Source organism: Apteryx mantelli, chromosome 14, assembly GCF_036417845.1.
Source record: "Apteryx mantelli isolate bAptMan1 chromosome 14, bAptMan1.hap1, whole genome shotgun sequence".
Taxonomy (NCBI): Eukaryota; Metazoa; Chordata; class Aves; order Apterygiformes; family Apterygidae; genus Apteryx; species Apteryx mantelli.
This window is the reverse complement of record NC_089991.1, coordinates 8,599,509-8,671,597: the sequence shown is the minus strand read 5'-3', so window position 1 is coordinate 8,671,597 and position 72,089 is coordinate 8,599,509.

Below are 72,089 nucleotides of genomic sequence, written 5' to 3'. Positions count from 1 at the left end.
CCAAATCTAGATCTGAACTTTGCAGCCCTGGCCTATATCTAACAGAGATAAAAGATTCTATCTATATCCTTTGGGCTGCACAATCCCATTTCTAAGCTGTATTGTGTTTCCAGGTTAAATTACAGACAGCTGACTCTGCTGACTTTTTGTGTCTGAATCATTCTTCCACTTTTATTCATGTTTTCAGAAGCAGAATATAGTTAATTCAACAGTATATGGAAATCAACAATTGTCAGTAAATGCTGATATTTAATGAGGTGACAGTAGGACGCGCTGACTTGTATTTAATTATTCAAGGCAGGCCATGCTGACAGGTTTACAAATACCTTTGCTGAGCTTCAGCGTCAACACAGTTTTATATAGTAAGGGCAGGTCCTCTCTTGCAGTGTACTTGCACCATCCAAGAGGTTGGTGTCTCTGTACTTTTTGTATGCATTCACTCTGTTCTACACACTCATCTCTGAGATGTTCTTTCAGGTTTTCACCATACCCACGCTGATTGCACTGAGTGTAATTAATCTGCATTCTGAAAACAATCTTTCAATCACAGCACTGAAAGCATAATTTTAAAAGAAAAAAATAGATTCCATAGCACGAGATGAAATTAGTTAGAAGTAACTATATCCCAATCTACTCTAAGTCAGCCCAATTCAGCCTGTAGTTTTGTCATCTCCTGCTATATCAGTTAAGATCTGTCAAACAAAGCACACTCCTCTTCTAAAGATCCCTCTACCTCTGAACCAAGGGCCTCAGCATATTTTATCCCTGGCACCCTCCGAGCAAGGAAATGGAGCAGGATGTATTGCACAAGTAGGAACAGAGGCAGACTAAGGTAGGCACATAAACAAGAATTAGGAATCTAATTTGTCTTGATATCAATAGTATTCAAGCATCTGAATATCTTTTAGCACCTTGACCCAACTGACCGGGACACAGTTCACTCAAGAAATCTGTAGCAAAGCAATTCAAGTGTCCCCAAGTCCTCTGCTAGCACCCAAAATAAGAAGCTATCTATCTTTCTACTATTATGGTTGGGCATCCTACTAGATGGTTCTTCAGCATAGTAAAACTGGTACATTTGACCGATCAGGCCAGTAAAGACCCATGAGGTTATTTCTCCTTGTTCGGCCTTGACTTAATTCCAGCAGCATTCCTGAAATGTATGTGGGTTGCCCCAGAGTCAACTACTACCATAGCTTGTGGGCCAGAATACCTCTGAGGTTTTGTGGATCTTCAAGTCAAACTCTGCTCTCCATGCAAAACATGTTGCAACCATCAGCTCCTGCTGAGCACCAGAAACTGGCCTAGGAACGACAGCACTAAGTGTTAGGGTTGGTGACAGATTGCTTTACTGATGCTTGAAACAAGAACACCAACCTGCGGAGATAATGAAGCAGTTGTTGCTAGGAAGCTTCAGAGCTGCTTTCTGGAGTTCTCCTAAAGTGATGGGTGCTTTGTTTGGATTTTTAACAAACTTTTAAAGCTAAATACAGCTGGATCAAAATCACCCTTAAAGGGAATTGGATTTTGTGACTCTCCATATCCTGAGACTGTTATTTTCTAGGCACAAAACAGCTGTTTGAATTTGTCTCTGAAAGATTAAAGAATGAAGAGCTGTTCTTTGCCACTGCTCAGTTTCACTAAAATTGGAACAGAATATCTCAGTTGAGAGTGTATATACCACACATATTGAATATACACTTCTACTCATATTTAAAGTGATGTGTATATATATGCAGAGTGTATACAAACAATCCTCCTTTTAGCATTCATGTATGTCATTTAGCTGTCATAACACTTGTTATAAAGCTAGACACCATTTAATTTTTCTTAGTCCTTGATCACCAACCCAAAAACATATGATTAATTTACACCTTTAAATGTCTATACCACAACTCAGATTGTTTGTCATCATGCTATATTTATTTTGTTTGAGTTCTTCATGCAGCCTCTTTCTGTTCTTCTGATTAGGCACTAGACCCTGAGGACTCCTCTGTTTCACAAATAGATTAAATGAGTAAAAATAGATACAGCAATTTGGTTTACTCAGAACCTTTGCTGAAAGGAAGAACCAAGCTAAAACCCTGTCTTCACTGCAAACAAAATAGTTAACTCAACATACAGTCTTACTGGAGACAAGGTGCTAACATGTTTTTCCTCAAAATCCAACTATTTCCTGTTGACAGTTTTCACATATAAATTATGAAAGAGATGAGAATGATGGTTAAGGGAGGGAAGAGCACTGGAGCAACGTCAGAGAAAGACAAAGTGTAATAAGGCCAAGAGACCCACAAACAAGAAAGACACAAGGGAAGAAGGATAGGAAAGGTCATAAAAGTATGTTTCCGCATAGGCTTATATTCCCCAAAAGTGAGTTATGAAGGCCGTGCTTTATTTAAGTGAAGGACTTTGCACAAAGTTCCTTACCATCAGTAGAGATCCACTGGGCAGAGAGGATAATGTATTTCCTAGAGTCATTCTCCTGTCTGACAGCCACTAACTAATTATAAGTAGATTTTTTGGCCCAATCTCCACAGTAAATCATCAGGATGAACAGCTAGTGTATTTAAACCAGGTAAAGCAGTGATGAATCACCAAATCTATTGCCTGCTGAGATGGAAACCCAAGCCTCACCCATCCACATGGGATCTGCCCTTCTCTTGTCTCTGGCTGAAATCCAACTGATTCTCAGAGTGAGAGAAGTCACTGGAGCTAAAATGTGCAGCTTTTTCCAATTACTTTCAAAAGTAATTTGTGTATTTGATTCTTATTTCAGAAGCAGAAAAATCTTTAATCCCATTAAAGGAATAATACTGAAAACTGCAGTGCAGTGGGGCTGAAGTCTAGTTACTGTAGCTGGAGTGGGAAGAGAAGGGAGCATCCGGTCCGGGAGCCGTGGCTCTGTGCTACATAAGGCACCGCATATTTAGCATGGCTAAAGCATCTGCCTTTGACAGAGATCCTCTCACTAAGGACGGAAAGAAACGTTCATCAACAGGAACAAAAGACCTTGGAGCATCCCTCCTTGGCCCTTTATTTCCTGAGTGTGTAAACCATGAATGATGAGCATGCTGAGGGTTAAAGTAAAAATAAAAAATTGCTCTCTAGGAAAACATACAAGAAAAGGGCAGCTAAATCTCTGACAGATGAGAACACTCTCGGGGTGTCAGCAATGGGAGTTCTGATTTACTTTATCTGGAGGGAGAGATAAGGACTCCACAGTACAGCAGCATCTAATAAATGATGTCTGCAGCACAATAACAAGAGCGAGCTCTTCATTTTATTTATTTATTTTGCAGTTAATTTAGTGTTCCTGAAAGCAAGGGTTTTTCTTTTTTGCTCTGGTCACTGACAATAGAGCCAAGCTCTCCCTCACTCACAGCTCTGTCAATAGGCACTTTATAAATAACTGGATAGGAGGATCTTCACCCTGACCTATGGGATCCACCACTTCAAAAAAAGAAGAGGAGCAGTGATGCCTAAGAGACACAGCACATCCTTGGCCTGCAACTTACTCACACAAATCTACCTACTTCAGACCTGGTCTTCAGAAAAATAAGCAACTGGGCCATGTGTATGTATTAAGCACGTGATGCACATCACCAGCAACTGTCTGCTACAAGAAGTTGAAGTGAAGTCTTGAGACAGGAAGATCAGATCAAAGCTGAAGCACAAAATAACAGCTCTTCCACTCTCAACCTCCCCCTCACACACAACTGGGAAAAAAAAACAATTGCTAATTTGGGGGGGGGGGGTAAAAAAAAAAATCAACTAGCTGCTTAATCTAGAGCCATTTCCTTTGCTTTGCAGGGAAGGATTGCTGCATAATTCCAGCCCACTTGTTCAGAACAAGAAGTGTAGCAAACTCCTACTTTGTTTTTGCTACTGCTTCCATGTTCCTCATTCCCTCCAGACTGTCCCTAGCTCATTAGTCATGTTGGGGCAATGATAAGGTGGAGAATGATTGCATAGTTGGCTCAGGCTTTTCCCTTCCCAGTACAGAGCGTGCTTGGATCCCTCCTGGGTGGAGACTGACCTGAATGCCTTCTTAAAACCAAACACATGCAACCTTATATTATAATGATTTCCAGTTTGGTTATGTACCTCTTCCCATTCCCAGGGCTTATCTTCCATAACAGGATGGTACTGATACAGTTCCTGTCGTTGTTTTTGTCGATTTGGGTGAAAAACTGCAGATTCCCCCTGAAACAACTCACTTTTTCTCAGTTATCTTCAGAAAAATACATCATTATGTGCACATCTCCTCACCTGATATTATGTGCAAAGGAATTAGGCAAGTGAATGAGCGTGCGTATTGCGATAGCCCCTTAGGAATAGTGCCTTTGGGAAAAACTTTCTGAGCTATTCCAAAAGCTCTTTCTGAGTGACCGAGTTTGGAGATGCTCAGTGGTGAGATTCTGGTTTCGTCTATCTCCTTTGAGCCCTGGGCTCCATGTTAGCGCCAGTGGTTTTTACCCATCCCGAAAATAACGCTTATCACTGAGCCTGAGACAGATCGGGGCTGGCTGTGCCGGGCTGCACACAGCGCCTAGCCCAGGCCAGCTGTCCACCAACAGGCCACACAGACAAGCAGGTGCTTCATCTTTTCCTCAAAACCTTCCCTTCTTCATACACTTTCTTTTGCAGAAAATACAAATGTCCCTTCTCCACCAAGGCTTCCTCCTTGACTCAGTCTTTGACCTGACGTTATGTTTAATGCCTGTCACTTCTTCTGCTCGATGTTAAATTTTAGCCTTTCCTCTCTGCCTACGTGGAGAAAACTAACCCAAACACAAATCACCTTGTGACTTGCCTGGAGCAAACTTCTTTCTGGCCAAGGCGCCTCTAGTATTACCTGTTCAAAACCGTTCAGAGTATTCCTGCGATTGCCTCCAAAGCCTCTCACCGATGACGCCCTCGAGCCCGCACGCTTTGCTTAGCGGCGAGAAGGCGGAAGAAGTGGGGGCGAGGACACGGGGGTTGGGTGGGGAGCTCATACAGCGACGCACAGCGCTCATGGCGGCTGCCTCGGCCTCGCGCAGACCCTGAGCGCCGCACGCGTGCGCCAGCCCTCGCTCAGCCTGCCGAGGTGCCGCCGCTCCAGCGCGCGTCCCTGAGCCCCTCCATGGCACTACCTGCTCCTGCAGTCCGCAGCTCCCGCGGCTGGCGAAAGTAATGCTCTGCCCCAGGCCTCGCCCACGTAGTACGCTTTCCTGCCTCAGCCCTCGCCGAGAACGTCTCCTGCTGCTTTGAGCTACCCGACTGCCCATGAGAGTGCTGCTCCGAGCCCCGCACCGCCCTCCGCAGAGGCCTGGCCCACTCGTGTCACTCCAGCCCATGTCTAGGTGAAGATGGGCATCGACAGCTTCTGACCAGATCCCCGTCATCTGGGGGACGGTCATACAGAAGAGAACCAGGTGATACACTTTGATTGCTTTCCCTCATTTTTGCTTTCTCAGACAGAAACAGACTCAGGCCTCAACTTCAGCCTCAGTACCACCAACCTCTCGAGCCACAGTCCGAACACAAATGTAGGCCCAAATTCTGCTGTCAGACATCGGGGCAGAGTGACTGGTTATCCCAGTGCTGTTACAGAGGCCTCCGTCCACTCCCTCAAAATACATAAAAGGCCAAGAAACTAAAATATGCTAGACAGTAAAATCAGGCATCTGAAGTCACCCCCAAGTTATTTTGCTTTTAAGTCCCTTAGTGATAAAAGAGACCTTGACAAGAGATTTTTTTCAAAGCTGCTTTGGGATTTAGATTAATTTAATTTGGGGGTTTGCGCACCTACACATCTTGGGCTTCACTGCAAATCTCAAGCTAAATTAATTTCCTATGTGGGAGAAGATACCACTTCCCAACGTGAAGGGAGCCGGTTGCCTTGCAACTGAAGTCCACAGAGTGGAAATGGGTGGGGGCCGCAGAAGAAAGCGGGGAGGCACATTCACGGTGGGAAATGCTATTGATCCTTTGCCATAGCAGCCATAGCTGGTAATACTGCAACATGACCTAACCTGCCCACCAAAGCAAAATGCTCAGTGATTTGTAAAAATCCCCTCTAGAATGTAAAGAACAAGACCAGAAAAGCTATTTAAGGTTTGCAGGTTTCCTCAGGCAATGAAAGAAATAGAAGCCTGATTAATTCTCGGATTTGTTACTCTGCGGGCGAGTAAACACATCCGCCTATGTTCTCGCACAAAAATCGCTTGTGAAGGGCAGGAGTTGGGTTCGGTGCTGCTGAGGGAGAGCATTCAGAGAGCGGGAGAGAGCGAGCGAACGCTTCCCCTGCCACGAGAAACATGCCCTGAACTCAAGGCATGGTGAAGATCTCCCATCTTAGGCTCACACGGCTTACACAGTCACAGCAAGACTGAACTTGGGGGAAACTCTGTGTTTTCTTTGCCTTTTTCACAGGGCTCCAGAACTGTAAGTTGCTAGATTCACTCTTAGGACAGTGCTAAAGAAGAAATTCCCTTTCGCACAGAAGAGCCAGTAGCAAGATTTGGTATGTTAACGTATTAGCCCAGATGCAGGCTGAAATGACTACACCTCTGTGCAAACAACTACAAGCTACCAGAAAATACCCTCTAGAGAATTACTGGAAACCATTTCCATCTCAGAGACTGGCCTTCCGCCTCTTTTATGGTCAGCATTCATCTACCAGCACAGCAGCTAATGAACTATATGCTGAACCACTGCATAGCACAGGTGTATAAAAGCCACAGTAAAGAGAGGATTCCTGAGATCTTTTATCATGCGACTTGAAAGAGAAAGAAACGCTATGCTGGACATCTACTGACTTCAGAGGGAAGTGGATCAAACCATTTAATATTATTATTGTAATACAACAGTGCCCAAAGGGCCTTGGTAATGAAAGAGGCTCCATTGCACTAAGTGGTGTATCAGCACATTACAACAAAAACGTTCTCTGCTTTAAAAGGATTACTATGTATGAAGGAAAGAAACAAGTAGGTACAGACAGATCAGGGAAGGGAGCACAAGAATAAATGAGTTTTCAGTTCACTGACAATTCTGTAAACATGAATGAGTAATTCTGTTTGTCAGAAATTTTAAAAGTTTTTTTTAAAAAGGCACATGGCCCTGGACAAAGATGTTTTCCCTTGGACTTTATAATAAGCAAATTGAAGAACATTTTTAAATGAAGGGTCAGCCTGTATCTAAAACAAACAAAAGAAAGCATGTCTTGTTTGAAATGTCAAGTGAAATGTCTGGACATTTTTTGCATCTTTTTCAAATGAACAATTCAGTGAAACTTTTTTTTTTTTTTTGGCCAAATCTTCTGTTCTTACTAGAACTTCTTTAACTACTCGCCCACTATATCTAAGTATCTCACCCAGCTCTCTGAGAAGACCACACGGAAACAAGACTGGTTATCTTGACAGCACATCAGCTGCCAAAACACTGCTGAGGTTTTGGGTACACTTTTGGGCTGAGGAGGATTTTAAGGCAGAATGCAGAAGAGGAGAGGGTAGCCTTGAAGGTACCGACCCAGGCAAGAGAGGCTTTAGGATAAAGGATGAGGGTATATATTAGAAATGTTTTCAAAATGAAAGCAGAAGGCAAAACAGAGAAAGGATCTGAGGTCTCTACAGCCTAACAGAACAGCTAGGACTGGGATAGTCTAAGAAAAGCAGTCAATTTTCTGCGATATTCTGGAAAAAGGGGGAGCCAAGGGCAGATGGCACAGTGAGAGATGCTCCAGCCTGAGGAATGAGCCTGGACAGCCAGGGAATGGACCCCTGTATCTGGGTTGTTTTAAGACTGAAATACATGCAACTCAGAAAGCTCAAGAGACTAAACATCATTTCAAACCCGAAACGATGGCACCAGCCATCACTGTGTGACTCATGCTGAGACCTGACCTCTCAGAGCTGGGGAGGTTGATGCGGAAAGTATTATATTGAAACAGAAGTGGAGAGCTGACCTGGCCATTTGTGGTGAGCAGAGCAAGAAGACACTGACCTCCTTGACCAAATGTTTGCTCAAGGCTTGGAGAAGCGGTGGCTGTGTGCTGTCACCAGACGTTTTCCGGGAGTGAAGGGAGCAGGTACCTTTTGCGTCGCTGCACGCCGAGGCGAGGAGTTACTGGTGGTACCAGGCTCCTTTGCAAAACCGAGCCAAGTGTTTGCAATCAATTATTTATCAGACAAGTCTGGGACAGACGGCAAGAGCGGCATGTGCCTGTGTGGTTGCACCATTGCTAGAAGAGACTCCAAATGGTACTTCCGAGCCAGGACTTGAGCATGCAATAACTCCCTGTTGGCCACCGCACTGAGACAGCAGTCACCGCAGCGGGGCACAGACTTATGGCCTCTCCTGTCCCCCACCTATTTTCTAGGTCTCTGCCCACAGGAGGGAATAGCAGCCCAACAGAGCAGACGGGCAGGAAAGGGTGCTCAATAAACAACCCAGCCAGGGCGTTATGGGTTCGGGGAGGGGAGAGGAACTTGCAACACATGTAGGCCAAGGGGGAGTTTGTTTGGGTGTCACGTGGGAGTTCGTGATGACCAACAATTTGGGCCCTGACGCAAGGATCTGAGCAGGCCATCATGGTTTCTCCCTAAGTTGGCAAAAACATATATGAAAACCCTGCAGAAGCGCTGGCCCATCAGACATGCAGGCTGCGAGAGACCTTGGCAAGCAAAACTCTTGCTCCCTCTGTTTGAAACAGTCCATGAGCGGGCAGCACTTTCATCTTTTATTATTCAAAATCATTTGACAAGCTATTTACTTTTTAACTCTGAAATCAGATATTCAGGTGCCCAGTTGGAATTCATTCCTGATCTGTCATGTGAGAAATAAAACTCCCGGGGAGTTTTCCCACTGTGAAAGCCCACAGCGAGCCCATATAAAGTTTGCTCCTCTGCAAGTACTTGCCTGCGTGAGCTCACTGTTTCCACCCACACCAGTGTGAGGACTCCTTAGCCATATGGGAATGCCTAGAGAAGGCCTTTGAAGAGGGTCAGATCAAACTGGAATTTCAGTTTTAATTAATTGCAGTAGAAAATGTCACTGGTATTATTCACCCAGCTGTACTCTTATGTCATGTTTGCCTGAGACAAAGTTCTCTCATGTGCTGTACTGAATCATAATATTTAAAATGAACATGGAGCCGTGGTGACATTCACTGGGGCTTTTGGCAGCTGGAGCTCGGAGGTGAAATCCGCGGCGCTGGTTTTCCAGCCCGGAGCCTGCTGCACCGCTCCACCTCACCTGCCGGTCCTGCAGAGGCGAGGAGGCTGCTGGATGTGCTGCAACTTGACCCTGTCCCAAACTTCCTGTGGTCTTTTCGTGCCAACAAGCATTCAGCAGGCAGGCAGGCAGCCCACACAGTGCCTTCGCAGGGCGTTAGCCGTGGGCAGAGCCTGTCTCCAGCCCTTTCCTGCTGGGAATTTCAGCCCGTGGTAGGACCCGCTTGCCTGCCGGGCGCAGCTGGAGTGGGAGGGCAGAAGGTGGTGTTCCTAAGGCCATAAATCACTTCAGCTTCCTGCCGATCTCCAGAGCTGCCAGGGATCAGTATGCTTCACACCGAAGAAACTGTCTAGAGTCTAGGTGAGGGTGGAAAGAGGCTAGTATTATGCACAATCACTTTATGCCGCAACTAATGCCCTTTTTTCTTTTTTGTAATACCTTTTTGCAGAGCAGGTTCCTCTCTGTTCTCTCTCTTGACTTAAACTTTCCACCACTCCCATTCCTGCCAACACCCATTGGTTATGAGTACTGCAGTGAAATCTAATCAGAGCAGAGATCAACTCATTACCCTGAGAAGTAAACGTGTCTCTCAGACAAAGCAGCAATTTTGTCTGAGTCACTGCAGCATCCCTGAGTGTATCCAAAACAATCAAAACCTGGCTAAACCAGTCCATTACTAGCAGAGCCATCACCTTTTTCTCCTGTGTAGTCCAAGGAGAAGCTGTGCTCTGCTCGCCCTGCTCCTGGCAAGGAAGCCTCCTTCTTCTTTGTTCCCACGATTAATAATTCAGAGAAATTCCATGGCCAAGTGCTCAGGTTTCCTCTTTGCTGCACAACTGAAAAAGGTAGCAGGAGAAGGGGCACTTTTAATTCTTTGGACAAACTGGTGGTGAGCTGGGAATGGTTATAAATGTCGGTACAGATGAGGATAAACAACACAGACTTGTATGTGCACGTACGGATGAACATAAACAGGAGGAGAAAAAGCGTTACCATAGAAATGAAGAGCTGCCCATGCAGACATCGTTTGTCACATCAGCATCTATGCCACCGGGTGCTGTTTCAGGCCTCACTACTGTAATGAGGGTGATGGTGCATTTGTGTGTGCAGGTGTTCACACGCTCGAAATTATTTCCTGGTGCCGTTTTGGAAAACTGATACTGAACTCTGATAAAGGCCAGAAAAGTTTCTGTGAGCAGCCAAATACGATATCTCCTGTGCCATCCAGGAAACAGGCTCGGGAGCTGTGGCTGGGAAAGCAGGCTTGCCTCCTGCCACAAAACCAGAGCGTGGAGAAGGCTCGCGGGAGAGGGAGGCCAACAGATGAATACCTTGTCAGGAAGTGGATGTGCAAAGAGGGGCCGAGAGCTTTAAATTCCTTCCTTGGTATCACAAAGTTATGTCTCTGGACTGCTGCCAGGCTATAATCTAGTTGGGAACCTACGCTGTCCTAGAGTGGGACTGTAACACCGTGGTGAGTAATACGACCTCATTTACAGAGGGACGGAAAGGTTTGGGGTGCACTGCTTCACTGGGAGCTACGCAGCCAGCTCTCCTTTGTTCCCTAAAACATCCTCACGTATTAGAAGTAGAAGCACAGGCAGTGTTTCCTAACAACCCTCCCCAGGGGACAGCTGGGGCTGACAACACTAGCAGTTTTCCTGCGAGTCTTGTGGAATTTGGTGTTTTTCATGAAGCCTAAACTCCTGGACTCTTCTCATTAACTGCGAGTCTTAGCTTTCATTTTTCTCTGGGTCTCATGACTGCAGAGAAAAGCTTAAAAACATGACCCTTAAGCCTCATAAATCAGAAGTTAAATAAATTCTTTTTTAAACTCAGCCCAAACATCCCTCCTTAAAAAAAAGAAAAAGAGAGAGAAGAGAGAGAGCTCATGGCATTTTTTAAACCTGAAATCTTGCTTTTTTGCAGGGAGAAGCTGAAGGGCTGCAAGACCAAGCCTTGATTTTTCAACACTTAGAATACATATATATATATGTATGTATGTAGTATATATAAACATATGTAACACATATATCTATTTCATGTCTGACCTTGTGAGTCCCTTCTAGCCTGTGAAGAGAATTTATCGTCAAGACGTGGTCTCCCCTTGACCTCTCTGTCAAAACTGCCAACAAAAAAGGACATTCTTGGGAAGAACAGAGGAGCTAAAATCATAAGCATCTATGACGCATTCAGAACATACAAGCCTATAAATAAATATACCTGAATGATAACAGCTTTCAGTCAAGAAAAATTTTGTTGACTAGTGGCCAGCAAGATGGCAAATGACTGTAGAAAACAGCTCTGTATCACACTACAGTGTGTAGTGTCTCTCATACAACAGAAGGCTACAGAAAAGGCCACAGGATTTTGTTTTGCCCCTTTCTGAACGCTGCCCTAGTAAATGATTTTCCTTGATCAAGACTTAATCCAATAAGGGAGACACAATAAGAATGTAAATGTCAATTTTAGTTGAGAAATTTGACCTGTTGGTCATAAAAGCAGCTTAATTTAATTAGAGCTACTTATTGGAATATAATAAATGCCCACTGTATTAAGACTTACAAACAACTGTGTTTAGATAACATACAGAAGAGAGAAAGGGAGACCTGAGTTAAATTGCCAAAAGCGAGAAAGTCCAAGGTCATACATAGGACACACACCTCAGCTCACTCTGTTATTGCATCCTGGACTGCATACAAAACCACTGTAAAATTTTGGCACAGTAGTAATAACATTTCACGTTCGGGAAGCATTTTTCATCAAGGCTCTAGGAGAGCTTTGCTGGCATTGATTATTTAAGCTTCACACTAGCACACTAAAGACAGAAAAGCTGCAGCTCAAAGAGTGACTTACCCCACAGTCACCCAGTGAGTCACTGGCAGAGCTGGAAACAAAGTCCCATCTGACACTTCCAGTTCTTTGCTCCAACCAGCATGAAATATTCTCTCTTAAGAGGTACAATTAGAGTGAGTGCAATTGCTCTCCACAGTCTTTTCTTCTCTTGTCCCAATTTAAGTTAGACCTTAAGTTTTTCCGCTTTCAGATCTTTGTGTATAGTATTTTTGAGTTGTGTGAATTTCCTGCTGCTTTAAAGGCATATCATGGCGTGGTTAACATCCTAGCAATAGCTTTGAATGTTAAAGGCTTGATGTTGCTTTATCAGATCAAGAATTTCTGTGCGAGTAGCCTAACTCCCCCCCCCCCCCAAAAAAAAAAAACAAGAGGATAAAACTTTAGGCCAAACAGATTTGGGCTTATATGATTGCCTAGTGGTATTCCTAAAGCTTGGTCTTGATGCTAAAAACCTGAGTTTCTCTCAGTAAGGTGAGACCTTTCAAAGTTCACCTGTAACTTGGCAAAACAAATCAGAGTAACTCTTGTAACACCCAGTTTTCAAAACAGGTCTTCAAAAACACCTGTAATTAGATAAGCAAGATTTCACACTTTGATATGGCCTCAAGAAAACAATCTCAGAAAATGTGAATGCCAAAGCCAAAATAATTTATTGCTTCAGCCTGTTATTAAGCATTCAGGTCTAGAATCTTGGTTCAGATGCAACTCCAGAAAGCAGGAGACCTGAATATATGTTTAATCAAAGAAGCTAGAAGAAAACTACTTTAAGAAGAGATGCTAAAGGAAAAGGAGAAGAGGGAAAAAAAGATAAAAATAATTATTTCAAAGCAAAAAAATAAGGGCAGCTGATACAATCCTTGCAGAGGACGGTAAGCACTGAAAAACATGCCTGAGAAAGTTATGGGATTCCAAGACGTGGCTTCCACCCAAGAATTCTACAAGTATGGCACAAGCGAATCCAGATAAAGACATTTTTAAACAGCCCCTCAAAACAGAAATTAACAGAAGGAGCTGAACTAGAAAATGTTCACATATAACTCCAGAGCAGATGGATTGTAAGTCTCTGCAACAGAAGGTCTCACCCACAGAAGTTCCTATCGATCCTTAGAGTACGAGAAAACAAAAGCAACGTTTATGGGGGTGGATGTGCTCATATTCACTTACCTATGAGACTGTGAGTCTCAACGCACAGATTCAGAGATCTCGCCCACCTTGGGCTCAGTCCTGCAAGGCACACAGTTCAGTGGTCGTGATGCAGCAGACCACTTAAGCTTGACTACAGTCAGATCCCAGGTTCTCCTCTGTAGTACCACATGCCTAATGAGGACCCCTTCCTGATCAGGCCAGGGGGCAGCGGGACTCTGCACACTGCCCTTATTTCATGTTTGTACATAAAGCTGCAAAACTGGGGCTTAGATCCAGAGTTCATTAGGGTGTGGATGCGAAACCATGGTTCGGGCCCACCTCTTCCACACACAGAAAGTTAGACCATTGCTAGACACCACACTGGTCCCTGCGGGGAGGCACACGTTGGGAAGGACGCAATGAATCCAGGTGCGTGAACACTGCACTGCAAAGTTATGCGGGGCATATAACGCTGTGCTGTAGCTCAGGCTTCTGCAAACCTGAAAGAAAAATGTTTTTATTCAAGACGCTTTCCCAGTAACAGTATTTTGTTGAGCAACCTCATGGAGTGAATGCATTAAGCCTATATTTACTGATATATACCTTACCAGGAAGACAGATGGGATGTAAAGCAACTTGTCTGGGAAATTGCCTGTAGTCGTGTTTGACCAGGTAAATTTTTAATTGCAAGAGATTAGGTAACACACAGACCGCTTACCAGTGCTTCAGAAACCCTAACTCCTACGTGAATTCAGTAGGGTCTGGGCACCTCAACCTGTTCAATGGCCAAGTTCTGAAAGAGTAATGAAAACATCAGTACTGGGGGCTTATTGACACATGAACAGGCAGGATCCTCAGGAGGGGGAGGCGAGTCGGAAATCCTAAGAGAAGGGAGTGTTGGATTTGGGGACTGCACTGAGAGCACTGGCTCTACTTGAACCAGTAGATACGGATCTATTGAACTGGTTCTTCCGGCACAGCCTGAGCACCTGGACTCCGAGCATTTTTGCAGTCTAATAACATATTCATGAATGGCAAGGAGTGGCTGAATGCATAAAACACTGCGGCAGAGGCAATGATTTCAGATTCCATTTAACAGACTGGCTTTCAGGGCTATAAATACCTATGAAAGCTTCTGGTCACACGGCCAGAAGCAGGAGGCTGGAAAGCCTCCTCGGCAGGGTTGGTCTCGGCACTGCGCTGGCATGGACATCCCACCGCTGGGGCTGAAAGCAGCACCTGTGCCCCACCATCCCCTCAAGCACGTTGCACCACATACGCAGCGGGCCAGACCTGCCAAAGGACATCTGGGGCGGGTGTCACATTTCCCCACATTCAGGATCCTCAAGAAGAGCGATGATTTTCAAAAACAAACTGTTTTCTATTTAGGCACCTCAGTTGCTGTTAAACTCACCTGCGAATCTGGTTCAAAGAACTTCTCTTACACCCTGCCTGGGCTCCAGGAAGCTCAAGGTACCCACCCCCCTTCTTCCCCACACCTCAGTGATTTTGCCTGCCAGCCGTCATAAACATAAACCTGCATAAATCAAGGGTTTACTGCCGGAAAACTGAACACTGATCACAATTGCTCTAGCTCCATACGGTAGGCCTGGCTAGAACATGGTACGAATTCTCCCCTGCGGGGACTTTTAAGTAACTGCCAATAATTTCCCATGCTCCCGGTGCCAATAATAAATAAATAAATAAACAAGGGGGAAAAATGCAAATGGCGAGGACACGTAAAACTGCCAAACCAAATTCCGGACGCAAAAGGAAAACAAAACAAAACAAAACAACAACAACAACAAAAAAAGCATTGAGAAGAGCACAGTCTAGCCAGTAACACTTTCCAGTCCCATCCATAGCTGAGCTCGGAACAGTAATTCCTTGTTTGCAGGCCCCTCTGTTAGAAGCTAAATGTGATTGCAACTGAAGTACATTGATTAACCCAAAATAACTTTCCCTCAATTTGCTGGCTGCTCAGGAATACTCAGGAGACCTGCTTTTGTTCTGAACTAGTCACTCAGGAGCGCTGGCTCCGCTCCTCATGCAGCTATTGAAACTGAGTGAACCAGAAAAACGCCAGGAACTGCACAAGGACACATAGTACAGTTTAATTAGTTTACAGAGAGCAGTTTATTTTTTTTCCAAGCATCACTTGGGCAAATTGTTGTTGTTGTTGTTGTCGTCTTTTTTTTTTTTTTTATGGTCTTGTTAAAATAATTTCATGGTTGCAGTTTTTGTTCCTGTGCTTAGCAAAGCAAACTGTCGCGGTTACAGCTGGCGGAGGCCTGAGGGGGAGGGTTGGGACAGTCTCTCTGTCCGTGCAAAAAAAGTAGTGCAGCGTTTTATCACGCCGCTTGCAAAATGATGCGTTTAAAGGGCAGAATTGTCAATGTCAGATGCGAGGCTGAGGTACCTATTAATAAACAGCCTCTGCATAGGAAATTCTTTGCAGACTTTAATCAGGAATTTTCCATAGTAACGCCGTGTTCCTACAGTTAGCTCAGCGACAGTGGTTTAAATTCCACCCAATGGACTTTGCATTCGTCTTTGAAAATAGAAATAATACGTGTGAGATCACAGGTGCTTCATTCCCTTCATTAGCTAACGTTTTATGATGGCTTTTTATTTCTCTGCTTTCCTCCCCGTATGTCTGCATGAGCTGAAAGAGGAAGTTAATTTTAGAAAGACTGAAAGATCTGAATCCAAATCTGGACTAAGATTCTGGTTCAGATTCAGTGCTGTCATTATCATAAAAGTCGCTCTATGAGATATTTTCACAAAATGATGGAAATCTCACAAGAGCCATTGCTCTCGTAAGTCTCATAATGTCATACGTCAAACTCTCACAGGAGCGGCTGTTATTAGAAGTTTTTCGTCACATTTAAACAAGGAAATAAGCAGCTTCTGCTTTGGGATTTAACTCAGAACTGAGAAAATCAAACCTCCAGATTCTAAAGCAAATACCTCCCTTTGATCAAACTCGAACAACTACTGCGCTTTTTCCACTTCCAAATTTAACCATTCAGCCATTGCACAGCACTTTTCAACCCATCTTGAATGCTGGAGGTGGAAGAGCCATATGTGTTATACTGCCTGGGAAAAATGAATGTCAGCTGCCAGTATCTGCCTATTCCCTTCAATAGTTTTTAGTGTCTTTAAGCCGGTGCCATAACACAGTCTTTGCATACACTGGCCCTGCCTTATCATCTCCTGAGTGTAGTTGTCCTCCCTTGTGCTGCCGAGCTCTCCCTTCCCCTGGATCTCCAAGAGGGCTTCCCTGTTTTTTGTACAGCAGGAGGGACTGCAATCCAGGCTTACCCTTCTTCAGTTGACAGGTGGAGCCTCCGTTCACAGAGGTGTTACCTGCTATTCCTCATAATTAATTATCTTACCTGCCACCTATTGCAAGATTAAGGCCTAACTAAGACTATCAGTATAGTCTAGTGCCTTAGATCTGACTCCTAAGTTAACCCGCCTTATCCCAAAGGCATTTTGTTTGTCAGATAGATTCCCTGACTGCTTTCTGCCAAGATCCATGTATGTTCTGTGCCATGTGTGTCAGGCTAAATAAAAGCCTTAATAACCCTAATTACCCTAAGGATAGATTTCTAGATGAACGTCTGGTCATATCCAAACTGCACCCTATTCTTAAGCTCTTATAAAGACATTTCCTATATGACCTAAAAACCGAAGGTGACCAATATGGACTTCAGGCAAACCTATCCAGAGTGTTGAGGAGAGCCTGAAAAACTGTATCTGTAGGAAATGTTATAACAAAAAATCCCAGATTCTGTTTTATATGCCAGTATGAATGCATTTGAAACGGAATAGAAATAACAGCTACCGAGACAATCTAATGCAAGTGCAATAGGCTTCCTGTGGGTTTATTTCTTTTTCAGTAGCTAGTATTAATGAATTCAGCAGCAAACTCAGACCCCATGTTCAGCTAAACTTCCATAAGCAGCTTAAGGAGTGATTGATGGGTAATTTTCCAGATCTCAACAACAATAAGAACAGCAACAAAACGAAAGGATCCAACAGCATTTTTGTGCAGTAACGTTCAATGGCTCAGTGTCCTATTGTGACAATTGTTCTCCTGGTCCGTGGGGAGAGCCGGTTTTAATCAATGGAGCCCTTTGGAATCAAATGCAGGTATTTACTCGAATGCGACACACAGACCAGTGTTTGTCTAGCTAGCAGTCTGCCTGTGTCAGCTAATGCTGTGTTTGGAAGAGGTTTCTGACTCTGACAAAGAAATGGATAAACAGACATTTCCTCATCAGCCCATCTAAAATCTGGGAGTGGACTACATCCATGAATGAGGGGAGAGACTCTCTGCAATCAATAAAATTAAGCCGGCCTCTGAATCTCAACAAACAAACAAATCCATGATTCCAGGTCAGCCCTCAGATTTTCAGGGCATAAAGCAAGCAGAGCAGACAGGCTCACGATTGTCAGTGTTTGGCTGTTTGTCTGCTTTTTCTCCTGGCGCCTGTGGGAACTTCAGCAGACGAGGAGGTCAGGAGAGGGAGCAGCTCTTAGGTATCACAGCGACAGGAGCCCAGACCCTGAGGATGGTTATGAACCTCTGGCAACTTAAAATAACTACTATTAGACTCTCAAGGCTCTTCCCAAGGAACAATAATTTTCTCCTCTTTCCAAGCATCCTGACATGCCCAAGGTCAAATACTAAGTGGTAGAGCCACAGTCCCAAGCACAGACTCTTGAGGAAATGCCTAATCCAACAGATTGCCACAGCAGATAATCTTCATTTGACACAGTGCACCATTGCCCCATGATCCCTGTCTGGGGAACTAACCTGAAATGAAGCTGAGTCACAGTTCCTAACATTGATTAGTCCAGCGTTACTAAATAATGATGTTTTTTATTACTCAGTGCTTGATAAGGACAGGATCCCATTTCACTTATAAAGCATCTTTGGACTCTGTCTACAGCTTGTAAAGTAAATAAATGAGCATCCGTTACACCTCGTAAGTGAAATCAAACCGAGGTAAAACCTTGTCTGATTCTGACAGTTGTCACTAGACATTTAAGCTGTACATTAAAGCAGCATTTCTGCAAGTTAGGACAGTGATATGAACCCAGAATCAGAGGCTGTGAAATCTTCTGTATTTGTACAACCACTGCCAAAAATGCTTTATTAGCAGGTTACAAAGTCTCATAGGCTGGAATTTCTGCAGTAAATTGCATTCAGGCCAAGCTCACAAATCATTAGCCATGCAATCTTGTTTTTCCTACTAGGACTTGGAGTTTGTCCTATTACAAAATCAAAGCAGCAAGGTTGAATGGTTCCAAGTGAAAAACCTAACGAGTGAATAAGATTCTCTGAGGAGGGGTGCGGGGGCTGGAGGGACAGTCATTTAATGTAAACGTGGCCTGGAGATAGCATGTGAACGGTCCTGTTAAGGTGAAATCCCCACTGAACAGCCAGAGAAGCACCTCACTGCAACTAGGGGCCTTTTTATTTATTCTCCAGCATACTGGGGAGCTGCTGTAGATGTCAACAGCTGCTGGAACAGGCTAACAGCGGTTTTCATTCTCTCATTAATGGACATGATTAAGAAGTGTACAAAAGATTCCTCAGGAAATTAAGCGTGCTCGAAGTTGGGGAGTTCAGACTGGTGGGGCTGCAAGGCACAGAGAACTGGCTTGTGGAAAGGAGATGGGGAGGATAAGTTCATTAAGGATGAGCTCCTTAATTAATGTATATCAGTTAAAAGACAGAGAAATATTCTGTGTTTTATCATGTGGTGTCTCCCCAGATTTTGCTCTTCAGCGCTAAGGCATGACCATAATACACAGATCTCTTCTAATAACTGACACTCTGTAGCCCGTTGCCCAGGGTTGAGGCAGCTGGCTGTGGCCGTTTCGGGGATGTAGCCATTAAATGGGAAAACGTGGCAGTAATGCAGCAGCAGCAGCAGCAATACTCCATCTGAGACCCTCTGCTGCTGCAGCTCAGCACACCCCACGCTGGAGGTCCATATAGTGAGGGGTCTGGAGAATCAGGCACGAGGGGATGGAGGAGTTGAGAAGAAAGGCAGGAGGCCCAGGAGAAGCTCTTCTACTTCCTGGTGGTCCTGAGGTGGCAGTGGCTGGACAAGGGCCTCCAGCTTCCAGCTGAGAGCTGGGTCAAATAGCATGGACCTCTCACTCCTCTAAAACACCAGTTTTTATCATTCACTGTCAAAAACTTTAGACAATTGCTATTTTATTAGTGAAATTTCAGGCACTACCAAGACCACTCCCAGGGCTGCACCTCTCCATACTGTTACTGTGCCCCCCACCCCATGCTGCCTCTCAGGCTCCGGTATTATTTTTGGTTACTTCTGTGTGCAGTGCTGAGATTCACAAAGCCCAGACTCTGAGTGGGCTCGCTGGGACCTGCTATAGTACAGATTATGACTAAAATAACTATCGAAAGCCAATGTGTTTCATAGGCTTGAGACAGACTTATTCTTCTGCACCAGTCACCCGCTATAATCGGATAGCATTCTCCTGTTTAAAACCTGTAAACACTTCTTCTGGGAGCAGCATTGTGATTCTGGTGGCCCATCACCCACCACAGATCATTAAAGCACCCAATTTGCAAACAATTCATAGGTTGAAATGCATTTGCTGCTATTCAGCAAACTCTTCTGCATATCAGCTGAATCTGTGGAAAGCAGATTTGGAACAGGAGAGAGCGAGAAGCAGGAATAAAGGTTCATTTTACCAGACAATTTATTCACAAAAAATAATTTTTCCTGCTCCAAGACAGTGTTTTGTTAGCTCAGGCTAACTTTGCAGAACCCAGAAAATCACCAAGGCGACGCTAAATGTCACGACTGGCTAATAGCAAACGAGCCATTGCAGCATTGTTCACGTGGAGAGAACTGTACTACCTCTGCAGTCTGTGAGCAGGGAAAGTCAGATACAGCCTCATATTGTGCTCAGCAGTAATTACATAGAAAGCAACACGCTACTTCTGAACAGCAAATAACCAGGAATGACACAGCGCTGTCCACGCGTTACATATAGCTGGCAGAAGGTCAGAAATCAAGTTCAATTGAAATGTGTAATCAAAAAACTATTACATCTCATGTGAAAAGTCAAGATTTTCCTTTCATTGCAGTGTGTATCAGCATTGCATGTTCCCAGAATAAGAAGAAATTTTTTCTTTTTCCAATCAGGTAGAACACCTTTCTATGCTGACATTTAATATTACCCTCTCTGAGTGTATGGTCCATCATGTGTGAAAGGCATCACATTCATATGAGCTCATTCAGGAGCTTATTTTGTGATAACCTGCAAGTTCAGTATACAAAACGTAGTCTAATATTACAGCAAGTGTGTTAAAATGATGGATTTTTTTAAACAATGCTAAAGGTACTCCTTGGATTCTGCCTGCTACAATGGAAAATGTACTGAGAATAGATAAGTGCCACGAGGAACTACAGTCACACTTTCTTCATGGGCTCCCAGGTGTATTTTCAGCATATGCTCTATTATGTAATATAAATGCAGGTTGGGATGGAGGAGTTGCACATCACCTTTGAGTATCATTGCTAATAATTCATAGATTTCTCTTTTCATTTTTCAAACACATACATCTCTTTGAAGGTGCCTGTGTAGTGTAGTCCAGGGGAAAATCCTTTGCTAAGGGAGATTTATAGTCAGAACCACTTTTAGAGGACTGTCAAAACCAATCAGGACTCAATTCTGCTACATGGTGTTACCAGTCCAAGGGCTGGAATGGAAAGAGAGAATCTCAAAATAAGTGTCTGCAGAGCCAAGGCTGGAATTTTGGCCCAGCAGCTCCAGAGGACTCCATGGCTCTATCTGGACATCTCTAGCAGATAACAGTATCATAGTTCTCCCAACATCCATGTGAGTCTAGGCATTAGAGAACCAAAACCTGCACATGTGCTTGTGCACACACACCCCCACCAGCAATCCTGACATCAGGGTCTTCATCAAGGAGCCGGATCAGGCCCTGCCCCCACATGAAATCATGTTTTAAAAAACAGAAGAAAAATTGACATTTTAGGCCAGCTGGTATTAAGGGGGATGAGAAAGCAACTCCTAGTCCTCTATTGCACTGCAGCCTTGAATTGTGTTAGACATTGCACGGCTCATATGGTTTTATGGCTCCTCAGGTCCAGAAAGGACAGCAGCACCGAGTGTTGCAGACAAAAAGGCTTTCAAACTACAGATTTCCAAGAAAATCACTCTTTCATGGAGTTAAAATGTAAAAGCATCCCAAGGACATGAACAGGGAAATTTGGCAAAAACTCTGTTCAAATGGAGATAGAGACTGTGCATTTACTGCTTCCCTCTTCCCCCACCAGACTGCCTCGTAGCAACAGGTACGAATTCAGGCAGCAGAAAGTGCTCGTGCTCTCATGAAGGTCTGGCAGCGGGAAGGGAGAGCGAGCGGAGACACACACTCGCATGCAGAAGTCATAAATAGGAGCCCCCCAGGCAGCAGCAATGAGGCATGGAGATGGCAGCAAAACGAAAGGTTACGGGGACGATTGATGTTAGCGCTTGGCTGCAAGAGAGATAACATCACTGGTGCCTGGAGCTGCCAGAGTTATGGGCTCCAGCCGGGCAGGGGAAGAAAGGCCAACTGATCTGTCACCAGCAGGACAAGTGTTGCGGCAGCGCAGGTGGATGAATACGCGACATGGGACTCGCCTCATAACTCAGAAGCACCCACACGTATAGCGCTGGCTGGGCGCAGGGGCGTCCCCTGCTCACAGGGACCGTTCACAGGTCAAGGCAGGCTAACTCAGCCACGTGGCTTTACTTGGCCAGGGGCAAGGATGGAGGTGAAGGACCAAACCTTCAACATGGCCCCTGTGCTGGGGCTACAAGAGGCTGGCGTTGGTCCGACTGCAAAACACAGCATCATGCAGGGCTAACTCCACGCTCCCGTCTCAGCTGCCAAGTCCCCCTGCGAGAGGCTATTCTGGGAGCTGGAACAAAAGACAGAGCCACATCCTCCTGCAACCCAGATAAATACCTCTGCAGTTGTTAGTGAAGGCTTTCCAGCTGGGGAAAGGTTATGCTGTCCGTGCACCTGCTGCGGGTTCCCCTAAACATGGAAAGAATTTTCTGGGTGTTGCTAGTGGATTTGCTACCTGGCAGAGCTACAGCACATGAATGAAATCCTTGAGATCTGTCTGAGCTTTACCGATAGAACTATGCAGCAAAAGTATCCACGCACTGTACACCCAAGCCCTACCGCTTCATGCATTTGATTTATGGTTAAAGTAGCAGTGCATTGCCTCTGGGGGAACTTGGAAGCTTGGGGCTGTTTGGTAAAGACGAGTAAGGAAAGGGTCTAAGAACATAACAGAGCACGTTTCAGAGCATACTGCAGTGGCTTTGGCTTGGAGCTGTGCTGAGTGTGTTTCTGGGAATGAGGCACTGCAGCCAGAAAACCCACCTCTTTCTCGCATTTCCATGAATTCCAGATGCATTGGCAGCTCACCTCTGGCCTAGGAACACAGAGCCAAGGTGGGGGGGAAGAGACTGGGCTGTTTTCTACCCATGTCTCCTTTCAGGGGATTTGGGGTTTTCATTTTTTAAAGTCTTATACTACCCTGAGCTGAGATATATAAGCATTGTGCATTAAAAAAAGGTGGCTTCTTATGAGACAGGTTTGTGTGACAAAGTTAATACTGTGGTTGTTAAGAAGAATAAAGTATTGATTTGCCCATGTTTTTTAAATGACTTGAAACTGCGATATGATTCTGCCTTAAAGCAAAAATCCAGCCTGTATTTCATCATTATAGAAGGGGAGAGAGAGAGAGAGATTCCTGCAGAGATTATTGTATTTGTGAGACTGGGTTTTTTTTCCTCTCTGCACATGAACAGCCCATGTGAGACTAAGTACTTTCCATGTGACTAACTCATTCCCATGCTTGCTGTGTAACAGGGCATTTAAAGCATCAACAGGCAAGGTCAGAGCCTGTTTGTTGATGCTAATGTGAGAACAAACATTGCAGAAAAGATTAGGATTATAAAAGTACAGGTATGTTGCCTCCAAGTCTGTTCCTTTCGGGGGAACCTTCTGGGTTTGCTGGGGACTCTCTGCACCTCCCTGTCTCTCAGTGCTCTCTAATGCCTGAGATATAAGGATGCCCTGCTAGAGCTGCAGGGAAGGAAAAATGAGCTGCGGTACATAAAGGCACTGGATGGCATGGAGAAGAATAGGGGTGTGCTGATCCCCCTGCAGAATTTCCTGCTTCCTTGAACAGCTGTAGCACATCTCTGATTTATCCTGCTCCTTTAAGGCAGCATTGTATCATCAGGAAGCAGAGAGCTTCTTGAGCTATCACTTTGATATGCATTATTTAGACTATTTATATTTGTATTATGTGTTCAAATTATGCTTGCCCTTTGTCCATCCAGTTCCTTGCGTTGGATGGCAGTTCTGACACGGCATTAGCTGAGCAATCCCCCTATTGATAAAAGCAGGAGATGAGTTGGTTAGTGTCCTGTCTCAAACCAAGATCTGAAACATTTGGTGATTTTTTTGATCGTTTTCCATGTATATAATGACAGTTGAAAACAAAATAGCAGAGGTGTCAGATTAGCATATATATTTCAGGTTTATGAACATTTTGGGTAAGTATTGCATTTTTAAGCTGAACCATAGCCATTTCAGTAGGAAATCTTATTTGACTACAAAAGCAGAACAGCAGAAATATCAGAGCAACCCCCCAGAGATGGATCTGTTCCTAAGTTATGCAATTGCTGGGCCCAGATGGGAAGGAGAAGTCTCAAAGCTTGGGTCAGTCACCAGCCTGCTTCACATCCGTGCAAAGGGCTGCTTAGTAGTGGTAAGAAAGCCTGGCAGTGCCAAGCCGTGATTTCCAGCCTCTGTGCCCCAGTGGTAAGATCTGCCGTGGGTGAGAGCAGGTACTTGAGCTGTGTAGTCTCAAGGGCTGGTGGGAGACGGATCTGAAGGATAAAGCCCTGTTTCTCCATCAGCCTAGTCCGGTAAGGGCCAAACGTAGCGCGCACAAGCTGCCCAGCTCACACTGCCCTCTGAAGCCTGCCGAGGAAGGGAGGTCTGGCCTCATGCACCCCATCAGTTCTTGGCTTCAAGTCTGACATTGTCACGATATCGCTGTAACACCATTAAACGTCTTTTTTTTTTTTAATGACTAGTGGAATATCTTTTAAAATTTTGTTTTAACCTTAGAAGCGTACAGAAAGTGACAGCACAGTAACTATTTGCAGCTCTTCCTGGCTGTTTATTGCTGGCCAGGCAGAGACAGGGCTCTGGGCCACTGTGACTTCTGCAGCCCTAGGGACAAGTCCTGGTGTCTCCAGTTCTGGAGGACAAGGGAACGAATGGGCAGAAGGCAGGGAGAAATGAACATTTATTGATTCATTGCTGGAAGTTTATAGGCACTTTACAGCATTATTGACAGTGAAGGGGCAATTGTGCTGATTAAAACAAAGTAAAATGAAGACAAACTTGTTAAATATCCCCTAGCAAAAAGCAATGAAGGTGTTCAATGCTCACACAGCAGTTCCTGGTCTGTAGGATTTCTAATGTTTGATTAATCACTAGCCTAAGCTTATAATTAACACTGATGAGACATAACACAGAAGTCCCTCCTGAAAACTGTTCAAATCAAATTTCAGCTTCTTCCTGATCCCTGACTTATACTGCAAGCAAGATCAAATCAACCTGCAGTCCTTCTCCTGGTGCACAGTCTCTCCTCCATGGAGTCACACTGTCATTCAGGAACAACTGGATTTCGCTACAGAAGCAGCAACGTATGAACCATGCTATTGACATTCAAGTAGATGGAAACGGACAGTTATACCGACTTCAAAGTCACCAAATGACTTGATTATGTGCCAAATGATTCTTGTTTTTAGCAAACAATTTGATCATCAGGCTTAAGGTCAGGAAATAATTTTCCTCTGACTTAACAATTCCTTAGCAACTTTCTTCCATCTCAGTGCATCTAAAATCCTGGGAACAGAGACCAGGCTCCCTTTAGCCTCTCGTGCTCTTGATTCTCCATAATTCCTGCAACAACAGGTTAAAACAAGAATGAATCTCTACTACCTAAAATGGCACTGACCAGCCCGATTGCCTTCTCTTTTGCTTTTGTTTTCCTGGAGGATCAGCTATGTAGCTGTGCAGAAAAAGAGTGGACTGGGTTTATTTGCAGCGTGGTTTCTGCTTTTCACAAGGATGTTGAAAGTGATTTGTATCTTTTAGCACAGGGAGTAAAACTGAAACCAGTGAGGGGTTAAAATGCAGGATGGAGAAGGAACTGGATGTGAAATTAAGAAATGCTAACTGTCACCCTTGAACACAGTGGCTGCAGCAAGGGAAAGGTGAAGTTATTTGGCAAGCACAGAGCAAAATGAGTGGCAGTTGAAAGGCAGGGTTTTGCTAGGCACTAATTATTAAACTGTAATTAGCACAAGGATGCAGTGATCTGTTCAAGTCCCAGCTAAGCAAACAGGTAGAGGTTACGGACAAAAGCGGCTGCAGAGCGGTACATGCCAACCTTGTGGCTGCAGATGCTCAAGGGGCACCGCACAGGCAGCACGGCCGTGTCCTGAGCTCCTGTCTTTTAAGTCACGACACGCTGGACCCTCATCGTATCGCTTGATGCCATTGGGGGAAAAGAGCAGGCAGATTAGTTTTTTGGGAAAAAAAAACCACCACAGTGGCAGCCGGTGCGCTCAAGGGGCAAGGACGACGAGCGCGAGGGACCTGAGGGGCTGCTGGGCTGCTCAGCCCAGGCAGGAGAGCAGCAGCAAGGGAGTAAGTGCTACAGGGGTGCCTCTGAAAATCAGGACATCCAGGTTTAAAACCATTCCCTCCAATATAATGGCAGTTTCAATCATGTTCATCCACCATGGAAGTGAGACATTGGAAAAACTGAGCCTTGGTTAGTAGCAAACCAAGGTTAAATATACTGTGCTACTGAAAGGTGCCGCTTTCCCTCTCCTGCAAAGCCATTCACAAAACTAACCTACGGCTGCGAGAGACCTGGAAACTTTTGTCTTTGCCTTGAGGGAGTAGTCAGCCTGTCACCGAATCTAAGAATAGTCTCCAGAGTATTGATTAACCCGGCTGAAGCAAGCAGCAATGAATCAGAGACAAGAAAATGAAACCAAACAAAGCTTTAGAGCATATTTGACAGCAAGATCTGGGTTAGTACCAGAACATCTTTTATTACTAGTGAGTGACTGTTGCTTTGTAAGGATCCTGTATTTTCATTCATTCTCAGCCACCAGCATTGTACCTACAGAAGTCAGCTCAGCAGAGCAGGGAGACCTTTCTCCTGGGATGGTAATTTATCTATTCAGTGATTTCTCCTGACTCATTTTTTATTTGTTTCTTTTTTTTTTCAAACACATGATGATTCTCCAGTACATAATCTGGAGTTTCAGAGTTCACCTAATTAGTCCTTGCTTATTTGTGTAGACTTAAGCATAAAAAAATTATAAAGATTTTTACCAAAAGGAAAGAAAGCAAGCACACTGAGGGCAACCTAGCCATTAAAAAAAAAAAAAAAAAAAGAAGAAGAAAAAAGAAATAAAGTATAAAATCCCATTGAGCATACTCGAATCCCAGGCAGAAAAACTATAACAATACTTAAAACTGGAAAAATTATGATCTTATTGCCTCAAGATTTTGCACAAGATCATTACTGGAGTCTATTTAAATTTCAGAGCTAACAAAGGTCAAAGTACTCTTGTTAATAGCACGGTTTCACTGGAGATCAAAGCAAGCATATGACTATACGCGGCATGCAAAAGTGCAGAGTCAAGTGTGGATTCCTCCGCAAACATTCTTATGTTACCAGGAGAAATCCAATTACAATAGGCATAGATACCTATAATCACATCAGCTTCATGATAGCTCTTATTTCTGTGTTTTAGCATCTAGCAATAAAACAACAATCAGCATATGTAAACACCACATGATGGCTGAGCTCAGTTATTATGACCTTTCTCACAGTGAGTAATCTCATCTGCCCTCACAAGTGAAGATAATTGCTAGATTAGATTAGCGCTCACATATTATACTGCATATCTCATGAATATTTTTTCCAGTTGTATAGTACAGTAGGACTGACTGGAAAAAACTCTCCACAGCTGGCCTGCTGAGATCCAGAAAGGGGGGATACGCAAAGGATGGAAGACTCTGAAGACTGTCAAGGCTGTAATAAAGTGTAAAATGCCACCATCAGCAAGGTGAAGGTTTAACTCCTTATCTTAACTCATCTTCACATGCTTTACTGAGCCAAGTGACTTAAACTGGAGCTATTTGACTAAAAGTTCACTAACCAAACTGCAGAGTCTGGAGAAAGAAAAAGTTCACAAGGAAAAAAAATTCCTGGAAAGTCTAAAAACAAAACAAAAAAACCCCTCACTATTGCAGGATGGGCCTGTCGCACTAAGGAGACGGCACGGTACATGCAGCTCTTTCCAATCCAGCCGGAGTGATAATGACCAAAGTGGCTTTCGGGAAGCCGCCTCGCTACACCTGCAGGGGCTCTCAGGAGGGCAAAGCACAGCCACGTCACTGCCTGGCCTCTTGGCCAAGCTGTAAAAATCCTAGTGTAGAGGCTTTTTCAAAAGCCAAACTGAAACTTCCTTCGATCACAGAGACACGCTGAGCAGCCATTAGACAGTGACCACTTTTGGCCGCTGCCAAATGAGGTCAGGCTCACTGGGCAAATACATTCAGCACAAGCTCAAGCCTGCATTCAAATCTAAATTCAGTCTGTAGACACCAAGCTGGGATGCCAGTCTCAGCTTAAGCAAATGTTTTTAACACTGCATGAGGAAAAGTCTCCCACTCCATCGCCATCAGCCCTTGCACTGGTGACACACGGCCAGCAAGGCAGACAGACTGACCACGAAGTCCTTCCTCAGTCTCCAAATATAACATACTGCAAATGTAGTTTTGCTCGTGCTCTTGATAAGGGCTGCCCTGGATAAGTCAGATGGCCTTTCTGCGAAACGCAGTGTGTTTCTGCTGACAGAAGTTTGAACAGATGCTACATGATTTTGCTCCAAAGATGTATATTTCCTCTTAGCCTGACTGATAAGATACTTTGAATTTGCCTAGGTACTGGGAGATAAGCAAAATAAAATAGAGCCTTTCTCCAGTTTGTTCTGCTCATTTAGAAATTGCTCATCATTTAATTCTGGAAGAAAAACTGTCAGAAATAAAGGAGACCCAGCAAATTCCTAGATATTTACAGTACCTCTGAACAGAACAAATACACTTGCAGTATCATGAAGCACGGGACCAGTGGTCCAGCAGATGAAATGTTTGTTGTGGTGGGATTCGCTCCAGCTCTCCGCTAACTGAGTGCACTGGAAGTGTCTTCTACAGTCACTGGAACTTGAAGGCAGCAAAACACCTGGCACCATTTTGACTATAAACTGGTAACTAGTTAACACAATCTGTATAATCTTTTCTTTCCTCTTTTTTAGGAATCTATCCCCAGACCACAAACCACTCTACCCGCAGCAAAGGAATTGAGCCTCACAGCCATCTAGAGAGCATTAATATCCTCCTTTCACAGAGGGGGAAGTTGAGGCACCAAAGATAAAGCCTTGAGCTGACTCTAGGCAATGGCTAAAAGATCTTCTGATTTCAGTGCAGCCAAGATTTCACTTCAGAAGTTTCAAATGACCTTCCCAAAATCTTAACACGGTGAATCTGTGACAGCCAGGAAGTTGTAACTACAAGATCATCAGTGCCGGTGTCACATCAGATCACCCCTGCTTTCCATCTGAGATATTAGCTTCATTCTCAAGCAAAACGCTGAAAATGTAAAGACACCTAATCCAAGACACATGCTCACAAGTCTGATACAGAAAACAAAGTTTCTCACTGATAAGTCTTGTTTCTTTTCTTCCCATGTGCTAGGAGAATCCCACAAGGCAGTTTTGTAATTACTGCAGGAACAACGAGGAGCCTCCCTTGCCTTCGGAGTTCACAGTGCAATTGGCATCTCTCAGGCTTTCCCTGCTCCCTCTCCAACGGCATCATCCTGGGTGTATGATACCCACAAGCCTCGAGGGGCATTTCCCTGGTGGCCGACACTGTGGCTCTGCTTTGCCCTCTGAAAGACCTTTTCAGGAGGGCAAATCCTTAGCTTCTGCTGCAAGTTTGACAGACCTCACCAAGTTGTTAGAACATGCAGAGCTGAAAAAGGCATTCGGTAGATTCCCCCAAGACCTGAAATTGGTGTGTCACAACTGATGTAAGAAGAGAGCTGGAAAAGAAATTATTACAAAAGACTAGCGTCTGGACACCTTACAGAACTTGATGGCAAATTCAATAAATACACATATTACATAGCACCTGGAGAGGTCATTCACTGACTACAGACTACAGGTGGGTGCTTGTTTTGTAGTAATGTTGGAGGGGTTTGTTTAGGAAGGAGGGGGTAGCTGGCCTTCTCTTGTCTTTTTATTTATTTATTTATTTATTCTTAATGAAGGGGAAAATACACCTGCTAAAGAAATGAACCTGGGTTGCAAATAAATGAACTCACAGAAGGAAGGAAATGTTTGTTTAGTTCCCTTTCTCTTTATGTTACACCTGGCTGCCAGAGCCATTGCAAAATTTCTAGCAATCTTACCGGGCTATTTGCATTTAAATCGCTTTTCCTGACATTATGTAAATCTCTTAGTAGAGCTGAAGGTTTTTTTTACTCTAGGGAGCTGCACTCAGTGGCTTGCTCTCGGTATGACCCTGTTCTCCTCCCACCGTTCCCTTGGGTTTTATTAGCACCACATGAAACTCTCTGTGAGACCCTCGATCACACAGGTTTTGTTTGGAGATGGGTCAAAGATGGTGGTATTCAAAGCTCTCAGATCTTCATAACAAAATTCCATTACAAATGAATTGATGTTCTAAAAAAGAACATAAGCTTGGATCCAATGTTACAAAAATTCAAAGGTGTTCTCATAAGATTTTATTTCCAAAGTGACTATTCAGCCTTGTGGTATTTTCACCACAAACTATATAAGGATTCTGCTGTCTTGGATTGCATCAGAAGAGTGCTCTACCAGTTGGGGGACTGTGCGGATAATTTCTGAGTCCGGAGGGTTACATTTTTCCCCTCTGCAGATTTCACAGAGCTGCAAAAGGAGTATCAGGTTTCCAACTCCAGCTCCAGTCTAGTTCCAAATAGAGAAATCTGTCCTTAAAACTCTGTCCAGTAAAACTCCTAAACTTGAGCAGATATTTGATTTCATGCTGAAATTCTGTAAATCTTGTTTAGAATGGCAGTTGAAAAGAATAGTTTAGCAGCAATGGAAGTCTAGAAATTGCAACCTAAAGGTAGATACAGCGCAATGTTAGCTGTGCTTTTTCTAATGCCTTCAAGTCAAGACAGCTAAGTAGGAGCAACCAAGAAGACCAGGAGAAAATTGTTTCCGCCCTAATTCTGGACTTGCCTGGAGACCTCTTCAGTCCCTACCTCAAACTACCACAGCTCCAGGGTTTTCCTATTTAATTTCTACAGTTCCTATAGACTGCAAGCCAGATGAGACAGAGCACAGAGAGGCTATAGTTCAAACTCTTTGGATACTGAATATTCAGGCACTCCTAACATCCTTCATTGCCTAGATGGAGGCTTGCAACACAACACCATTTGCCAAGCTCACATTACCCAGAGAATGCCCATGTGTCAGGGAAATTCCCAGCTGGTAGGTGGGATGGGCTACTTTCCATAGGAGCAGCACAGGGAAATGGGAACAAAGACTTGGATAGGAGCCAGGGCTCACACACATGACAAAAAAAGTTCTCCAGATATTTGGGTGGGCATGGGCACCTTAACGTGGAAAAAAATAAAATAAAACAAAACCTCCTTATTATATCCCATTCCTATCATCATAAATGTAAAAAATCTCAGCTTTAACACCAGACATCCACTCAGAAACCATTACCTTATATTTGTTAGTCGTGTTATCATAACATTTTGCATCATTCTCTAGCAGTTGCAATGTTCTTTTCACCGTGCTCTCTAGGTACCATCCACTGAATATACTCTAAGGTTTAGTCTCTCCCCACCACATCACTAATTTTTGCCAAGTACTTTGAGATCGTCTGATGAAAGACTCTACAGAGCCACAATCTATTATTTCTTAGTCAGAAAAACACATTCGCTAACAGGAAGAACAAAAGAATGAGCTATGGGCCCCCAATAAGCATTCAACACAAGTTAATTTGCTCAGCAGCTGTATTTTGCTGAGACAGATTGCATATTTTCATTGTTAAAACAAAAATGTCCACTGGGCTTGTATCCTTCATGCTTTACATTGCTGCCTGCTACATTCCGAGTCTAGTCCAGTGAGCAAATTCAATTCCTTTAATAAATAAGAGATCCACTTGAATAATTTTGCCTTTGTCCAGGCAAAATTAATGAAGCCAGAAGACATACAAGGCTGCATAATCTTCTCCCTCATGGAAAAAAATAGTGGAAATCTGGCAACTAGCAAGGCAGGCTGTATGTGTGAATCATGGCTGCCTGCCGACACTCCTGATTCAGAGCAAGGCAATAAGAACAATAATCCTGCGCCACACCAACTAACCTTCAAGCTTAGTCACAGTTTCACACAGCTAATGAGCAGAGGGAGCAATGAATCTTCGGTTTATGGTGCTCTGTTCCAATAGATTTAGCCTGAAGACAACAGCAGCATTTCTTTGCATCACTACAGACTTTCCTTCCCTTTCCTTTCCTTTCCTTTCCTTTCCTTTCCTTTCCTTTCCTTTCCTTTCCTTTCCTTTCCTTTCCTTTCCTTTCCTTTCCTTTCCTTTCCTTTCCTTTCCCCTTTTTTTTTTTTTGGTCCTTTTCTATGTTGGTGAGGTTTTTAAAGTCATTACTGAATTTTTTAAAACCTGGTGGGTAAATTCCTACCATCAGCTGCTACAGTAAAAATCTGGAGTAACACTTAGGAATCTGCCAGATTTTGCTCCTCGTTGTTTTTCTCTTCTCCCTGTCTCTCCCGCATCAGGCTGTTTACACAGAATTATCAGTGCTGCCTTGTGATACTCTAACTATGTGAGAGAAGATGCTTTGGCTCCAAACTCCTGTTTTCATGCATACTTCTGTAAATCACCCTGAAGTGCCTCCTGTTTTATTTTTAGCCTAAAGGTGAATCATTCAGGAAAATCTGATAAATGCTATTTAACCACAGTTAAAGGATCAAAACCTGAACAACTCCTAGTTAACTTTTAAGAAGATTTACACATGGTTTATTTGAGGTCACATGATTAAAGTGAGTGCACATTTATTTTAACCATCCCAGAGTGTCTCTGGACTTAGAACTCATGGAGAACTAGGCCTGTGGACATATCCAATGTTACTGTATAGAGGTATAATTGAGTCAGAATTGGGAGGAAAATGTCACAAACAGCACTGCACTTTTGGGGAAATTGCAGAGGAAAAATGTGCTCCATTAACATTACCTCAAATGAAAGCAGTTGCTTCCTTCGGAAAGCAATTATGCTTGTTTTGAGGACAGAAGCAGTGAGATGACAACAGTAACGTCCAGAACACCTGAAGCACAATTTCAGCCTCGAGCCCAAATGTGCCTCTTATGTAGATGAATTTGGATTTGCACCTACCTGCTCCAGGTGAACTCCACAGCTCACGTGGGAGGAGGAGGACGGCTCGACCATGGGCTAGGCTTTGGTGCAGGCCTGGCAGCAGGGTGGATAGGGAGGCAGAAAACCTTCACCCAGTATCTCAATCTGTCTACACCAACATCAGGCAGAGAAATCAGCCAGGCTATTCTCTAGAAATATCTGACATGTGCTGTGAGGTTGAGGGGATATAGGATGCTGAGGTATAGATATGCACTCTGCAGGCGTGCTGTGCACCTCCACCAGGGTGCTGTGCTCCAGGTTGTTCCAACCCTTCCTCCAAGAGGCAGTGCAGATAAAGCCACAGACCCCATTTTTGTGAAATAATCAAAAAAAAATGGAATATAAGAGAGTCCTGTGCTATTGACACCCAGCCACTGCAGAAGAAAGCTGTTCAAAGGGTGCTCTGCACACTAGATGTGACCCGTGAGACAATTCTGTCCAGCCTCCACCCACATATAACATTTATACGCCCCCAGACTAAACTCCTTTTTATAATCCTGCCACAAGCTGTCAAGCAGGGCAGCCCTAGTCTAGATTTTGCTGCTGTTGTAGAAAGGGAAGAGCACATTTCATTTTATTAAAATATTAGAACAAGCCTGTCGTATCATAAAAAATTTAAAAATAGTGCAGAGTGCTACCTTATGTAAAACACTGCCCTGAGCTGCCTTCTATTCATGGCATCACATCCCAAAATATACTGTAATCCCAGAACAAGCCATGGACCAATAAAGGGATCTGATTGCTGACATTTTAGACACACAAACGCATGCCTTCCCCTCCAAGTCTGTACACAAGAACTAAAGAAAATGACCATTTTCTGTGCAATTAAGTAGTGCACCCAGCCAGCCACAACAATCTTTCATTCCATTCAATTCTCACTAACAAGCTTAATTTAATTAACTGTTTTTTTCAAAGATGCCCAAGGGAATTATGTGCCCTTCAAAAATCAGTGGGACTCAGCTTCGCACTTGCCATCTGTGCTTTTGAATAGCCTCTTCAAAACATCAATGCGAGAAGGAGTGGGACCTGCAAATACCTGGGGTGCGTAAGTGACTTCTCACGGCATCACTGGCACCTTGCACCAACTTCAGTGCTGCCATATTAGAAGAAGGAGCTCTGCCACACTGCCAGATGTGTGGGTTGGTGTTCTCAAAGACTTTGGTTTGACTTGGTCCCTAGCGATGATGGTCCCCTTTGAGGTCCCCCAGGGTCAGCATGGAATGAATGGCCACTCCCTGCCAATAACCTTTCATGCTGATTCAACAGCAGACACAATAGTATATCTGTCTTCAGCCTTAGTTTTCCACCCCTTCTCCAGTGGCATATATCTACAATTCTTGTTGGCAGTGGAGGAAAAACTCTGGGTCTGTCCACGACATGGTTGCCACACAAACCTTCAGAGCTGAAGACTCAAATATAAGCTTCTTTCAAAATATATTGCTTACTTAGTCTTGAATCCAGAAACAAGTCAAACTGCACTCACAACCAATCTGAAACCAGTAGAGGGTTATTGCAGGCAGGATGAGGTCTGACTTGCTATGCAGCAGCTCTGCAGAAAAGGACCTGGAGTCCTGCTGGATATCAAGTTAAACATGAATCAACAGTGTGCCCTTGCAGCAATGAAGATTAACCATATACGGGGCTGTATTAGCAAAAGCATAGCCAGCCAGCTTCAAAAAAAGTGATTATTCCCCTCTCCTCAGTACTTGTGAGGCTGCGTCTGGAGTACTGGGTCCAGTTTGGGGCTCCCTAAGATAACAGAAATATTGGCACACAGTAGAGAGTGCAACAGAAGGACATTAAGACATTAGGGGGCATGAAGACATGGTGTACAGGCCTGGGCTGAGGGGACTGAGCTTGTTTAACCTTCAAAAGTGAAGGCTAGGGCGGTATTTAATTGTAGTGTTCCACAACCTAAAGGGAGATAACAGAAAAGACAGAGACAGACTCTTCTCAGAGATGCACAGCAAAAAGATAACAGGCAACAGCCGTAAGCTGTAGTAAGGAAAATTCAGACTGGATATAGGGAAAAAAAATCATGAGAGAGTTTAAACACTGCTCAGAGAGTCTGTTCAATCTCCAACCTTGCAGATATTCAACACTTGACTGGGAAAGGCCCTGAGTAACATGATCTAACTTTGAAGCTGACCCTGCTTTGAAGAGGAGGTTGGACTAGATGACCTCCAGAAGTCCCTTCCAACCTAAATTATTCTATGATTTTCTGGAAAAAGTACAGATGCAGAAGCTATCTTGAAAGCACTTCTCACAAAAATTCAGCTAAAAATGAGGAAGCTCTTATGAGACTAGCCATTCCGATATGGTATCTGCTGTCCATAGCTGAATTCTCAGGAGAACTGCTTGTGGGACTGTACTGTTGCAAAACATGAGGCTGAGCCCTCGTTCATCACTGAATACCGAAACCTATTGCCCAGACTGATCCAACTCAATCCAAACAGTGCTCCCTCAGCTCTTCTCTAATGACAATAGATTTTTTTTAAGAGTTCAGTCTACAGAGCTATATCACAACAGTGGTTCTTCCCCCTGTCAAATTCACTTTTGAAAGCCATAAAAAAGGGAGTGGAAAGATTATGAAGGGATATCTCTGCACAAAAGCGAGACCAAAGTAAATCTGTTTCTATAGTGGGGCTGGAGGGTCGTGAGGGGAGACTACGCTGTTAGGGATAGAGTAAAAAGAGATTCCAATTCTTTGGAAGGAGCAATAAGTTACCTGGAAGAACCAGCTCTCTTTTTGACCACCTCAAGCTCAGGAGCTGCACTGGCCGCCCACTCTCACCTGCTTCCTCGGGAGCTCTGCTGCATGGCTGGCAAACACAGCACTGGGTTTTTTTGTCCAGGATCATTTTATCGCGGGCATACAGGGTGCCCAAGGCTTCCTCGCCGCACAGAGAGCCATACGTCCCACGCAATGGGACGGCCTCGGCCGGCTCCACGCGGCACGGCGTGCGGCCACACCGTGCTCGCCATATGGCAGGAATGGCTTCACCTGCATTCACGCCTTCCGCAGTAAATACTTTCTGCCTTAACGTGAATTCGCTGCTCCAAAAATAACTGTAATTATCTAAGAAGCAGAGGAGCCTACTTACAAGATTTAAAGGGAAAGAGAGAAGCAAAAAACGTGCAATGCCTAGGCCTCAAAGTACAAAACTGTATTGAAAAAGGGCAGCTCCCTGTTTTGTGAGAGGCTTCACTTATTTGGCAGCGGACATTTACTTCTTTGCTTGTACTTTGCTTATGCTAACCAACAGAAATTGCTCAAGTCAGATGGCAGTAAAATATTACGTGAAAACCAATTACTCCTCATGAGCAAACTATCTGAAGCGGGGGGCTCTGGCAACAGATCTGTGAAAGTTTGTAAGTCATGGCTGAACCTGAAAAACAAACCAAAAAAAGGGCGTACAAAGGCTTAGGTACGCACACAAAAGAGTACCAGAAAATAATAATTTAAAATAATAAACTTGTTACAATAGCGGTAATGATTGCTGTCTATCCAAGCCCTGAATAATTCAAAAGGTTCCTGTTTCACTTAGTATCTCGTGGTATTTTCAGACCTGCCAGAATTTTCTGCTGGTAAATAATGCATCTGTGGTATTTAAACACACAGGATCTGCAGTTAATACCCAAGACTTAACAGTGCTGCTTTTGAAATAGGGGAAATAAGTCTGAGGAAGGTAAATGCCTGTTGAACTGTCTAGGCTGTCTGTCTTTTCCGTTTTCACCTTCAGCAGGATGCTGAAACTGCCAGCCTCTCTCGTAGTTTCCATTTTGACACTACTAACAAGGATCTAACGTAGCTGGTTAATTCAGTGTTAATCTACAAAATAATTTGTAATAGGAGTCCAGAAAGGGGAGGAAAAAAATAAGAAAAACAGAAGAGGATTGATTTGCAGCATTTTGAGCTTTCATTCCTGCACTTTGGTTTTTCCGCGGCGATCTCCCACTGCTGGCACAAATACCCTGGAACAAGCCTCGCACTTTGGGCAGCAGATTGATTCCCCGGGAGCAGCAGCTCACGTTGAAAGGAGAGCAGCTCCATCGTGTCGGCTGGTGCTGCAGCCCCGCATCCGGCAGCGACGTCGCGGCACCTGCCGCCCCTCCAGCGACAACCCCTTCGCCCCTCCGTTCTCAACCCATTCGCCTCCTGCTGCAGGAGGGTGATTTCAGAGACACAGGGAAGAGATCCGAAATGAATATAACCTCCATAGCACAGCTTTGCATTCAACGCTTGTGGGCCTCGGTCTGCTTTTTGTTGGTGAGCGATGAAGACCAGCAGTAAAGGAAAGGCTAAAAGGCTAAACAGGAAAAATGGTGTTTAAAAAGGCGATAATAACCACAGTTGCTTTGAGACATTAAATAATGATGACATGTAAGATGTAAGACCAACAAGTAGTTATAAAGATAATACACATCACATAGAGAAAGGAGGCAAGCTGAAGGCCTTCTTTTATATACTGAATTTTCTTGGTTTAGAGAAAATATCTCCCAGATCCAGACTGCCAATGGGTCCAGCTCCTGCTTTACCTAAACCTCTACCCAAAGCAAGATGAATTAAAATACCAGTGCAACTCCAGGAGTGACTTGGAGAACCCTCTCCAAACGTCCTCCTCCTCCTCTTTTATTGACCATTCCTGTTCCACTCCCTGAACACTGCTAAACTTACAACTACCGAAGGAGGAAGACAAGCTGTTCCTCAAGTTAATACGTCGATTTTAGGACTTTTCATCTAGTCAGAGTGGAGATTCAGCTACCTCCCTGGAGATGAAACCAAAGAATCGAGAAAGGAAGCAAGAGCCCAACCCAAGAGAATCTACAGAGACCTGGGAAATGTATTAAAGACAAAGAGAGCCCTAATTTAATTTTTTTATGTCATATCTGAACTTTTCTTGAATCCAGACTCTATTTTATGTGAATTTTCTTCTGATAATATCTGAACTTTCTGCTGGCTGCCTGTATTCATCGCAGGGAGAGTGCACGGTATTCACAGTCTTTGCACCTTGCAAACGCAAACAGCAGTACCCTACACTTTGGCCCACGCAGCTCAGGAGCAGGGACACAACGCTCATGCTCCAGAGATAAATCAACCAGATTTAAGGATCAGGCTGAGCTCTTCTCAAGGGGGGAAGGATTCCCTTCAGCCCCCCGAGGTCTGCTGAACCAAACCCCGCAGCACTGGTGCTGGCCGCTGGCCGAAACAGGCGGCTGCACAAAGCGGCCCAGCTCCTCAGAGGACTCGCTGCAGCTCGGCTCCATCCTCCAGATGCTACATTTGCTAACTAACCCTCAGCAGTATCAGGTGCTCATCCTCTTATTACTGGTCCCCAGGGAGACTAGCATCTCTGATTTCAGGGCACTTTGTCCAAACTTTTATAGCCTTGGACATTTAAAATATTTTGTTTATCTTGCTGCTGCGGTTACTTTGTTCCTAAACTGTTTTTCTTATTAAATTACAGAGGTTCAGAGCTGGAATAAACCTTCCTTTCCAAATGTAGCTGCTAGCGATTGGCTGGCTGCAGGGGAGAGAGCAAGGGCGAGGGGGAGGGAAAGCAGAGGAGAATTACAAGGTTTCAGATTCCTGTAAACAGAGAAACATTTTTCCAGTCATCAGTCTGAGTCCAGTGGAAATAGGGCTTCAGTTTCCTCTAGTTAACACCGGGGATCCGGTGGCAATGCTGTTGACATGCCCCTCTTCTCTAGCAGTTGCTGGATGCTGTTTTGTCTGCAGCTGATCAGAAACCTTGTGTGCTGGCAGTCATCGCTGCAGTTTCCTTCTCCTTTATTTTCCAAGCGTGCCCTACTTCCAGCCCGGAGCAGGTGCCTGCACGCCGGGGAGGGCCCCGCCAGCCTGCCTGCTTCCCTCAAATCCTGGCTCTGAACTCCACCGTGCGTTGGAGCAGCTCGCAAGTGGATCTGAGGATCACAGCTGAACTCGCTTAAACGGCAACATAAACTTCCCCCTATCCTTCCCTTTTTGCTCCTGCATGGTCCCAGCAACTCTTCATTCCCCCCACCGGGCTACAGCTATTGCTTCTTGACTTTATATTGGATGGGGTCTAGTGCAGGGAGTCTTCATGTTCTGTATTTATACAGCACCTAGCACGCACGTGGTCTCAATCCACGAATGGTCTGTTTGGTAACCACCGCAGGACAAACACGTGGCAAGTTGTAGCTGGACCACCATCACCAAAGACTTACGCACCTCTTTAAATCAGTTAATGTCAATATTTTTTCAGTGTGGTCATGCAAACACTGATCATTTCAGAAGAACATCCTCTGACTTGCCAGTGGCGATATCTTCAGTGGTTTCCCACTAAGCACTAAACCAACTCAGTTCAGTTTTGCCGGTGAAAGACAACAGTCTGTGTGCAGGCATGTGTTTTCTAAATATATTATTAAACACTTCACTAGGAGAAGCTGAGTATAAAAGAACGCTAAAAAATGACTAATAGAGCAAAAAAACACAACGTGTAGACATTTGCTTGAACATGTGCAGTAATAATATTACTTTATATCTTTTGCATATTGCTAATACTGATTTTACAACCTGTACATGTACCATTCATAAATACTGAACACACATAAAAGGGCAAAGAATTATAGTACTTCATTTGCTGACGGTGCCAGCTGACACATTTCACGGGAGGGAATCTTGTGGTTAAAGCTCCTGTCTGGGCACCAGGGGAGGTTGGGTTTATGCTGGGCTCTGCTGGAGACTTCCCGTGTCACCTTGGTGAAATCACTTCACTCGGTCACCTCAGCCGTGAAGCTGGCGATTAGGCGGTTCAGTTCAGACTGGTTAGTGACCCCGCAGCCATCAAAGAACTGGTGCTATGGAAGTGATCTTGTATCTGTGCATGCATATATATGTATTTAGGTGCAATGCCAAAGTGCTTGCTAGAAGGGGATGGTTAGCTCCTCACCATTCAAGTCACTTATTAGGAACTTTTGTTTGTTTAGGTTGTTTTGCACAATATGTGATAAGATTTCCTCGCTGTCACTGTGGTGAAAGAATCCTAGTTGCACTTAGGGCAAACAACAGTCTCTCTGAAAGTATTCACGATGCACCTGTCAAAGATTACAATTAACTCATGACTGCTTGATGGCTTACGCTAAATGAGCCTGGCTCCAGTCCAGTTTCCATTGGACAAGTGTCTACATCTCGAGAACACCACGACATTTGGCATTTATTGTCGTCTTGGCTGGCGCTCCTACCAAAGGCCACGTATGGAATGTGTCAGCAGAGCAGACTCGCTTTTCAGCCCTGAATCTGGGTGGAGGTAGGCCGCTATAGAGGAGTCTTTTATTGTTATTAGCACACAACATCCCTCTTGGAAGCAAACGGATGGCTTTACGTTTTGTAGCTGTTCATACAGCACCTCTCAGCAATGCAAAATTCTCTCCATGCTCCATCTGACGATTCCCGCATCAGACTCCTCCTAATACAAGGTGTTTGTTCACAAAGACCAAACTATAAGCTCCCCCGAAACGCTTAGATTAGCATGATATGATTCAGTAAATTCCTTTGTTGCAATCTCTCTCACCCTGTCAGCACATTCGCTCGATATTGTTTTAAGCCTAGACCTTGTGCTAGGTTACTGCCTCTCTCCCCCACTCCACACCGAGCTGAACACAAAAAGTCAGACAGCAACATTCCTGTGACAAGAAGCGTTATGTTCCCTGCGCGCTCCTGATAGCCATGGCAACGTTGGTTTCAAATAGCTGGCCGGCTGGAACGCTCTCGCTTGCCGCGGTGCTCGGCGCGCGGCCGCGCGGGTGGGCTCCCGGGGCGCCTGCGGCGATGCCGGCGCCCGCCAGCGCCTCCCGCCGCCCCGCCGCCCCTGCGCCGGCAGACGCAGCCTGCGCTTCTAACAACTTCACCTTCGTTTGTGCAACAAAGGTTAAAGGCCGCGTTGCCAAAGTCACATTTGTTCCTTGTCCGGGGTCAGCTCGTTTTGTTGATACAATGGTTAAGCAATGAGGAGATTAACTGTTTGCTCTGTCCCAAGGAGATGATCTCATCTGCGATAGATTTTGCTTTTGTTCCACGGAGGGAGCGCGACGTACTTCCAGCAGGGAGCTGCGATGCTGAATGTGCAGCCGAGATAGGCAGTACAAAGCGGCCCCGACAGTTCAAACAGAGCTGCGAATACGCAGGGTTTCAGGCAGGGGACTGTATGTTTTGGCCGTGTGCCAGGAGCAGAGGGGGGGAGAGCGAGAGCAAGAGCAAAAGCAAGAGGGGATGTGTGCGCATATGTTTGCGGAGTCACCGGGGAGGAGGAATCGGCAGGGTAAAATACACCTCTTCAAGAAGGACGGAGATGAGACAAGGAAAAGTAAATGTCTGCAAAGGAACTCCGCTGAAGTTGCCTTTCCAGCGATTCCTCCCCGGGGAAAAAAGAGGCGACAGGTTGTTAGCAGAGCTGTCCTGTTATCTCGAGGAGCGAGGCCCCTGGAAACCGCCAGCTGCATTGCTGCCGATGGCAGCGGATGGCAGCCATTTCGGCTAGACGGAGATACTGCAAAGTCACTGCTACCGCTTCTTCATCCCGGGCTGCAGGAGGAAGAAACGAGGGTGAAGGCCTGGCTCACTGGGCGGTCAAAGGACATATAGACCATTGAATGTCAGCAGGGCCGGATTTGCACCCAGACCCTTTCTTTCATGTAAGGTTACAAATTCGTTGCCCCGTAAAAAGCATGCAGGTATCCTACACCGACCAGCTTGCATCTCAAGGCCCCCCTCACTCCACTGGTCCTCACCAGACTTTGAGGATTTACCGGAGCAGCAGGACGTGCTAGTAGCATTGCTTCATTTCTAGAGATAAGTCCTCACTGAGTGGATCACAGCTAGTTCATATCCACTTACTCCTGCTACAGTCAAACCTTGGAGACCTCCACACACTTCTCCTTGCCCACGTGATGGCCTGCACTTCTCTCTGCAGTCCCTGAACGAAGGAGGCACAGGTTTTCTCTCTGTGGCCTCAATCTGTGGCTCAGAACTGGGGAAATCCGTTCTGATCTGATGTTCTTACAGGTTTGGGAGACCAATCTTGGTTCCTACTCCTTTTGAAAAGCAGTGGCTGTGTGACCAAAAAACCCTGCTGCAATTAACCCTCACCTGGTGGCCAACACCACAGCACAGAGCGGTGGCATGCCGGCGCCGGGTGGTTTCCCGTTCTCCGTAACAGCACGGACTTGCTAAGCGATGCTTCGCACACCGGTTCACCAGGTGCGCTGCCTGGAGAAGACTGCGCTCTCCAGCACCCACAAACTACAGCCGGGCTCGCTCGCCCGACCGAAACTTGCCTCCTACACCCCAGATTCCTGAATTCCAAGACTTCTACAGGAATGCGTCAGCTCCCAACCAGTGGGAGTGAAATGCCAAGTTTTTAACAGATTGGAGTTTATTTTTAAGCAATGTCAAAATAAATCAAAACAAAACAACCCTGCTGCCCTCCCCCCCAACACACACCATGCAGAGGAATAAAATCAACACGTGGAAACAACAAGCACAGCAAAACAGCGGGACCTCGACGCTGAACACCGTCAGGCTCCCCAGGTGCAATCCCAGCCCGGCCCAGCGACTTATTTGTGAAATTCCTGGAGGAGGAGTGCGGAGGAGACGGCCACGGGAAGGTCTCCCGGCTGCCGGGGAGGTGAAGTGCCTGCGTTAGGATCTCGGTAAACAGGAAAACAGGAGATGTGGGAAACACATTCCTCCCCTGGGCAAGCAGGAAAGGCACGAGCCAGAGCCGGGCTCGTTCCCAGAGACCGGGGTTCCCAGCTCCCCTCCCGCGCCGGCCCGTGCCCCACCACGGCTCGGGGCTCCCCCTCCACCCCGTGTGCCCAGCAGCACCTGCCACAGGCACGGGGAGCGCCGGCAGGCGCCAAGCCCTCCCGGATCATGGGGATTTGGGAGTCTCTTGGGGTCTCTCGCCCTGTCGCCTGCCTCGAGGTAACAGCCTCGCTGAGCACCTAATGGGCGACTGCTCTAGCTGGGTTGGCAGATGTCCGATCTCGGCTCCCCCCGCCAGCACAGCGAGGCCGGGTACGTGCCGGGAGGACTACCAAGGCACTGGTGGGCCTCGTACCAACCACATCCTTCTCATCCCGCTCAGAGCACCCTCCCTCGCCCCGCGGAGCGGAGAGACCCGGCGCTGCTGGCACCGGGCGAGGAAGAGGCCGGGGCGGGTTGCCCAGCCCGCGGGCAGCGCAGCGTGCCGGAGCCCGCCGAGAGCGGGGCCGCGGCAGGAAGGAGTCGCTAAGATGCGATCCGATCCCGGCGTTGCCCTGGCGGGACGCGCTCTGCCGACGCACAATGGGGCCCATTCTCCGCGGTGGCGGCTGATCCTGCCGCCCGGCCGATCCCTGCCCCTCTCGAGACAGAAGCCCTCAGTTACAAGCAGTCAAGGGAGCGCTGTAAATCTCATCAAGGCCACATCAAGGCCTGCCGAAGACCCCCCGCACCTCCTTCCTCCAGCACAAGCTAAAACGAGTTTCGCTGGGGCTCTCCGCAGCCTTGGTTTTGCTGTATTGCAGAAGAGCAGAGTCAGTCTTCAGCCAGAATCAGGTGAGGCTCAAAACTGGCGCTGGGGAGTGGAGAATCAATGGCTCTTTTATACCAGCTGATACTGGAGATTTTCCTGCTGACCAGATACAGCGGCGAGTGTTGCAAGGCAGGATGCTAGAGAGTTACCACGGCGTGCAAGGGCCCCAGCCTTCGAGTCCTAGAGGCAGAAAGATGCCTGCAGAGCCCTGCTAGGACACAAGCTCTTACAGGCTTCTGTGCGATACCTGGCTCAAGCCAGACTTACTTTTCTACTCAGTTCTGTAAGCACCATACTCACTCATTAGTTTTAAAAATTGGATGATATATACTTGACCAAATTCTGCCCTAACTGAGGATTTTTGCTAATACCATCTAGTTTCCAGTACCTTCATTATGCTTCCAGTCCAGCCTGCATCATGATAACCCAACTGTATTTTAAAGTAGCATTTTCAAGCTTCTTATACAATAAAATATAAAACTCAGTTACTGTGACTCCAAAACATTATTCCCTGTCTTTCCCTTTAAACAGCAATCCATGCACACATGGATGTCAGAGAGGCAAAAGTGTTATTAAATACCCAGTCCATTCCTTTACATTTTCTCTTCTTGGGTTGCCCATTTTCCATAGGAAATTTAAGATATATAGAACTGGAAGACCAGTCACAAATGGTGCTGTTGAAGAGGGCAAGAGTTGTCCACAAATTCTGTGGCACTCATCCAGATGATGAGGATTTTCTTTGAAGAACCCAGATATTTGCCAAGATGAACTCTGTCTGTATAAACCTGCTACAGTTAGTGCTTACAGTGATAACACAGAAGTGAGATGTGCTGGACACCGGGGAGGAGCGCATGACGAAGATTGCCCCTTCGCACAACCAGCGCACTGTAACGAGGGCCTTTCCTGCAGCTCTTATTTGAGCTCTTTGCTGGGGACAGTGAGGAGCAGCTAAGCGACATCCACACCAAGCCCAAAGGCAAACACCTCCAATGGGAAAGGAGAAATAAATTTGTTTGGAAGTTCCAGGTTGGAGGGTGCAGGCTGTACCGGACCTGACTTCCCCCTCAGTCTCCCTTCCATGGAAAAGCCCTCAGCAAGACCTCACGCCACACACGCTCGGCTATGCTCGGACACGGCACACATGACCACTGGGAGGTTTTCAGGCCCAGTTCCTATCCTAGCTCAGCTGTGCATTCACTGCGTGACTTTTGACTGTCTCAGCCCTCACGTAAACAGACAGCATTTACCCTGCTTTAGTTGTTCCCCTCAGTCACTCAGGGTCTGCAGCGTCCATGGCTAGCGGCGGGCTTTATTTGCGTCTGAAAGACACAGGAACGTTTCTATGGGCCTGCGGATACCTGGAACAGCAAAATCAGCAGCGCAGACAGGACATGAATAACCTCCTCATTAAGCTCCTGCCTTGTGCTACTGAGGCACATAAAAAGCCACCAACGTCACATCCCAGCCGTGTACAAAGCTGTCTCCATGCTACATAAATCATGCATAGCCGCATCATCTGTTATAGATGCACAAAGCTGTAATCACTAATTATGCCGAGGAGTATACCATTACCTACGGGATATGGCTTGTAGAGACTGCAGTTTAGCAACATACACATACGGCATGTGTTTCTAGATTTGAATATTACAGCTCTGATTTTTGTCTCCTATAGTATGTGGCAGTTTATACAACTGGAAGAGGGTGCTGGGATTTTCCATTAAATTAACACCAAGGACTTCTGCTTTATTACTCTAGAAAGGAACCAAAGCAACAAATGGGACCGATGCAAGACCCCAGATGAGTAAGTCCCAGATGTCTTATTACACACATGCTTCTCATAACCTATTTCCAACTTGGAAAGCAATTTATGCAGCTAAAATTACACCATATCTGCTGATGCTGGGTGACTTCTACTACCCAGACACAGAGTTGCTGTGAAAAGACTGGAACTTGCATTATGATGGACTCCTAAGGCATTTTTAAATAAAGTACAAATGGAGGTCAATGTAAGTGTACAGTATAGAACCGGCATGTGGTCTCCTGTGAAGAAGCACAAATGCCAAATGATGGGTGTGCTAGCAGTACTAGCAGTGTAACTAGTTGTAGCTGGGGTCCAGTTTGAAACATATAAACCTATTTAAAAACTGCAGTAAGGGGTACTGAGGTTCACTGCGGGCTTTGTTCTCCCACATATACACCTGGAGGTACACACATACACCATCTTTAAATGTCATGGAAAAAAGAATCTCAGGTTGAACAGCTTCTCCTTGTAGCAGAATTTGCTTTAATGCTTGTCCCTGGCATCTTGCACTCTCTGCTAACACTAGTTTCTAGGCCATGGGCTTGTGCTATACTCCCAAACTTCATAAATATGCTAGGAGTCCTCTCTCTTGGACTTGCATTCACCTGGAAGGTTCGTTACAAAGGCAAGGCAAGTGATTTACCAAAGATATTACCTTTAGACTCAAACCCAAAGGCTCCAAACAGTCAGAAAAGAGAAAGAAGTTATGCCCATACAAATAACTCTATCTGCTGTCAGATTCCCCAAAGTGCCTTACCACATCTCATGTCTAGCATGCTTAAAGTCTGAGTCCCAGCCCGTGGGGAATACTGGACCAGCACTTGTGATCAGTCCTGGCACTTCACAGCACACCACGTGGCTGTAAGAGGTAGCCAAGACCCAAGTCCAGGCTGGAACATCTCCTAATCATTCCCTGTTCACATGAAAGTCAGTCCCAGAAGTTACACTGATATACACAAGCCATTTAATCATCAGCTACCTCCCACCTAACCTTATAAATGACCCAGACTCGCTCTTTGACTTTCAGAGCTCTGCTGATCCTCTTCAGATTGCCTAGTTCTGGCTTTACAGCTACTCACACTCATTTTCTCCTCATCCACCTATTCAAAGCACGACCTAAGAAAGCAAAGGTTGCCCTCTTCCAAAACTACAGGCAGAGCTATGCATCTCTGATGCTCATTTGCTGCTCCATGTTCATTCTCATTACACTGGCATATAAATCATCTCTGGAGAGTTACTAGGGAAATCAGGTGCTTGCTGTCCTCAGACATTTCCCGGAGTGCCCAGTAAAGGGATAGCCTGTCTCTGATACCAATATATTGCCTGTGAACTGAGAACAACACAGAAAATGAGTCTAACACATATAACCAGGAACAGAGTGGTTGGATGCATTTTATATGGATGTAGCTGAAAACTCTTCAGAACTAATGGCTTAAAATGGCTTGGGAAGCTGAGAGAGTACAATAGATGTGACTTTTTTCTTCCTCCTCTGTGGAGACGGCATTGATTGACTGGGCTTGGAGCTAGTACAAAGCTGGAGCTGGCACAGAAAATTGCCTGTAGTGCAGATAGCCTGAACACCCAATGATCTTTGTGGTTTATATGCAATTCTAGCACTTTTAAAAATAGAAAGCAAGCTTGAGAGCTGTGTGGTATAACCAGTGACCCCTCAAAAATATGGCCCACATTTTCCATGGCCCATATGTGCTCTGAGACTGAACTCTCAAAGGTACAACTGAAAACGGCCAGGGCCAAAGTAAGGGAGTTTAATCACCCTCGTGCTGTCTACAAAGAGCTTCTCAAGGGCCTGGGAAGTTGACTGGGCTTTGAGATGTGCAAGCACACTGCAATTCCCTGAGGGTTAGATATGTTCAACTGAGCACAAGAAAGAGGGCTGAGATAAGCCCAAAGGTGTGATCCCCGCTCCATGCCACGTGGCTGCTCGCTCTGCTTTCTTCAGACCGTTCAGGGCAATCTCCTACCTCTGCTGTCTGGTACGCAAGACGGAGACACTGGTAACACTTCACAGAAGTTCAAGAGACTAACGCAACGCTTGTGCAGGCCCTGAAAGTGTGGCACAAATCCTGCCAAACACCCTGCCAAACATCCTTCAAATTCTGCCCTACCATCTTGTGCATATTTTACATGCTGACATCTCATGAGCATGACCAAACATGAAGCAAAATTTAAGGGAAGAAGGGTGGGGGGGGGTTTCCACCCACTCCCCAAATTTTAAACAAAAGAAAGAAAGAAACAGCTATTCCAGGAGATAAATGGACAAAGCAGCGCCTTCCTCGCACCAGACCCTGCTCCCCGGGCAGGTCCACGCAACCATGTGTGCACACAAGCCTTGCCTGACTCACGCGAACTGACCAGAAGCCCTAATTATAAATACTCGGCGCTCAGCCTGTCCTTTGCACAGAGCGCGTTTGCTGCAACGCCGGCTGCGCAGCGCTCCCGCTCGTGCCATAACACACCCTCCAGCGGCTCGAGGCCGGAGTGCAGCAGTTGCGCGAGCTGATTTATTAGCCTCACCCTGCAGTTCCCCTCCGAGGTTGGGGGCTGCGGGACAGACTCGTTTGATGACCTGCCTTCAGGGCTGAGCAAATGAGATTCATTAGGATATGCAAAAAGCCGAGAGCAACCCTATCTTTGTGTCTGAGCATCTGAGCTCTGCTGATCTGATAAGAGCGCATTGCTCTAACATGTCTGCAGAGGAAGATCTAAAGCTTTCTTCTTCCCAGGCATTCCCAGATAGTCATTGCAACTAGAAGACAAATAGGTCGGAATAAATAACAGCCCCCTCATTCCCCCAGCACATGAGTCTGGATGGCTTAAGTCAAGTGTTAATAAGAAACAAAGCTGCTGTAACAAAATGTCCTGATGCACTGCAAGGAATATGTAGCGTAATAGCATCTTTCATAAAAACCTTTCACTAAAAGCTTGTCATTACCCAGACAGAAGAGACATCATTTGCATAGAGAAGCAGAGGAAAAGCAGCTTGAATGAGGTGATCCAAAAGGGGAGTCATCAAGTCACTGAATTGTTGCATAAAATAATACAGAAGTATGTTTTGCTTAAGTTCAGCATTTTTGTAGCAACACAATGAGCAAAGTAAAAATACTATACCTAGACGGAGTGATCGATCAGATTGGACATAAGCCAACCTGCACTCTCTGATGGTCCTAGAATATGGCCCTGCAGTGCAACTGGGTGATGGAGAAAGGAAATCCATATTAGAGTGTACGTGGATTATGAGCTCCTTGTGCTAGGCCATGTGATTTTTAAATGGGAATGCTGGGCTCACCCCCATGGAAATGGGGATGCAAGGGCTGGGGGAAGAGAGGCACTGGAGCAGGCAGCAGGCAATCCCCCAGCAGCGGCTTACCCTAACTCCACCGAGAACAGAGGCGCTAAAACACCGATTATGGCTCCTTGGCTTTTCCGACAAGACATTTGGCCCATTTGAATCCCATGCTGGAGGGATTCAAAACAAACCACAAGCCAGCACCGATCACACGGCACAAAAAGCAGCGTGCTCTCTTAAACCAGGACAGGGGAGGGCGGCGGGGAGAGAACGGGAGCTGGAAAATCTAAATTTAGCAGTCACCACTTAGGCTGTTCACTTCGGGCGCTGTTCCCCAGCCCAGCCAATGGAGCAGGCTCCCTTTCTCATTTGTTTCTACCTCGTGAAGGATTTTCAGTAGCAACCATCACCATGGTATCACAGTGCCGCTTCTGTTCAGCTATTTTGCCAGTCCCTGTGGGTTTACTGAAACACTCATGACATTTTAGGTGCGCTGAAGGGGCAGGTGGGTGGGAGGGATGCTTCTTAAAGCACTAGCTACTGGAATCAGGAGAGGGCAAATGTATTGCCACCTTGTTTTTAAAAATACATGTATGGCCCTCCTTGCTGCAGAGCGAAGCTTGGAAGCTCAGAAACCTGTCGGGCGTCCCGGTTTGAGCAGAGAGGAGGAGGTTCTCGCACTGTTTTCCTGACTTTTAGGGGGAAAGGAGATGGGCTGAGTCATAGCATTTGAGCGCTTGGAATAGGTAGCAGTGAGATGGTTTTGCTTCCTGCTTCTGGCTGTCACAACGTCTGGGTTGCAAAGAGCAAGCAGGAATATTTTAAATGCAATTTTCTTTTCGATTTTTCAGCCACCTCAGTTGTGTAAGGGCCATAAAGGCCCGAACCTCCCTGGCCTATTCCACTCTTTGCGTCTCTCCTGCTGCCCTGCACCCTGTGATGACGACGGGTGACGCGTTTCCCCAGAGCACCAAACCCTCGCAAGAATCGTCTGTCATAAGGCCCGTCTGACAAAACCGTGTCAGCGCTTTGGGGACTTCTGCTCTATTTTTAATCGAGTCTATCTTTCCCCGGCATTTCCCCCCGCTAGCTCCTACATCCCTGCTATTACAACGCACATCCGCGGTGAAACGGTGCTTGTGCCTGCGCCGGGATGCAGAAAAGCCTGTTCCCCCGGAGCCGCGAGGATGGCTCTGTAAAAGGTGGCACATCTGGCATCACGGCTGCCGCCACCAGAGCTCCCTTCTCCCTCTGCTCCTCCCATGCGGTCAGCATTCGCAGTTCAGTCCCTTCTTATCGCAGCCTTGCAGTATCACATCTCGGCTCGGTATTTAGTCTTCCCGAGGCTCGAAAGGGCAGCTTCTCCTTGAGTTTATCAGCCCAAGTGGGGGACACGGCTCGCAGGAGGGCCAGCAAGCTTCTGTGAGATGGCTTCTATGTCTCGATTAAGTCAGTGCGCCTATTTAATTAAAGAGCTGATACAAAAGGCTCTCCTTAGATAAAATCTGGGGGAGGAAACAGGCCACCGGACTCGCCGGGGAAGGGGGATGGATCGGCTAAGCAAAGGGGGCCCGAGGAGCGCGCAGGGCGCGGGAGCGCGGGGCTGCTCAACAGAAGGGAAGGCAGCCGTGGTGCCAGCAGAGGCCCGGGAGCAGAGAACCGTGGAGCACAAAATTAACACACTGGCTCATCAGGAAATGGTAATGTGGGCAAGACGGAGAATCGCTTCATATGGGCAAACAATCTGTGCAGAATGGATAAGCGTGATCAAAACCTGGTGCAAATCTGGGCGTATTTCTCTGAAATCTGACCTCTGCCCTCAGTTTGAGGTTCAGGGCAGAAAATGCAAAGCCCTGAGTAAGGTGTTAAAGCTTTCTGCCAAAAGAAACAACAAAACATTCTGCTGAAATGAAACAAAATGAAGGCATCAAAGAGAGGATTTCTAAAAACAGCTAATCGACTGCCACACGGATCTCTGACCCAGGAGGGGAGTCTTGCAACTTAGAATAAACAGTTTTAGTTCAGACCTCCGAGTCGACATGCAGTCAGGGAGCTGAACGGGCACAGAAGCGCCCACGTTCCCCACTGTTTTTTTTTTTGGGGGGGGGGGGGGTGGTCATTAAATGCCCCAGCAGCACTTTTCAAAGCAGGAACGCTTGGGTGATTGGACTCTGCCAAACCCTCACTTTGCTTTTCTCCCCTGCTTCGTCTGATTTGATCCAACTGTTCCTTCGTCTGGAAAAAGCTGAACTATCTCCTTCAGCCATGCCACAGTCCCAAGGACTGAAGTGCCTTAGCAGAGGGAGTCTAGGCTGGGTAACAGGGACACTGCAGCTACAGGACGGCAAGGCCCTGGCTCAAGCAGCAGATCCTGCCCATGGGCAAGGCCAATGTCTTCACCATATTGCAGGGATGAAGGCTACACCTGCCTTTTTTTAATGAAATGACAACCATCAAGGTTAAATATTTTCCTAAAAATGCTGGAAAATTCCTCATTTTCATGAGCTATATATCCACCCCAAAATATTAAATGCTTTAAAAGCAAAGAATTCAGTGTTTAAAGAAACATAGGCTTACTACAACAACTTATTTCGCTTTAGAACAGTTCTCCTAAAACCAAACGTAATCTGCTAATGAACTAATTTCCACTGCAAATGCTGGCTCCGCTTTCATCTGCCACCCTCTCCAGAAATTTAACCAAGCATTTGATCTCCTCGACCTCTCTCTCCTCCTCTGTCACTCCCCACTGCTCTGGCACGTTCCCCCTAACAGAGAGCCAGGGCCCGCTTCCTTGAGACACAGCCTTGGACCTTCATGTCACACGTGGCCAGCACTAAGCAGGGGCCATGTCCCACTTTGCGATGATGCTCTTGCTTCCTTCTGGAGGACCCTAGCACCGCTGGTCCCATCTGCCCCCAGTGACCGGCCGTGGGAACCTCGGACCCGCGGAGCGGGAGGGAAGGAGGCCTTGAAAATTGCCAGCAACAGGATGTAACTGGGATTGAGGGGAGCATTGCTTCACTCTAAATCAGTCTTGCTTCCAAATCCAGTCACCTAGTGCACTGCAGGCAGCAGAAAAGAAAGCTCGCGGTTGTAGATTAAAACAGTTGTGAACAAGAATAATCTGCACCAACAGATCTACCTTTTTCAAGGTTCTTGGCCGTCACAACTTGTGCTTGGCCCTGCCAGGGCCTCCTAGAAACATGTGCAAGGGCTTCAGGCATGAATTCGCTAGGCTCAGCCCCAGCAAGGCTCCTCCATCCTGAATTCAGTCCCTGGAATCAACACAGTACACTGCTGATTTACAAAACATTTAACGGTACAAAAGGGCTAGAGCATATTAGAGAGGTGTTATGGCAGTGAGGGAAGCCAGCTCCACCTATTGCATAACCAGATCCTGAATCTAGTACCTTTGCATTTATATTCCCACGTGGGAGGAGCGGGTGTCCAAAATAACTGGTGTCTTACAGTCAGAGAGACTCTAAGGTCAACACCTCAGATGAGCAGCTGCTTTATATCCTGCTAGAAGACTGCCAGGCTAGGGCCACAGGCATGGTAACACGTGCAGCACTTTTCAGAAAGAAGGCCAGAATAACATGAAAAAGTAAGTGAAAGGACTGGGGGTCAGGGAATAAGAGACAAGCTCATAGAAACCAAGGAAGAAACCTGAGGTATGGCAGTATGTAAGTGCACTTGTACAAGAAGACCTAAAAAAAGTCATATGAAGAGAAAGAGAAAACTGTTTCTGAAAGGATTCTTTGAAACAGTATTAATGGCAGTGAAATGGTAAATGGCAAGCTACAGACTGGATACCGTTAAAAGGACGGAGTTCAGCTGGAGGATACATCTGCAGATCTACCACAACACTGCTTTCCAAGTCAAGGCGTACACAAACCACTACAAGGAGAGGCTGAATTGATACGTTACAAATGCAAAAGTAACCCTAAAAATATTAAGTGCACATCACTCCTTACACAGTACTTGGGTTGCTAAACAAATGCTTCCTTTTAATCTAGGGAGAGTTCAGAATTACACAGATGGTTAAAACATATCTATAGTAGTGGCAGTAATTTAGAAACCTCTCTGGGGGAAAACAAGGTTTTAGCCTTTTTTTTTTTAATGGCAGTGAGCTGGATTTTAAGGTGGAGTAAGTTTATTTCTGTCGTGGCTGCCACAGAGAAAACTCCATCACCCACAGATAATGCCAGATGGTGAGCCGTGCCCAAATCCATCAAGCAGAGGCTTAAAGAAGAGGTTCAAAATATAACTGGGGCTGGTTCCTTGGGAAACACAAAATGACTGACTTAAGTGGAAGCTATTGCTCAAGGGACAGCCAATGGAAACAAAAACAGAGTAGGCTGGATATAATCATTGCAGCACAAATCCATGGGCTGCTGCTGCGCTCCGGATAGCTCCGCAAATGGCAGACTGACCTCTGCGGCAAGGCGGCAGCGTGGGGACTCGGGGTCCTCCGAGCTCCAGCTCAGCAAGGCTCCTGGTGCTGTGGTCCCAAACATGGAGCAGAGGCATGTAGGAAACTCTGAACTGAATTTCATAACATTTTAGAATAAATCTAAAGCCCAGACTGATAGAAGAAAGTTAAATGGCTTTTGGTAATGGGAGAGCTCTATGCCAAAGACTAGTAAATAGGGTATCCAGCTCAGAGGGAGATGTTTTGGCAGCAGTTTCTGGGCGATCACTGTGGTCGCATGGAAGGACAGTACTCAGGGATAAGAATTCAATGATGCTCTTTGCCTATGGGACAAAGGATGACATATAGTTATGAAACTAGATGCATCCAGTGGCATGGCTGATTTAGGGATGGTTTGATTGAAAACTCTGTTAGCTTACTGATATATCATTAAGGTAGATGAATGGTTACATGGCTCAACAGAGCTGATAATCCTCTGACCGCAGGGCAGTTGCAGAGGGCATAAAATTTTCTGGAGATGGTAAGGGGGAGTCTCGATACACCATATGGTCTCTCCTGGCCCCTGCGCTGTTCGGAGGCTTGTGTTCTCATGTGACACGCCATTAACGAGTCACATGCAGCAGAAAGCAATTTTATGGCCAGATCCTGCTCTTAGAAGCTATGATGACTAAACTAGCTAATCAAATCAGCATAAATTTGCAAACACCGTTTTAGCAGCTGTGACCGTAAATATCAGCAGCAGAATGTGAATAATCCTGAGCACGAGATGACTTGAGTAATGGGTTCCCAATGGGCGGTGGAGCCATCAGTCCGCTGCCTGGCAACTCAGGGAAGGGGGCGACGGGGGGAGGTTTGATTATGATGAGCCGAAACAGCAGATGCAGTTATCACGACAAAGCAGCGAGAGCACACGTACCAGAAAAACCACACACGCGCATTTATTGAGACAAATAATTGCGGTGGATGCCCTATTCTCTCCCCGTCACCTCCCAAGTATCGGCACATGTGCATGTTCCACATGGAGGGACGTTAGGGGTGTTTTAGCATTCCCAAAGTGACTCATTTGGCATTTTCCAGGGACCTGCAGCAGACTCCCCACACGCACATACCATTTTGTCAACAAGCCATAAAAATAATCAGCCGAGGTGAAATTCACTAAGAACACAGACACCAGGGCTAAATTTGTTTTTAATTTGTGCCAGCTTTTGCTAATGAGAGCCAGGGTGCAGGGCTCCCAGCACTAACAAAGGGGGGAAGAAAAAAGCTGCCAAAATTAACAGTACAAGGCAGTCTTAACCTCCCCTCTGGTGAGGACTGGTCATGCACGTGGTCCCAGAGCAGATGGAGGAGACTGGAGTGGGCATGGCCAGAGCGGAAGGACTATCCCATGAACTGCTCTGGCAGGAGCCCCAGGGGAGAAGGAGGCTGGAAACATAGCCAGCTTCTCCCCTAGCAAAGCTCTTTAGTGAGGGAAGCAGCTTTTGCAGCTCAGGAAAATGAATATACCTCCCCGCACCTGCCAGCGGGAATCTGGCTCAGCCATATATGTTTGCAGAAAACATGGGGAAAAGACCAACCATGATGTCTCAGTACTGAAGCCTTTTGTTAGGCTGTTAAAAATGTTTGGCTATTAGGGAATAAATCCAAGTCTGATGATGATATCCACCACACTTTGAGGCAGGATCCTTTAAGGAGAGGCTACAGGACAGGAGAAATGTTGCCTTGCATCTTGTGTTGCATTGCACTGCTTGAAGTTAACCTGTTTCCTGGAGTTGTCAAAATCTAGCGCAGAAAAGGCCCAAGAGTGGGTATATTTACATGGCAATCATTATGTGAGGATATGCATCTTTACTAGTTTTAGTCTAGCAAAGTTGTGGAGCTGCAGTAGTAGAGAAGCCAACACGAACTAGGAATGAGAGCATTTCCCAGCTTGCAAGGAGCTGCCAGCCCAACCTGAGGTTCACCTCACCCCAGCCACATTACTCAGAGTACCAAGTAAGTAGAAACCCCAGGCTGCTAGCTTAAAGCTTACATACACACAAACCCATGGTCACTGCAAATTCTTAGTTTGCTTGAGAAGCTGCTGCCTCCTTAGCTATAGTGATTATTGGTATATTCGCTCTCAAGCATTTCCAGAACACCTAGCTGTGCCCAGGACCTAGGGCCAACCTTTCTGAGCTCACAAATAGGGAGACTTGAGCACACAGGTCTCCCTATGCAACTGGCTGCCCTGATGGACCACACGAGTGACCATGGTGGGTTCAGTGCTTAGAAAATGGAGATGGAAGCTGAAAGCAAATGAAATGCCTTTCTCTGGCCAAGAAACAAAAGGATGGTGACAGACTATCTTGATAGATCAAAGAGAGCCTCTGCTACAACCTGCCATCTCCACAGAAAGGTTGTGCTGGGTCTCATTCCTCAGGTCATGGCAGTCTCACGTTATGCTAGGAGGGCTCATCCAAACACCAGCATCATTATTCTATTTTACAGATAGAGATTATGAGCACTGTGAGGTTTAAAAGATGTGCTTAACCGCACACAATCTGTTAACAAGCCAGACAAATTGCCAGGTCTCCTGAATAATGCAAGGTGTGCAGTTGAGAGCAATATTGCCATCTCCATGGGAGCACAGGCTCTCCCCATCAGGGATGGTGACATCTCTGAGGCGGGAGAAGGGAAGTGTGCACTGCACTGCTTGTGCAGTACCAGTGTGTGTCTGCCCAGAGAACTGCATGTCCCACACAGGAGCCTTCTGCCAGTACTCTGTGCATGGGAGGATGTCTCTGTAAACATGTGGAAACACCCATAAGAAGAACAGGAAAATATCAGAAGTCAATGCACTGGATCCAGCTGCCTCCAATACTAGCTCTTAAGGTGTGTCTCTTGGCAGCTTTCCCTGGAGAAGATCTGTGGTTTGCATTTGGGTAAGGGTTTTTTTTCCACTTATGTAGTATTGTAAATAGCCTCCTTTCTCCTAAAGGGGAGTTTCTTTCAGAGTTGCTTATCCACTGAAGCTACCTCAGCTGTTAGCTACCTGCTGACCTGAAACACTCTTACAAGACTGCTACATGCTGCTGATATCAGAGGTGAAAGGGAAGACTGAGGGGAAAGAGCTGCATCTCTTGCTGCACAAGAGAACTGGTGAAAGTCAGAGCTTGGGAAGGCCTGGGCTTGAGCTGCAAAATCTGTATCGGTATTTCTCCAGAGCATAGAGATCATCTGAAACATAGGGGTGAGTTCAACACATTTCACTCAGATGAATCTAGCCTGAAAATATACACCGAGATCTTGATCCAAAAAAGCATACACGTCTTGAGCCAGACTCTATCGCTAGCAACCCGTTTCTCCTTAAGTAACACACCCCAGCTGGAATTCTGGTTCCTAAAGCCAGGATGGAGAATTACTGGCAGAACCAACACAAACTCTGGCATACAGTTTAAAACCCTTTTTTCAAGGTTCAGAAAATTCCAGCTCACTCCCTTCAGCATGTTTCACTGCAGCATCAGCCTCCGCTCGCCTGCATTGTGACTGCAGCCAGGACCAGGAAGTGCCAGCTACTACAAAAGATTGTTCTTGTGCTATTTCTGGTTTGATCTGAAACAAAAAGTACTGGAAATCTTGGAAGAACATCTGTCCTCATGGAGCATCCAACCCAAGGCTCCCAGAGACACAAGATCTGGGTAGTTCAGTGAAGAAGCAAGGAAACATCCCAATTTGTAGATGCAGAACTCTTGGCAGGGTTTGCCACTCTTTGATCCATGCACAGCCACCCTGTCCTCTGTGACCCTCTGCACACAACAAGATCATTTCATGGGGTTTCAGGGGCAGTATAAGAGCTGTCATTCCCACATACAGTTTTTCCTAAATGACATAAAGATGAAGGAAGTGTTCCCTCATACTGAGAATACTTAAGCCAATTTTAACCGATTAATGTATTTATTTGGGGAGAACAAATATGGTTCTTCTTATTTATTTCTGGTACAAGAGCACATCCAGACCATCTTCCACCCTAACAGTTGTGCAAGCCAACCACAGGGCCCATGTGACAGGCTCATACGCAGACCCCAGCCAGCAGGCCCATGAGATAAAAAACATTTCTTTGGCTGTCAGTGCCTTCAGGCAGGGCATGACTTGCAGCAAGCCCACCCGCAACAAGCAGCAAGTCTGCGAGGAAAATCCCTGCCATCGTGCCATGTGATACTTGTCCCTTCCGGGAGATTTGGAAAGCAGCCCCCTTGGACCTGTTCCTGGACCCACGGCAGGAAGGCTGGGCTCCTTTCCGCCCGGACATCACCTGCCCTAGACAATTCCCCTTGGAGTTCTCCTCTGCCCTAAGCCTGATGTCTGTTCAAATGGTGTGTGGGGACAAGACATCCTGGATGGACTATATGGGGTCCATGTACCGTCACACTGCTGCAGAGACATAGAGTATAAGATAGTAATTTGTGGTACAGCCTAACAGCTTAAATAGAGATGACAAACAAAGCAAGAGAAAATCTATTGTTATTTCTGCTATGGAGAGGAAGCACTGAAGAATGCAGACAGTATCTAGATTGGAATTACAGTATTTGCTACACTGTTAACGCCTACAAGGCCAGCAACAGAGCTGGTCCCACCGAGTCAGGCTGGAGATGAGCAGAGTAAGCCTGGGTCTATCTACACCTGCCTGTGGAGATATCCCTTGGGGGCACTGAAGAGCAGTCTACAACCCAATATTCAAAGATAAACCCAAATTAGGTGACTGGTTACCTTAAAATGCTATAAGCGTAAGCATTCACAGTTTAGGAAGCGGCTACAGGGGCCTCCTTGCAGCAGGGCTGGGAATATCAAGAAGGCAGGCAGGTCGCAGAGCTGAAGGCGGGAACATCTTCAGCGAGGCCACGCTAGGATCTGGGAAAGTGGTTTGTGGGTCAGAACCGCTCGCTTTGCACATCGAGCCTCCCGTGAGGCCTCCGGGTGGGGCCCCGCTGCAGCTGCTGGAGAAGGGTGGCTTCCTCTGCTCCCTGCCCGTGGCCATTACCGGAGAGTGAGTAATGAGGGGGATTAATTCTAGATAAATCCCATTCCCAGAGAAGAGGATGTGAAGTGTTCTTGTAATGTACCAATTAGAGAGAGGTATGTGCAACAAAGTTATCTGTTTCACACATGGTATTTTTTTCCCAACAGCAGGAAAAAGGACTTTCCGTTGCCCACTAAATCATCAGGGCTTCTTGCATGGCTGTTTCAAGCACAGCTTTATTATTCCCTACATAAACTTCTAGGGCACTTTTATTCTCTCGTAAGAGATGACAAGAGTTTGAAGTTCTATGCACTGTTTTTGTCACCAACCCTGAATTTGTTTCATTTTTTCCTGATAGGGGAACCAGTGACATTTCAAAGCAGTACATTTGCCGTTTGTTCGCTCAGAAGAAATTAAGGTCCTGTCTCTGTACTATCCCTTAGAAAACCTTTCCCAAGCTTGTGACATTAAAAAAAAAAAATCAGCTTTCACAGCAGCACAAAGACACAGCTCACTTCACAGCAAGGCCAGGCAAACTCAAACCTACCATTAACTAGCAGAGGCTAGAATCAGAGATCCCATCTCTGATTATATCCATTCCTCAGAAGTTTTGTCCAAGTTAGAACTACTGGATCGAGTCCATTATATTCTCACACACACCAACAAACCAAATAGGCTCCCTAGTGTGACATCTTTAACGCATATGCACAGGGGTTTGACATTACATATGTTTAAGTTAATCCTCACATACCTGGATATCTTCCCATAGGAGGTATAACTGCACAAGTGCATGCACTGGGGTCAATTATAATAATCTTACACAGTTATAATAATCTTAGCACAAGCAGGGAGATACTAACATTACCTGATCTACCTCTCTGCCCATGCTAGACACTGCCGAGGCTTCACGCAGCCCGTGCTCGTGTCCAGCAGGCGCTGGGGTTCACCTTGGAGGTCTCCCAGCCCAATGGGTCTCACTGATGGAAGCGTGACCTCCCCACCAGCACCGCTGCTGCTGCGGCGGCACAAGCCCCCGTGAAGCGCTCAAATATGCCAGTTATGCTTCATCCAGGAGTAAAACCAGGCTCAAGCACGAGCACGTCTCCACCCAAAGCAAAGCCACACGCTGCTCGGCTCGGGAATTGGAAGTATGCAGCCAGAGGTTTGCTCCAGTTATTGTTTTGGGTTTGGGCTGCAGTGTGCAGGGAGGGGAGGAACAAAAACCAGCGCAGAAACAGTGCGGAAAAGCAGCAGAAAGCCAGGCACGGGCGCAGCAGCCAAGGCCCGGCGCAAGGCCCAGGTTTGGGGGCGCAAAGAGAGCTGCTGGGGATCCCACCACGGCTATTTCCACTTGCTGCCGCTCCTTCCCGCCTGCCTATCCCACCTGTGCCCACACAGCAGTTTGTGGGGCCAAGCCCTGAACCAGGTTAAAGAATCATTTTGACTTTAACGCTCTTTTTTATAACCAGGCTTTTGCTAAGGTGATCAGGGAACGGGCCCCTACATCACGCAGCGCCTCACCAAACCGTGCCGTTTTGGCTCGGAGGGAGCGCGTCCCAGCAAGAGCATCAGGAATGAGCAGGGGTAGTTAAACCCACGACTGGCACCAAACCGTTCTTAAGATGAAACCACAGCCTGAGATAAAGCCTAGGAAGAGATGACTTTCGAGTTGCACGCTCACTATAATAGGCTTGGTGCTGTGAGCAAAGAAACCATCTCTTTCGTCTGAAGCCTCCCATGTCCTGGTTTACTACTTACACATACCAGCGTGGGTCTGCCAGCTCGACCAATTTGGGCAACTCAGTAGCCTTCTGTTATCAGCAGCGCTCAGGGCCTATCACTTCGGTAGGTGCGATCTGCCAGCCACCGAACATGTGCAGAACAACCCTGTGTCACATCACCAGCACGGGTGGCGTCAGTTTGATTTGCACAGACACCAATCCATTTTGCATGTTCACCAGACAACAGACCAGACGTGGCAATGTCTAAACAGGGAGCGTATCAAAAAGACAAAACTCCAGTAGAATTTTTCCTTTCCAGAAAGATGCAACCAAGAAGACCCCAAATTTTCAGCTTGCCATTTCAATTTAAAAGATGCAGCCTGAAGCATGTTGTGTGCTCTATGAGATACGTTACGATTTTTCCTTTCCTTCTAGCCCAGATTAGACTGAACGTTTTTCAGCCCAATGTACAGAAACTTGCCACCACCCTGATTGCTTCCCAGGCCAGCCGGGAACCCCAGAGCTATGGAGCAATCAGTGTGAATGATCCTTTCAGATCCTTTATAATTAAGAGCCTTCGTGCAAATTGTGCCTAGAGTCTGAGGTGAGGGACTGTACTATTACTGGCCTGCTTTCCTTTCCAACATTGCCGCTGAGCCCTCAGCAAAGAGAGCAATACCTCGCTGGGCAGAAAGTTAGCTCACCAGGCTCCTCATCCCAGCTGCCGGCTTCTTCTGTGCAGACGGTAGAGACTCGGGGTGCGGTGGTTTTGTAATTAAGCTGATTTTAGTCCAAACTGCCAAGAAAAGGGGCATTTTCACTTTCTCCCCACTCCTGCCCCTACCTTCCTCCTTCTGTTGGCATGAGCATCAGCCAAGTCAGGGAACCGATCCAGCTGGAAACTGTTTGTCTTTTCCCTTTCTGTGGGGTTACTTTTCAGAGGGATCAGATTCCTAATCTGGCAGATCACTCGAGAGCTGATATTGGCACGAGGGAGAGCACGTGACCCAGTAGCAAGGACTTAGATCAGCTTAAACCAAGCATAAAGCTACAGCCTCAGAGAACACCCACCACCCACCCTGTAACCATCCATGCACAGACCCTCTAGCTGCAGAAAGAAAGAGGCTTTTTCCACAGTACTGCTCTGTTCCCGCAGCGGAGCAGGCACGTTTGGGGAGGGTTAGCTATTGCCGTGAAACATCACCCCCTTTCTCTACCTGCTCCGCTCGGCCGCTTCCCTTGCCACCGCTCTGCTGCCCCTGCTCAGTTCTGCGATACGCCTGGGGCTCTCACTGCAGCCCTCCTCTCCGGTCAGGATATCCTTCTCTAAACAGCACCCTGTTACCTATCCAGGCACTTTCTGTCCTCATGGACACCCACGTATTTACCAGCAGCCACCGACACGTGTAAGATGTGCATGCATGTGCCATGGGATAGATGCACACAAGCACAGAGCCAGAATTTCACTGAAACATTCTGGCTCCCCCAGGCTAACGAAACAGGGGCTATATTGTTCCGAACCATTACTACTAAGCACACAGTGTTTCTATGGCTACACCTACTCCGGCTTTCTCGCTCATGCATTCAGCAACACGCTCTCTTTGTCTTGGTCTGTCTGTCTGTCTCTCTCCCTCGCACGTACACACGCACGAACTAGACATCCATTCTTCCCCCACTCAGCCACCCTCTCTCCACTCCAAATAACACCTCTGCTCTTCCTCCCACACACAGCCTAAAAATTCGGAGCGGATGTTCCTGGAGACCCATCGCAAGAGGGGGCAAAGACTTCGACCGGAATCGATTTCAAATGTCAGTAATCCCCTCAGCCGGTCTATTGAGCCTCCAACCCTATTTATAGGAACCTGGTGGAGTTTACTGGGGATCTTTACGGTTATTTATGGTGGCATGAGACCAAAGCAGCAGGCAAAGAGCAGGCAGACCCCTTCCTGCCCCTGAGCCCCTTGCAAGAGGCTGGAGAGCTGCCTCGCTGTCTGCGTTGCATCTCACGGCGCTCTAACAAGAAACCTCCGGCGCAGGGGGTCACCAGGACCTTGGCCCCAAGGTGACTTGTTTACCAGTGCGAAATGGAGAGATCAGCCAGCTATTGGGGAAATGCTAACGGCTGGGAGCAGCTCATGTCAAGCTGAATAAATCCCTTGCTCTCCATCCTGCAACACGAGGACACACGAATGACTAAGCAAACCTGATAACAATTCAACAGGCAAATGCCAGCTCGCTTTGATTAAACATTACTTCTGGAGCTGTTTCAGGGTGGCTGAAGACACATCAGCTTCTCTCTCGCACCCCCGTCCTCTCTCTCAGTCCAGCAGCCCAGCCAGGGGAGAGAAACATTCATTTCACAACAGCTATAACCGATTTTTTTCCAAAGCGAGTGGAATGCCTGCAACGTCTGAACTAGAGTCTAGATTTATGTGAGCACAGCTGGGGAAAAAAAGGCAAAATAGCCCCTCTCTATTTTAAGAACCCAGCTCCGCTGTCACTTCTCCCTCGCTACCTCACAGTTATCCCTTGGCATAGTAATAACACAGTCCAGTTTTGAGATATAGATGGAACTGAGCCATGTAATTACCGCATTTCCACGTATATTCTTCTGCATTTGCAGTGCTGAAGTCACACTCCCCTAGTGCAGGGGTAGGCCAAACAGTTCAATTTAGGAACGTGGCTAAAACGTCAGCTAGTCTTTTATACAGGGCAGGGCTAACCCGTGATTTAACTCTGCCCGAATCTGTGCTGTAGGTTGGCCCTCTGAAAATAATAACCACTGGTTTTATTTTTGCAGGGACCATTTAAGTGAGCGGCTCTTCCTGATTTGAACCTTCTACGCTGCCAACCCCCAAATCAGTTTTGAAAGATGAAAGGAATAGCCTCAAACACACACATATGCTTATGCCCTTGCCTTCAGTCAGTTGTGAAATAAGCTGCTCAGCGCTGCATCCGTAATGGGGACTGCAGTGCAGACGGCAGCAGCGTAGTCACAACCCGTACTGTGTCTCCACCAATAGAGGTGGATAGTGCAAGCAGAGCAGTTCAAAGAGGCATCACACTCTAGCTGATAGCTAGGAGGGAAGGAGAGGCCTGTACTCCTAAAATATCTTCACCTCTCTCTTTCTATCTGTGTAGAGGTAGCAGCTCTCTGGGGTGACAATTACATGGAACAACGTCCTGAAGATCCTGAGTGAAATACTGTCCGCACGGAGGTCAGTGGGAATAAGGATCTCACCCTGTGGTTGCTTTTAGGTTGCATTTCAGTGATGATCATTGCTTTACAGCCGAGAGAACGCAGAGAGAAAAGAAGGCGAGAATTTCCTACGCCTCCACCCCACCAGTCTGTTGATAAGTAAAATCCAAAAGCAGGCCCTTGCAAATGCCCACTGCCACCACCTTTCCCAGGGGCCTCATTGCTGCCATTGACCACAGTCTGGAACGGTGAGTGAGATATTATTCCTCTAATTCCATGGTCAAGAAAGCCCCTTGGCTGCTTTGCTTTTCCCTGGGCAGGTTGAGGGGGCGTCAGCAGGACCCTCTGTGCCGAGGATGCACATGTGGAAACACTCTGCCCTTGTACACACACAGTCCAGCTCCACAGGAGCAGGGTGACGCTGTGCTGCCTGGGCTGTTGTGCAATGAGGCTATTTCTTTAGGTGTAGTAGTTGGCAGCTGCTGTGTCCCACAGGCAGGTGCGTCAGAGCAGACATCCACACCGAGTATGTACAAAGGTTTTGTAGGGACAACGAATGCACGTGTTTGTGTTTCAGTATAAGTCCGTATGCGAACATGCACAGCGAGTAACTACAAGGCAGGACAGTCCCGCTCGCCCCTAGCCTGCAAACTGGAGTTCTCAGCTGATCTTTGCAGCTCTCATTTGATAGCACAAAGCCACTTGGCCAAATCACCAGGCCAGCCCTTATGGTTTTGTTGTTTCCAATATTCTTTGAGAGTTTCCTCTGATGCCTGATTTGCTTTATTAGAGAAACCTACTCACAGGGATTCGTGTGCCTGCTCAGCTTGATTTGTGAACTCCAACAGGAGGGGCAGCCAGTAAAATTAATGAGGTTCTGGGCAAATGATTGCACATGCAGACCCACAGACATAAAGCATTAACTGACTGTCTAATTAACAAAGGCCACGTGCCCGATTAAGCATGCAAACGCTGCTGCTTACACACGTACACTGGCACACATTAATGCCTCGGTGAGGATACATTTGCCAGTGTCGTTTCAGAACCACGATGAAGCACGCAACCCGCTTCCATAAACAATTTTCAGTACGCAGAGAATATACCCATGCGATAATCTGCAGCCCGTTTCTGTAATGAGCAAGAATTCTTTGTGGAAAGCAGGATAGCAATTTGCCAGGCTCATGCAGGCACTGCTTTAAAACCACCTTCCGGAAGGGTGCAAGTGAAGGACGAAGAGGCCTTGAAATTAAAGTTTTAACTCAGTTTCAGTTGTCTGGTCACTGCAAGTGAAGTGCCGCTTTCGCGTTACCATGTTGGTGTACGAGGTGATAAGAGGTCGGGGCATATGGTCCTATTCCTACCTCTGCTCTTATCATGTAACTCTCACCCTCTGCGTCACCGTCTCCTTCCTAGTTGGAGGATGCTGCCTGCTGATTAAAGTCTTTTTTTTTTTTTATTCATGGCCATAAAATTTGAGAAAGAAAAAGCCTAAAACATCCGAGAAACAAGAGCTGGAAAAGGCAATGCCTCTCTCTGAGGCGGTGGTTACAGTACTGGATACCTGTTCTATATCAGCTCAATTAACTCAATTGACTGTGCTGCCAGTTCACATAATTTTGGGACACAGATGTGCACACACAGCTGGGGGGGGTGCAGAAAGGCAAAATCCTGGAAAGCTACTCGCAGTCCCCGGGTGTCAGAGAAGAGGTCTGCAGCACCGGCTGTGAACCTGTGCTCCCATCGTGCAGGCAGGTCCCTGTCCGAAGGAACTGGCAGGCAACCTGGAACAGATACGCCTAAGGATGCTATAAAGATCGGGAAGGATAAAAGGGCTACGAGGGGTCCTGATCTGCATGAAACAGCGCGGCCATTTGGACTTCTCATCTCTGAGCCCTGAATGGCCAAATCCTGCCCTCTGCTACCTTCTGTGCCCCTCTGCTATCGGCAGTGGGAGCTGCACAAAAGACACCTGAGTCTTCCCTTTGAATTTGCTTGTGCCTGGTGGATTCACTGAACTGAAGCTCCGGGTTCCCCTCAAGCCCTTGGCTCAGCCCAGCTCCCCCCCAAATGCTCAGAAACGCTTTCTCCAGGCAGCCAGGGAGGCCAAGGGGGTTGCTAGAAGGGCCAGCGACGTCTGCGGTGTGCTTCTCTCCTGCTGGATGGGCTCCAAAGACATCTCAGGTGCTGGCGAGACTGTCCAGAACATCCATTTAGAGCCTGCAGCTTCCCTTCCTTCCTGCATTATTTACCATACAATACAGGGTTGCTTAAAGGAGTGTCGCAAGCTATTTTCCGAATCCTCCTTTCCTCTCAGTGCTGCTTTATGTAATAATCTCTCAGAAATCTATTTTGGGAGTGGCGTTTTGCAGCAGAGGGTTGTTTTGCTTGTTTGTTTTCTCCAACTCTTCTGTCACAGGCATAGAAAGTTGGTTTGTTAATGTAAAGCTGCTGCCGAGGACGGGGTTACAGATACGGTCTCCTAACAGTCGCTCCTTGCTTGACCGCCCTCTCCGGAGCAGGGACGTGGAGGCTCATCACGACAAGCGCGAGGCTGCGCCCGTTAATTTGTTACCGCAGAGCCGCTGCTGATTATCAGAGCTGCAGGCACTGGTTTGTTGTCAAAGAGTTGCTTGGGGTTGGTGGGTCACATTGATTTCTTAAGGCAAGGTCCCTGAAAACGGCTTGGATCCCTGAATTGTTCTTACGCTATGCAGAGCGTCTGGGCAGTCTGACTATTAAAGGAAAAAAAAGGCATGGGCTTTGTAAGCAGCTGTGTTAGAGAATGGAAAGAAAAATAAAAATAAAACATGGGGTATACTTGAGCTGGCCAAATTTGAAAATGCTCTTTTCAGAAACACCCAGAAATCCTGAGCCTTTATACCTTAGACTTTATGCTGGACATGAAGAAACATTTTGCACTGGAGAGACTACCCTTAATTTGCTACCCCAACTCAAAGTTTCTCAACCACCCGGCGTTCACGTGAGCTTATTATTTCAAACTCAGCTACCCTGCACTTACCCCGAGAGCATCTGACTGGGAGATGATTGCACTGCCATACCACATGTTCAAAGCCAGAGTGCTTGCTGGCTTCAGCAGTTTTTGGCAAAGTTCAGTGGAGTTCTCAGCTTTGGAACTTAATTGCCTGACTGCAGTAGTGACTCCAGTCTCCAAAGGCCAAAAGGAGAAAAAGAAAGGAGGGAGGTGGGAGGACAGCTGAGGATAGCACATTTCAGACGTGGGATACAATTATTTCTTTTTTGGAGGCCTATTTCTGGACACTGCTGGAGAACTGGACAGTTAAAACAAGAAAACAAACATAAAATGAAAGATCACATTAGAAAGCATACACACCCAGACACCATGGCAGGCAAGAGCTGGGGGACCTGTGTAATCAGAGCTATAATGATTCCATAATTTCACATCCAAACATAATTAGTTGAGGTACGTTCTTTGACAGCTAGAGATTTGCAAAATTAGGGTCAAGCAGGTTCATTTTTTTAATTGCTCTCATTTCCCCCTCTGTGTTGTTTCTTGTCGCTTTATAGCCTTCTCCCTGGGCCAAATTCATCCCTGGGGTAAACCCCTCTGAAAAAAAATTCATGAATTTGATCCTTCTGTACCTTGGAAGCATGAAAACATGGCAGCAAATAGCTTTCTGCCGGCATGATTGGCCTGTCACGTGTATCTGCACATCTGAAGGACTGTGTGTTCAGCTTGCCAGCCGTGCAAACCCAATTCCCTGAAAAATCAAACTGCAGGCTGTTCTCTGCTTCATACATTATTGCTGTCAACGGCAGCGATAGCAGATAGCAGGAAACCAGCCTGCCTAATTCCAGAGAGATTAGTGTCCACAGTTTCAGGTGGCAGCAGAATGTGCAACAGGTGATTTAATATGCAGCTAGATTTCATTAACTAGTTTGATTCCACATAACTGAGCCAGGGTAGAAAAGCCCTCCATGTTCAGAGATGCAGTAAAACAGTCACTGGAAGTCAAAGATGGTGTTTCATCGGTTTAGGCACATCTGAGTTATCTGTACGTTTGCTCACACGTACTTACTTGATTTTCCTCACTTGTCTGAAACAGAATTGTATCATCCACAGTCTATCAATAGACTAAAAGTTCCTATGATCGTCCAAAACGCGCATCGCTCGCACTTATTCTATCCCCAGGAAGCAGATAACAGCAACTCCATTAACTCCACACAGACAAGATCTGTACAAAAGGCTCCCCAGTCACAAACTACAGCCCAAGTTAGGGCCGATACAGCTAAATTAACTAGCCAGGAGTGTATTTTCAGCTTTTTCATGCAAACAGCTGAGAAGAACAAAGCTGACAGCCCCACCACAGCACAAATTAAAAAGGCTGAAGATGCGTCTGGCTACACGCTGCAGAGCTGGCACTGTGTGCGTACGCCTCCCTGTGCACTCCGCATTACAAATGCGACAACTGGAAGCTAATGGAGGCATAAACTCTGTGTGCACACACACATACAGGTATGGATTTTCTGTGCCCTTCACCACAACACAAGCCCCTGCATTAACTTAATAACTGAGACCTAGGCAGAAGGGTCAAGTGATAGCAACTTCACATAAACATACCCACCCACTGCAAACATTTCCAAGGATATCGCTTGGATGTATTTTATAGGTTTGGGGAGTTTTTTGGTTTAGGAAAAATAAAAGAGAGGAGCTCTGAATTTTTCTGGTAGATGTTCTCTGTCTTTTTTTGTACTCTAAATTCTTTTAATGATTGATCCGAATATCTGAGCCCATAGGAAGCCTTGGGTAGTTTGCGATGAAGTGCGTATGAGTCACACGATGTATGATGGGGCAGTAGAGATTGGATTTGTGCAACATACAGTGCTTTGGTATAAATTAATATTTACAAAATCTATAAATATGCTATATTTATACTTATATTGGCTCTTTTGTCCTCCAAAATATGAGAGTCCTTCACAACACATGAGAAATACAGCTACTTTTAGAGGAGAGGATACAGCAACCTACACAAAACGGCAAACTGAAATTCTTGACAAGGTCACCAGGACATAAGTCTTTTACTCTTCAAAAAAAATTAAGAATCTGTAGTGTCAACAGCTTTGTTCAGAAAACACTCCTTATCAAAGAACAGCCACATGAAAGGAGGTGCAGTGGCAATGAACCTACATAAATTTCAACTGTACTGTTAGGTGTCTTGATTCTGAAGCTCACCCACAAAACCAAAAAATATGTTGGCGTCATGTAAAAGATTTGTCTAAGGAGAACTGAGAAAAAGGCATTCAATATCCAGGCCCAGTGCCTAGTTTTGAAGTGAGTACATACAGCCTGCTCCTTCTGCAGCCCGTGACCTTTCAGTATCCCCTGGGAATGCCAAGTATCATACGTCTCCAGGTCCCCGTGGTGGCAAAGCCAGCAGCTACTCCTCGAGACCTTTCCCCTGTGCCCCAGAGCTCCCCAGTCATCCCACACATGCAAGCACAAAAAAAGCCAGAGCGGTTGTGTTGGGTTTATACCCTGCCATCGCCAAGGGAGCACTTCTTCAAGCTGTTGCTTTAGTCAGACTAACAGCAAACCCTGCACTGGTTCATGTGAAGAAGACCTTCTTCAAGCCATAAAGACTAAAGAGCCCCCAAATGTTGTTGCATTTAATGAAAGCTTAAATTCAGCAAAAAAAGGATGGTACAGCCACCTTCATCCAGGATCATTCCACCCTGCACTGCATCCCACACCCACTTTATATGTGTAAGGGCATCAAGTACAGCTTTTGAGGACTGATACAGAAGGTAATGACGTGGACTTGAATCAGGATCAAAGTATGGATGTTTCCTCAATCCAAGCCACCAGGAGTGACTTTTAGATGCTGAGTCCCATCTTCCACCCCAGGAACCTATAGCTGGCATTGCCAGGCCCTTCTGTACGCTGGCTTGGGAGTTCACTGTGTTCCCTTACCTCCTAATGAAAGCGAGGAGCCATCCACTGACATCCCACTTTAGAGGACAACAAGATAAACTCCATTAAAATGGAATCTAGGATGCCAGGGGACAAGCTGAAAAGACATTATATAGTCTGGCAGCAAAGGAAACAGAGTTCCAAAAAAATAAATCACGTTAAAGCATATGCAGCCACGGCTAGGACACCTGAAGTTTGCACATATGGTTGCTCCACTGGGACAGGCCTGTCTGCTGCGGGCGTGCAAATCAAAGCGTTTGCATCTCATTACGGAGGCTGGGAGACATCAGTCAGGGCTGGGATGAGTGGCTGAGATTCCCACAGCGCTGTACTGGGGTGACAGTTTGGCAGCATCAGCAGTCGGATTGGCCTTTATCCTTCACAGATGTCACTGTGCTAAGGACGAGGAGGTGTTTATTTTACGGGATGATGCTGTCTTGGCCTATGGCACACAGCCAAAGATCCCAAGGTCAGCTCTCCGTATATTGTGGGGTTTCTTTGGAATTCCTCCTGAGCAGCTATGGCATTTTTGGTTGCAGCTATGGTAGGAGGGAAGGTGGGGAGCATCCCTGCGAGAGGGTAATTCTCCCACTCAGCAAGGCCCAGGGGCCACACGGCCCGAGTGGGCTACACTGGAGCTGCTCAGAGCATCTGTGCCCAGATGGCTGCTGTGGATCAGACACTTTAGATGCAATAAAGGAGAAAATGTCACATTAATATTCTCACTTCTCCTCCTCTTCCCATAACACCATTCATCTCCACTGATCCCACTTTGGGCGCAACATGATAGGGGTGCGTGTGCAAAGCTCCACCTGGGGAAACCTTGGAAAAGAGTATTTTAATCCACTAAAGAGATTTTTCTCTCCACGCATGTTTTAAAGTTCTAACAATGTTTCCTTAATAAGGGCCAAATCTTGTCTCATTTGTACCTGTGTCAATCTGGAAGAGTTGCACTGAATTCAAGTTGCTAACAGCATTATAGAATAACTGTCAACTAACTGTTTGAAAACTTTTAAAGTATTCAGAATTAACAGCACTTAAGATTTACAGTGGTGCAAACAAAATCAGAATCTGGCTCCATTTCATTACACAGAAAACAGATGAGGATTGAAAGGGGCTTCGCACAGCTCTGCCTTTGCGGAGAAGCTCCGACTGGGAGGTTTCCTATTTATAGCTTTGGGGGAAAAGGCTACTGCTCCAAGCGATGGCTTTCCACTTGTATTGCACTTCTGGACACACAGCCCACAGAATCCCGTCCTCCCCAAGTAACACACGTGTAACTCCTGAATGCTGCATTACAAAGGTTACTGTTTGCACATTTTAAACGCCGCATTAAGCAGTGTTCCCCAGTGGGTGTTACTGCCCGTTCTGCACTAACCCTTGATAAAATCACCTCCTGGTCCTATGCCTCCTCTCAGACTCTACCAGTTTCTGTCCCGGTCTATGATGATAAGATCTACTGAACACCAAAATACCCAGAAATGCTGACCTCGAAAGACATGCTGAGTTCATTGGATTTTCACAATGGGACATATTAATACTGCAGAGAGTACTAAAGCAAACAGCACCTTGTTACTCTGGAGAGACAGGCATTAGTGAAAAACAGTTTAAAATGCAAATTGGCTTTATAATACGATGTACCTTTGAACTGGAATGGCCTCACCTTCAAATGCTCCCCCCCACACCCAAACGTAAATAGGGATTGATAGTCCTACGCACCAAGATAGATTGAACACTTTATTTTTAATCACCCCTTACAACCACGCTATCCCAAAAGCTTTGCAAGACAAAGCAACCAACGGAGCAAAGTGAGAGAAAACAGTGATGCAGAGCCACAACACAAGGAAAAGATTTGTGCTTCAAATCTGAAGCGCCCGTAGGAAAGAGTGAACTCAAGAGGCAGAGGCAAGGTAGAAAGGGAAAGCTTTAAGCGCTGAAGCTTGAAAAGAGCTGGAGAAGCGACGCGGTGGAGAGAAACAGGAAGGGAACGTTTTGCAAAATGGATTAAGCTGTAGGAGCCGAACGCATTCGAGGCAAAGGCTTGGGGCAAAGGGAGGGCACTCAAGGACACTGCAGCAGAGCTCGCAGGCGCTCGAAGTCTGCGCTGAACTTTCTGTTCCCGGCTGCCTGTTTTGGAGCGCGTGCTGGGGGATGCCTCCTCTTGGGAGCTCGCCTGCTGGAACGGGGTTATGAAGTCGCAGCTCTGCAGTGCTTATGTTGCAGCGTGACGGCGGCGCATAGGCATGTCGTGACGCAGCGTCTTTATACGGCGCTGAAAAGTCACGCTGGGGTAAAGGGACGGGATTCACAGGCTTCACAACCCCAGGGACCCTTCATATCCCGCAAAGGTAGCAATTTAGCATGTGCGAAATCCAGCTGTTTCCTTCTGCAGAGGACCGGAGCAGTTTGCTCGGTTCTACTCCATGTGTTGCTCAATTCAGCCCCGCTCCCCTGAGCTGGGATTTGAATCCGCTCTGCACACAGTAAATAGCCAAAAAAGAAGGCTCTCATGCTTTGCCCAAAACTGTTCAGGGAGCCCAGGGGCCCTTTCAAAAGTTAGTAAATATTAGCAAACTGTCTTGCAAGACGGCACGTGCATTCACTGTGTCGGAGCTAGAAAGTTTCTTCTTCTGCAGCGCACAAGACAAGGGGCTGTTTGGCAAGCGGATCCCGGGATGCGGCAGGGGACCCTGGGAGCGAGCTGGGGCTGGAGCCCTCCGAGCGCCGGGTGTGCTCGGAGCCTCCCCGCGTGGCTGTGGCGCAGGACGCTCGACACCCAGCATCCGCACCGCCCGGCGTGCCCGAGGCAGCCGGTCAGCGCCGCGCGCCGTGCCGAGGTGCGGACGCAGCACCAGCCGCGGGGGACGGCGAGCCAGGAGGGAACGCGCTCGGTGCAGGAACGCGGACAGGTCCCACCTCTGCGGCGTGTGAACGTGCTGCTTTCGTACGGAGCGGGAGCTCAGCACGGGAGTACGCGTGCCTCTGTCTGGGTATCCAACCTATAAATACAGCCTGTATTTTCGTTCCTGGGAAGGGCTGGAGTAGGGTGGAGCGAGGCTGGAGGAAAGCGGAGGTGCAGCAGGCGCCTGGTGGAAGCAGAATATGCCTGTGCATATGCCCTGTGGTCCTACAGACCTACTTGAGCCATTAAATCAGCCTTAAAAATTTTAAGGGACAGCCTTAAAAATTTGCCCAGGAGGCCTGTAAGACCCAGCCGTTCCTGAATAATAGACCTCCAAGCAGTTT